Source organism: Lampetra planeri, unplaced genomic scaffold (genome assembly GCF_965212315.1).
Source record: "Lampetra planeri unplaced genomic scaffold, kcLamPlan1.2.h2 scaffold_264, whole genome shotgun sequence".
Lineage (NCBI taxonomy): Eukaryota > Metazoa > Chordata > Hyperoartia > Petromyzontiformes > Petromyzontidae > Lampetra > Lampetra planeri.
Window position 1 is genome coordinate 21,759 of NW_027615092.1, and position 72,089 is coordinate 93,847.

Genomic DNA, 72,089 nt, shown 5'->3' on the forward strand with positions numbered 1-72,089 from the left:
TTAGAAATTCCAGACAGCATAAGCTGTGAAAATTTCATGACGCCAGAGCTCAGCGTTGGAGAGTTTTTGCTGTTGCACACAAACAAACAGGTGTAAGTTCTGCTTTATATTTAAGATGGCAGTTGTACCCGTTCTTCACACGGATTTGTATTGAAACTCCGAGAAGCCAATGACTGTATCGGCCAGGAGCGAAGCGCCACCTAAAATCTCCCGGCACGCTGTGAACAGCTGTAGAAGTACGGCGCGCGAAGAGCCATGTGGTAGGGGGGTAAGCATTGCAGAGCGCTTAGCTCAGGTGTGATGAGGGTTGATGCCACATACGTCATGGTCATCCCCCCCCCCCCCCCCCCCCAAAATACAAAAGTCTATTTTTCTTTCCTGAAGGCATCAACACGTTCAGCGAGCGCGATGACGATCACACGCGTCGAATGAAAAGCAAGGGACAAGTCCTTTCTTACTAACAACTCCTTTCTCACTAACAACTCCTTACTTACTAACAACTCCTGTAATTTTTCATTGCTGGAGGGGTTTCCCCCCCTACCTGAAAATCCTGGCTCCACCTCTGAGTGTGTGACAGTGTCAAGTTTGTATTTGCAGTAAAGTCTATTAACTCTATTGAGCACAGAGGTTATATCAAAACAGTAGTTTATTTTAGTTTTCCTCTCATTGTGTGCCATAACAGCCCGTGTGATGAATTTGGGACACTTTTTTTTACTATATCATAAATATATGAATAACTATAGACGTGTAAGTGACGTGTGACTGTGTATATATGCATTCCTCTGTGCCTCGATACTGACGTGTAGATGGTGTGGATATTCTTTGTTTCTGTCTGCAGCTGTCGCTGCCTCTGCAGAATTGGTCTCATGGAGCAAAGGCAGTCGGTGCAGCTTGGTGCAAAAAGGCAACAATGCGACCGGTGTGCATACAGCACGGATTGTCCTGCACATTTGACACGGCACCAGAGAACTCACACAGGAGAGAAACCCTTCAAGTGCAGTGTGTGTGGGAGGGCGTTTGCACGTTCAGCTACTCTTGTAACACACCAGAGAACACACACGGGAGAGAAACCCTTCAAGTGCAGTGTGTGTGGGAAGGCGTTTGCACAGTCATCTGCTCTTGTAACACACAAGAGAACACACACGGGAGAGAAACCCTTCAAGTGCAGTGTGTGTGGGAGGGTGTTTGCATGTTCAGCTCATCTTGTAGCACACCAGAGAACACACACGGGAGAGAACCCTTCAAGTGCGGTGTGTGTGAGAAGGCGTTTACACTTTCACCAAATCTTCAACGACACCAGAGAACACACAAGCATCAGAAGATCCACCAGGAGTGGAGTGTGAAATCAGCTTGTGAAAGTCAAAGTGCTGCAATGAGCCCATCGCTCATCAAACAAGAACCGGAAGAAAATCCCAGCTTGGACACTTTTAAAGGTAACGAGGTGAAATATGAAGAGGTGAATGTGAAATGTGAAGACGTGATGGTGAAGAGCAAAGAAGTGAAGGTAAAATGTGAAGATGAAGATTCAACTCCCAAATGGGACCTTCGCATCGATGGAGGCAACGTGAAGCAGGAGGAGAATTCTGACTGTGAGGCAGAGCGAGGCGACTCCCAGCAGTTTGTGGAAGTGGAGGTGTGGGTGGACTTCCTCCGAGACAATACAAAGTCAAATGGAGACCCGGGAGATGCGTAAGCCTTTGACCAGTGGTTCTTTACCTGGGTTCGATCGAACCCCAGGGGTTCGGTGAGTCAGTCTCAGGGGTTCGGCGGAGGTTAAGACACACACCTGACTCATGATTGTGCACCAGTAAAACATGTACCTATGTTTTCAATTTGAAAAAATATTTTATTTTTCCAATTAAGAAGGGTTCTGTGAATGCGCATATGAAACTGGTGGGGTTCAGTACCTCCAACAAGGTTAAGAACCACTGCCTTAGACGATGCCGCTCCAATAGATGCACCTTTGTCACAGGCCTCTAATGACAAGAATGTGAAGTTGAACACTCAGTTCCTAGGTTCAACCTGCAGGGTAAGAGCGGCCAGTCTTTGTGGACCTGTGTGTTGGGTAGACCTCTAACCAGGAGCGAATGCCAATAAGCTCCCAAGCATTCAATGTTATCAATTGCATTTATATTGTGCTTGCTTAATTGCCTCGGCAATTCGGAGTTTTGTATCGTTTCTCGTCTCAAACACTCGAACAGCATCCCCAAGTAGCAGCTGCCCCTGTGTGGCACAAGGTGGTGGCCCTGCACCGGCCTGCATGTGGACAAGAGCCTGTCAGTAGGGGGCGATGGTTGATGTGGCATCTCAGTTGTGGAGTTTGTAGGTAATGTTTAGAATTTTTATCAATTTTGACCCAGACACCAGCATGCAATGGCCGACTCGTTTTGAATGGTGCATTAGTATGTTGTACATACACTGTTAAGCAGACGGTGCGTATTTTTTTAAATTTGCTTCTTGTTAATGCAATGTAACCTAATGCAGTATATTTCAGTGCAGTAATTCAATTTTGTTAATATGCCTGTCACTAATTTTGAATGAATACTTATCTGATTGTGTGCGTACATGTACCATTTTGTCTATAAGGGTCAAACATTGAATACGTGATGTTAGGACACAGTGTGTGTTTTGCAAGTAACCTGTACAGATCACTCAGGTGAGGCTCATTGTTCTTGTGATACAGGTCAAAAGGGTTTTTTTGTGTGTTCAGGAAGCATCTCCCTCTGGAGTAACTCATTGTCTTTGAAATAGGGAGCACACTCGGATCATTCATCAGTTACAAGGCAAACCACTCAAAAGTTACACGTAGAGGAGATACATTCTCTACAACACGAATTATAATTTTGTATTATGTGAGATACATTCTGACCAGCACCCCCGCCCACACGATGACGTCACCACGCAGGGAGGTGCCCCAATCAACCCGAGCGCGATGACGTCACCACGAATGGGGGCGCGCCCACGAACCCGAGCGCGATGACGTCACCACGAATGGGGGCGCCCGCCAACCGGAGCGCGATGACGTCACCACGCACGGGGGCGCCCGCCAACCCGAGCGCGATGACGTCACCACGCACGAGGGCGCAAACGAACCCGAGCGCGATGACGTCACCACGAAAGGGGGGGCCCACGAACCCGAGCGCGATGACGTCACCACGCCCGGGGGCGCGCCCACGACACCGAGCGCGATGACGTCACCACGCACGGGGGCGCGCCAACCAACGTGAGCGCGATGGCGTCACCACGCAGGGGGGAGCCAATCAACCTGAGCGCGATGACGTCACCATGCAACAGCGCTCCAACCACTTTTTTTTTAATCCGTGAAGAAATAAAGAATTGCAGCGCAAATCGGCTGCAGTGTTTAGGTTTGTTTTTTACCGGCGCTTGACGTGTTACGCGTGCCCTCTGGTGGACAAGTATTCAATGCGTGGTGACGTCTGCTATCTGGTGGACACTCATTGTTCTTGTGGTACAGGTCAAAGGGTATTTTTGTGTGTTCAGGAAGCATCTCCCTCTGGAGCAACTCATTGTCTTTGAAATAGGGAGCACACTCGGATCATTCATCTGTTACAAGGCAAACCACTTAAAGTTACACGTAGAGGAGATACATTCTCAACAACACGAATTAAAAATTTGTATTACGTGTTGACGTAGATTTTGTCTAACTCGGACTAGAAATGCGCCTGGCTGATTAACGTCTGGATGTCCGTAACTATCGGTTGAAACAAGCCCGGCTGCTGTTGAGACGCTGTGCACCAATAAGGGTCCACATGTGGTTTGCACTGAATCAATGACGCGCTCCCAGAAGTCTGTGCTAGTTATAGTTTGTTTAAACATTCCTTTGTTTCGTGGAGAGATCGATAAATGAAACATGTCGTGTCTGCTGATCTGCTTCATAGCAAGGAGGTCATTTTAAGAGCACATTTGGAATGCATTTTTGGTACAGATATGTATTCGGTTACAAGGCAGAGCACATCTAGTAGATACATTCTCCACAACAACACTCATTAGAATGTTGCATGATGTCTTATATGTTGGCGAACTAGGACAAGAAATGCTCCTTACTGATTAACGTCTGGATGTTGACAACCATGGATTGAAGCAAGCCTTGACCGCCTGCGGTGCCCCTCAACCATTTACGGCCTTGGGCCAGGAAAGTCACCAAGAAAATTGCACATGAATGACGCATCCACGCCAACTCCCAATGCTCCGTTTTGAAGTTTGAAAATGAAACAACTTTGAATTGTATTATGTTTTGAATTGTGTTTCTTCAATAAAAGCTTATATCATTTTACATCGGGAAGACTTAATTGAAAACGACATTTCGTGTGAATTTTCTCTCGTCGTTAAGTAGGTGGCCTTGCCGGGGATTCGGTTCGATGCGGACTTTCACCTGGTTGGGATCGCGGGATTGAGATGAGGCGACACAGAGCTGGCCGTGCGAGAAGACCGCAGTCTGCAGATCGATTCCAACGTGATCGAACGTCTGTCCCTGTGCCTCCGTCGTTCATGCAGGGGGCGCGTAGGGTTATAGCGCCCCCTGCATGAAAACGACGGAAAGTTTAGCATTCATCACAGATGAAGTTGTGCGCTTATATAAAAGAGCATCGCCAGTGGGTTTTCAAAGTACCTTCGTCTTACAGAAATCATTTTCGCGTGAGCCCACCGCATTAAAACAATGCTCAGCTGTAGCTCACGTGACTTCTGCCGCGACAATGTCTGGATGTTTTCGCCTGAGGACGACCGCTCGTGTTGCGATCCAAACGTCGTGATTTATTTATTATTATTTTACTTGTTCTACCTACGTGACTTTACTGAAAGAACCAAAGAGTATGAAAGACGTCTTGTCTGCTGATGTTGTTCATGTCCGTGTACATCGATATCCCACATTGCTTACACTACACACCACACACAATGAAATAAATAGAAACTAGAACGACTTCCGGGGATGGGCAAAGATCGAGGAATCTCTTTCAATGGAGCGAGTTCAGTGAGTTCGATTCAACATTTCTCTGTCCGTCTGTGTCTCTGTTCGCCTCTATGTGTCTCTCTCTCTGCCTGTCTCTGACTATGTCGTCTCTGTGTTCCTCTTGTCTGTGTCTATCCGCCTGTTTTGTCTGTGTGTGTCTGTCTATCAGCGTCTGTCCAACCGCAGTCAACGACTGTCAGTAGCAGCAGGCGCCCGTTCAACTCCCACGGCTACACGCCACTCAAACTTGCTCCCAACACACAAAGACAAAGATCCCCCGTACAGCCTTAACAGACTGCAGGGGCAAGTGCTGTTAGCGAGCACCTATTAAGGGTGGGACGGCACACGAGGGGGTGGGTGGCCAGCACCACGCCCGGCCGCCTTTGTCTCCCCAGTGGCGATGTTGACACACTGCACCGGGTACTCGTTCGAGGCTGAGTCGACGTAGGGGAGGCTCAGGACCGGTTCAGAAAGTCGTCACTGGCGGTGTTGGCCACGAGCGGGAATGGAACTCGGCTGGTCGGTGCGGAGCGCAGCGCTCACCACGACACTGCCGCTTCACTGTTGTCAACAAACTTGAACTCTGACCCCGCTCTCTGACGTCACCGCTCAGCGTGACCTCATCGACGTCAAACGTCAGGGGGAGGTGTGCTTCGCTAGTGACGTCATGTCACCAAGGTATTCGCCCACCTCCTGACGTCACTTCCGCTCGGCCGCAACCGATATCTTCCAATGCCAATCCTTTTTTTAGGTTTTTTCGGTAAAGTCACGTAGGTAAAACATCAAAATTAATGAAAATAAAATAAAAAAATAAAAAAAATCACGACGTTTCGGAGGCAACACAAGTCTCCGTCATCAGGTGGGACCGTCACAGCCGAATTAGCTGCATCAAGTGAGGCAATGATTCAAGAAGTAATCCCTTATAAGCAAGTTGATGGGGGGAGGAGAGGGGGGGGGGGCTCATCAGAATGTGGTAGCCAATGAAAAACAATGGACTACGGCTTGGACGAGGTTGCTGCTGTACACGCCAACACAATGGACAGAGAGGGGGGGAGGGGAGGTCTGATACACATGATAGACAAAAGAACGAAAATGCCCATGTTTATACCAATGCTGGCTGAACAATGAAGAGAGCACTGCCAAAAAATAACTGGGGATGTTAACACTCGGTAAAGTAAAGTAAAATAGTGCCTGTCAGATAAGATGGTCCAAAAAAGTGTAATTAAGTCTTTTTTTTGCGTGGTTGATAACATCTTTCCAATGATTACTAAGTTTGTACCCATCATCACGGTTGAAATTATGTCTGTGTTTGTATATTTGTATGGCTTCGTGTACAAACCTTTGATGGTAGCCGGGAGGTTTGCAGAGAACCTTGGTCTCGGAAAAGACAATTTCATGAGAGCCCACCGAGTTGTAGCAATGATCGGCAACGGCAGAAGAATCAGTTCTGCCGTGTTTCAGAACTGATTCTTCTGCCGTTGCCGATCATTGCTACAACTCGGTACAGCACATCAGGACCTTCACAGAACCACACTTTACTCACTTGCTGCACAAGGACATAATTAAAAGAGTGATCCATTCCTGTGCCACAGGTGGTTGTTGTTGTGTACCAAAGTTGAGCCTCGCTCTCTCTCGTAGGGATGTCAATTGAGTAGCAGCGAGCATGGAAGCGATGTCCACGTTGGAACTTTACAACGCGGGGCCTTGCCTCCTGCCCTCGCCTGATCGCGTTCGCTTCAATTCTCTCGCTTAGTTGTTGTATATGTTGGGTTATGAAATTTTGATAAAAATAATAAAAATTAATAATTTTCCGAAAAAAGCGCAAATCGCAATAATAATATTTCGATTTAAAGCTTTCGTGACTGCAGGGATTCATCTTCTTGGTTCTTTCGGTAAAGTCACGTAGAAGGGAAGTAATAAAATAATAAAAATAAATCATAATAAAACAATAAAACAATTCTCACGACGTTTCGGCCACAACGCAAGCAGCCGTCCTCAGGCGAAGAATGAAGCACCTCCAAGCTTGGAGCGTATATTTAAGCTGGGTTAGAGGGGGGGGGAGGTGGGAAGAAGAGCGCCTAAACAAAATAATTTGCATATCAAGAGGAATTCAGCATATGGAAAATGCGTAGGAGGTGGGCGGGGGGGGGTTCCAAATCAATACTATGCCCGTGCATTATGCAGGATTAGCAGCATCAAAGGGGGGGGGGGGTATCATTAACAAAGGAAAGGAATGTTAATAGTATGTAGCTGCAGTTACTAAACAACCAAGTAAAAAACTAAAGTAAAAACTGCATAACAAACTAAAGTATAAACTACATAGCATCATCAGTATACTTACTATACTCTACAATAAGCTGAGTTACTAACAGTAAGTAATACATAAAAAATTCTACGTTGTAAAAAATTATATAATATGCTTCCATCTAAACTTTATTCTCTTACATCACACGCGTCTATACCGTACTATATACTGCCATAGGCAAATCCAACATTAAATTACATACTGTATTGCTATAAACCACCATATACCTTATACATTTTAATATAACACTATGTATTTTTCTACCCACCCTAATGTGTATCGAAATGGTTTATTACGTCCTTCCAGTGATTGCTAAGCCAGAATCCATCTTCTCGGTTAAAATTGTCTCTGTGTTTGTATATGTGGATCGCCTCATGAACGAATCTCTCATGATAGCCAGATGGCTTGCAGAGAACCTCTGTCTTGGAGAAGTCAATGTCATGTGAGCCCACTGAGTTGTAACAGTGATCTGCCACGGCTGAGGTGTTTGTCCTACCGTGTTCCAGGTCAGCTTTATGTTCACGGATGCGGTCTGATACATGTCGTTTGGTTTCCCCAATGTAACTGCTACCACAGAGGCAACTTAGTTTGTAGACACCAGGGTACTGTATGTCTGGAACCACATCTTTTACAGACGGTACCAGATCACGGATTTTATGTACTGTGTTGAATCGGACCTGGATCTTGTGTTTAATCAGGATTTTGGAGATCTTTTTTGTGACCCCAGCAATGTAGGGTAAGGTGATGGTCTTGAAAGGCTCCTCAACAGGATCCTTCTTGATGGTTGGAGTGATGGCTTTGCGGATTGTGTAGTCGGAGTAACCATTAGCCTTAAGAGCTTGGCGTACGTGTTTGAGTTCACTGGAAATGTGTTCATGGTCGGAGATGCATTGGGCTCTATGATATAGAGTCTTGATGAGGGAATTCTTCTGGGATGGATGGTGGTGGGAATCCGGTTTTAGATAAGCATCCGTGTGGGTGGCTTTCCTGTAGACAGAGTGGCTCATTGAACCATCAGGTCTCCTTTTGATTAGGACATCCAAAAAGGGTAGCTTGCCATCATTTTCGACTTCCATGGTGAATCTGATGGCTGGGTGTATGGAATTGATGTGGTCGAGAAATTGGTCTAGAGCAGGCCGGCCATGTGGCCAGATGACAAAAGTGTCGTCTACGTACCTCTTCCATAAGGTCGGGCGTAGAGTGGCAGTCTGGATGGCGTCCGTCTCAAATTTCTCCATGAAGATGTTGGCTACAACCGGAGATAGGGGGGAGCCCATTGGGGTGCCCTCAATTTGCTTGTAGAAGGTTCCATTCCAGGTGAAGTATGTATTGGTTAAGCAGTGTCTCACCAGGGGGGGTACCCCAGCATACAGTCCTTGATGAACCAAGTCTTCAATGATTGCGATGGTGTCAGGCACAGGCACCTTGGTGAACAAGGAAACCACATCAAAACTGACAAGCAGGTCGTCTGGGGACAGGGCAATCCCCTTGATTGTCGATACCAGGTCAGTAGAGTTTAGTACTGCAGAGGTGGTTTTTCCAGTGAAAGGCCGTAGGAATTCGGACAAAAAACGAGCCAGTTTGTAAGTGGGGGAGTTGATAGTAGAGACAATGGGACGAAGAGGTGTATCTTCTTTATGTATCTTTGGCAAGCCGTACAATCTTGGTGGCCTGGCTGCAGAAGGTTTCAACGAGAACTGTTTGGTCTGATCAATTAATGCGGTTGAAGCAGAAATGATGTTGTTGGTTTTGGAGACGAGGCTGTTGGTGGGGTCTCTTTTTATTTTTGTATAGCTGCCATCGTTGAGTAGTTCTTGAATTTTGTTGTATTCTATTTTGTCCATGATGACAGTGGCATTGCCTTTGTCGGCTGAAAGGATGACAATGTCATCCCTCTTTTTTAATTGAGCTAATTCAAAACGCTCATCTTTGCTGATGTTGCTAGCTGGCATCTTAGCGTTTTTGAGGGTTACAGAGATTTCAGATCTTGCTACGTCTGCAGCGATGTGACTCAAGCCCTTGAGAGCTACATCTACTCGAGCAATTATATCATTAACTGGTATGTGTCTAGGTGTGACTGCAAAGTTTAGTCCTTTAGCTAAAACGGATTTCAAACCTTCAGTAATAGGACTGTTGCTGCGATTAATTACGACTTTGTTAACATCTAGCTTTTCAATGTGTGGGTCCGGTTTCTTGTTTGAGAGGCGGTTGAATTTGGAAATCAAGTTGTCCTTACATTTAGTCGACATAGCGGCAGCTGAAGAGGCAGTCATTTTTTCTACATGTTCCCAATCCGATGTGGACATTGTTGCACTCAAAGATAAGTGTGATTTGTAGAGTGTCTTGTCTAACTGATCTAGTTCGGTGCGCGTAAGTCTGATTTTCTCTGAGATAAGAGCTAAGCTAGTTCTAGACAGAATTCGTTTCGCATTAGAAGAAGTTACAGCAGCAGATGTTAGTGTAAATGCGTTTGGTATTACCTTAGAGTCGCGGCATCTCTTCAGAAAGGTGAGAGACTCGATTAGCTGAGCCTTCTTATCCCGGAGCTTGTTGAAGGATCTCAAAGTTATGTAGAAACCCTCCCCGTAGAGACGTAATAAACCATTTCGATACACATTAGGGTGGGTAGAAAAATACATAGTGTTATATTAAAATGTATGTAATTTAATGTTGGATTTGCCTATGGCAGTATATAGTACGGTATAGACGCGTGTGATGTAAGAGAATAAAGTTTAGATGGAAGCATATTATATAATTTTTTACAACGTAGAATTTTTTATGTATTACTTACTGTTAGTAACTCAGCTTATTGTAGAGTATAGTAAGTATACTGATGATGCTATGTAGTTTATACTTTAGTTTGTTATGCAGTTTTTACTTTAGTTTTTTACTTGGTTGTTTAGTAACTGCAGCTACATACTATTAACATTCCTTTCCTTTGTTAATGATACCTCCCCCCCCCTTTGATGCTGCTAATCCTGCATAATGCACGGGCATAGTATTGATTTGGAACCCCCCCCCGCCCACCTCCTACGCATTTTCCATATGCTGAATTCCTCTTGATATGCAAATTATTTTGTTTAGGCGCTCTTCTTCCCACCTCCCCCCCCCCCCTCTAACCCAGCTTAAATATACGCTCCAAGCTTGGAGGTGCTTCATTCTTCGCCTGAGGACGGCTGCTTGCGTTGTGGCCGAAACGTCGTGAGAATTGTTTTATTATGTTTTATTTTTATTATTTTATTACTTCCCTTCTACGTGACTTTACCGAAAGAACCAAGAAGATGAATCCCTGCAGTCACGAAAGCTTTAAATCGAAATTTAACAGCCTCTACGGGGAGGGTTTCCACATAACTTTGAGATCCTTCAACAAGCTCCGGGATAAGAAGGCTCAGCTAATCGAGTCTCTCACCTTTCTGAAGAGATGCCGCGACTCTAAGGTAATACCAAACGCATTTACACTAACATCTGCTGCTGTAACTTCTTCTAATGCGAAACGAATTCTGTCTAGAACTAGCTTAGCTCTTATCTCAGAGAAAATCAGACTTACGTGCACCGAACTAGATCAGTTAGACAAGACACTCTACAAATCACACTTATCTTTGAGTGCAACAATGTCCACATCGGATTGGGAACATGTAGAAAAAATGACTGCCTCTTCAGCTGCCGCTATGTCGACTAAATGTAAGGACAACTTGATTTCCAAATTCAACCGCCTCTCAAACAAGAAACCGGACCCACACATTGAAAAGCTAGATGTTAACAAAGTCGTAATTAATCGCAGCAACAGTCCTATTTCTGAAGGTTTGAAATCCGTTTTAGCTAAAGGACTAAACTTTGCAGTCACACCTAGACACATACCAGTTAATGATATAATTGCTCGAGTAGATGTAGCTCTCAAGGGCTTGAGTCACATCGCTGCAGACGTAGCAAGATCTGAAATCTCTGTAACCCTCAAAAACGCTAAGATGCCAGCTAACAACATCAGCAAAGATGAGCGTTTTGAATTAGCTCAATTAAAAAAGAGGGATGACATTGTCATCCTCTCAGCCGACAAAGGCAATGCCACTGTCATCATGGACAAAATAGAATACAACAACAAAATTCAAGAACTACTCAACGATGGCAGCTATACAAAAATAAAGAGAGACCCCACCAACAGCCTCGTCTCCAAAACCAACAACATCATTTCTGCTTCAACCGCATTAATTGATCAGACCAAACAGTTCTCGTTGAAACCTTCTGCAGCCAGGCCACCAAGATTGTACGGCTTGCCAAAGATACATAAAGAAGATACACCTCTTCGTCCCATTGTCTCTACTATCAACTCCCCCACTTACAAACTGGATCGTTTTTTGTCCGAAATCCTACGGCCTTTCACTGTGTAGCAACGCTCACGACTCGTTCACACCGGATAGTTGGAGGCACACTGGTTTATTAACACCATACGTTGTGACATACACACTTGAGGGGGTATCGGCCCCCTCACCCGTCTATCTGAGGACACACCTCCTAGCTAACCCTAGCCTGCCTCAGAGTCCTCCTCTCGTGGACTAGGGGAGGCTATCTTGGCCCGACACTGGTCAGTCGGGCCCGGTACTCAGAGTCCAGACCAGCACTGGCTCTGGCTCTGGTACCACGCCACTGGCTCGAGCCTGCGCGGTCCTGACAAGGACGGCGTACCAGGGGGAGACCAGGGCTCTATCTAGGACGTCTTCCGTCTTCTCTTCTTAGCTAACACCTCACTCCCGAGCCTCCCGATACATTCCCCTTTTATACACCCCCCTCCCTGAGGGGTGGGGCCCCGGGGGATCGTAACGTCCGAAGCCCGGACGTCGTAGAGGCCACCTGCCCGTGCACTGACGTAGCCCCGCCCACTGTGTTTGTTTACCATAGGCTGCCATGCATAACGGGCTCTCTGTAACACCCCTACATCACTCCCCCCCACATAGCATGCAGCCGTCCCGGCTGCCAACATACAAAAATTTGACAATAAAGGTGCCTTCACCCCCTGACCGCGCGTGTGCCTCACTATTTTTGAACCATAACAGGAACCAGAACAAGACGCAACAACAAGATGAGAAACAACCCGTCGCACCCCCCCCGAATAAATACGAATTCCGTAAAAAAAAACAGCCTATATACAATGAGCAGGGAACCCACCACGCACACACAACAAACGGTGAACCCAACATATGTACATCCGAGGAGCGGGAAACACACCATCCACACAACACCCAATAAACACAACAGCTATGTACACATTTTCCGGCCTCACAACAGTTTGCGCATTTTAGCGCGCGTCCTTGCAGCGGGCCCCTCACACGGGGTAACCGCGCGTGACGGACCATCAGGTGGCGACTGTCCGTCTTGAGGTGAGCATTCATCTGACTCCGCGTGACCCTCGGTATCCGCAGGAGGGGTGATCGGGCGTGAGCCCGTCACTCCTGATGCTCCTGAAGGTGGCACAGCCGGCAAGGCATTAGGTGAGAGCGACGGAGACGGACCCAGCAAGTCGGCCGACCCCCCACATGTTTGGCCACGCGCGTGTGAAGTGGGGTTGTGTACCGCAGCGAAGGGTTTTAATCTGGAGGGGTGCACGAACCATCGCCGCTTCCCCCACTTGATGCGCACGCACTGCGGACGTAACACCTCCACCACTTCCACAGGGCCCCGCCACGGCCGCACCAGTTTAGAGGAGGTTGCCAGTGGCACCTGGGGGCAGTGCAACCATGCCTTGTCCCCCGGCTTCCACTGCAGCATGTGCGCTCGACTCAATCTAAGGCGCTCATTCGCCTTCTGACGGAGGTCAGAGTTTTGCATTGCAGCATCCCGTGCCTCGGTCAATTTGTCCAGATTAAATTTAACGTGGTCAGCCAGATTAGTTTTTCCCTGCGGCACGGGGATCCGCAACTGGGCACGAACAGGCGGGTCTGGTTCTCGGCCGTACATGAGGTAAAAGGGAGAAAACCCCGTAGCCGCATGGGGTGCCATCCGGTACGCCGCCAAGACCCCCTGAATTTGTAGGTCCCAATCCGTTTGCGAGTCCGAAACTTGTTGTGATAACATGGACGAGATGGTGCGATGCAAACGCTCGACCATCCCGTCAGTTTGTGGGTGATATGGGGAGGTCCGAATTTTCTTTGTGCCCAGGAGATCGCAGACTTGTCTGAGTAGTTTACCGGAAAAATTTCTGCCCTGGTCGGTCAGCAGCCTCTCCGGAGCACCTTTGTCCAGGACATAACCCTGAACAAAGGCCTCCACGATGGCTGCTGCCGACTGGTTGGCCAGAGGCCAGGCCATAGGCCAGCGTGCAAAATACTCGACACCCGTCAACAAATATCTATTCCCTCTGGGGGTGGCGGGGAATGGTCCCAAAATGTCCAGAGCGACCAGCTCGTTTATCCTGGACACTTTAATCGATTGCAAGGGCGGGTTAGACTCCCGTGCCGGCGGTTTGCGTTGTGCACATTGAGGTCATGATCCCAACAAATCCCCAACATCCCTCGTCATGCCGGGCCAGTAAAAATCAAGTTGCAGCAAGGCGAGAGTCTTTTGGGTCCCCAGGTGTAGGAGGCGCTCATGAGCGGCCCATACCACCCTACCCCGCAACCCAGTAGGGACCACCAGCCGATGTCGACGTGACTTCCCGTCCCAATGCATTAGCAGACCTTGGCACATTTCCCATGCGTCGGAACCACCTCTTTTTCCCCCCGCCGCACCGCCAACGCGACGTCGCCACCCGAAAAGGGAGACATCCTCCATCTGGAGGCGCCCCCATTCAATGACGGGCAACCCCAACAGGGAATCTTTGCCCTGTTGTTCGATCGAATTAGGAACCACTGCATCGTCGTCGTTGGCGGCCGCCAAGACAGGTACCGATGTGTCCCCTGGAGGCCTGCAACGTCCAGACCCCAGGAGGCATGCACACTCGGAGGTGGTTGGCAAACGTGACAGAGTGTCCGCGTTGGTGTGGCGAACGCCCTTACGGTATGTGGTTTGGAAATCGTAATCCTGGAGGACCTCCAACCATCGGGACAATTGTCCCGATGGCTGTTGAACCCTCAGGGCGAACTGCAGTGCCGCATGATCTGTGCGGACGGTGAAATGCCGACCGTACAGATATGGGCGATACTGTTGGACGAAATGGACAATTGCCAACAGTTCCCTACGGGTGACACAATACCGTTGCTCCGCTGGAGACAACACCCGACTGCCGTACGCAACCACACGTTCCACGCCGTCAACCACCTGGGAGAGCACGCTCCCAATACCCGTGTTGCTCGCATCGGTGTCGAGCAAGAACGGTTTTGAAAAATCAGGGTAAATCAGGGGAGGAGCGTTTACCAAAGCGTCCCGAAGGGAGCAAAAAGCAGCTTCCTCCTCCTGACCCCAGCAGAACCGAACCCCTTTAGATGTTAAAGCATGTAGGGGTTTGGCGATAGTCGCAAAATTAGCGACGAAGCGTCTATAATACGACGCAAACCCAATAAAACTCCTAACCTCTCCCACTGAGGTGGGAGTCGGCCAGGAGCTTACACACTGCGTTTTGGCGGGATCGGTAGAAATACCTGAGCGCCCTACGATGTGCCCCAAATAACGCACCGACTCGCGTAACAAATGGCATTTTTGGGGCTTAAATTTCAAATTAGCAGCCCGCATCTTTAGGAAAACCGCCCGCAACCTCTGGAGATGTTCATCAAAAGTTTTGCCAAAGACAATGACGTCATCCAAATAAATCAGGCACGACTCCCATTGCAAACCAGCCAAAACCAATTCCATCAACCGCTGGAAAGTTGCCGGCGCTGAGTGTAAGCCCATCGGCAACCGGTTGAATTGAAACAGGCCGTGCGGAGTACGGAAAGCAGTTTTAGGCTTTGAATCATCGTCCAGAGGAAGCTGCCAGAATCCCGAAAGTAAGTCCAATGTGGAGAAGAATCGCGCTCCCGCCAAGGCGTCAAGCGATTCGTCCATCCGTGGGAGCGGGTATGCGTCGGCAACCGTAATCTTATTAAGGCGCCGAAAGTCAACGCAAAACCGCAACGAACCGTCCTGCTTCTTAACCAGGACGATCGGCGCTCCCCAAGGGCTGTTGGAGGGAGAAATGATGTCGGCGGCTAGCATGTCATCAACAGCCGATTTGACATGGTCCTTTTCGGCGGGACTCAACCGAAAAGGATTCTGGCGTATTGGCGCGCTGTCACCCGTATCAATGTGGTGACGCAGCAGATGAGTGCAGCCCAAATCGTATTTATCCCGACTGAAAACGTCGGAAAATTCCCGCAGTAGTGTCTTAAGACGTTGGCGCTCTAAATTTGAGAGGTCCGTCGATCCCGCGCAAAGCGCCTCGAGCCACCCTTCATCGCTGTCCGAATGTGGCCGCGGTGCAGGGACAGCGCCGACATGACTCGCGACGGGTTCCTCAAAGGGCACCGGCGTTGCGTGAGCAAGCACGGTCCCCTGTGGGACCACGACCGTCTGCGAGCCCACATTGAGGACCGCGATGAAGGGTTCTCCTTCCCCTCTCACTATGGTCTGGGCCGGGAGTAAATTAGGTCCACTGACCCCGGCCCTAGACGGTCCCAACAGAACCCCTTGAGCCCCAATGCCCTTAGCGAAGGGCCGCCGAAGTTTCAAGGGGATCAACATTTGCGCCCCCGGAGGAACGCGCACCGTTCTATCTACGAACGCCGGCACCGTCGCGAACGCCGTCCGGCTCGTAGCGGGGAATGGCAGAAACGCCATGCGTCGGCCCGATGGGAGCTCAATGCATCCCTGGTCGATTAATATTCTAATCGGCATTTTGGCCAGGAAGTCCGTCCCCAGCAGGCACGGAACCGCCAGCGAGGAGGAAACAAAAATCGGCCCAGATAATTTAATATCCCCGACACAAATCTGGGCTCGAATTTGTCCGATGATGCCAAGTGAACCACCGTTAGCAGCAAAGAATGGTACATTAACAGGCATCAAAGGACGGCTCTGGGCAGGGAGAATGTTATAAATCAACTCCGAAATAATGGTCGCCGATGCCCCTGTATCGACCAGGATGCGCACCTCGACCCCATCGATGTGACCCACAACGGCCGACGACCCCGACGACGCGGCTACAACCCGATGGGCCAACACGGACCACTGGCTGGGTTCAATGTGAGTACCCAGAGCGGTGCGTGTTGGTGCCATGGTACGCGATAGTGGACCCCCCTTCGCTGCGGTGTTTGAGTGTGTGACGGGCGTGTGCGTGGGCCAAACATGAGGCGTGCCGCGACTCGCCGGATTATGATGGTGGAGCTTGTGACGAGGGCCGGCGTCCCGTTGAGGTGTCGTCCCGCACTGCCGAGGAGAGCGGCACCCTGAGGCGACGTGGCCCCGGATGCCGCAGTTATAACAGCGTGGAAGCGCTGGTGGCGACGATGGATGTTGTAGACGGCTTGAACCGGCCCGGTCCTCCCGCACTCCCGCTCCGTGCTGCCGTCGATGGTCGATGGAGCAAACCGCTTCCACCGGGAGGGTGGCTGCAGCGACGGCACGCCCACTCGCTGCCTTGCTGGCCTTCCGTCGTTGAGAGGACAGGTTCGCGTGGAGAAGACGGGCCGCTTGGAGGGAGCACATCTCTGCATCGTCCTGTGCGACAATGACGATGTCTAAGTCGTCCGCCAGCAAAAGTATCTTCTCTGTCACCATGGCGTCGACACCCTCGTCGTCCATTCGTGGGAAGGCCTCCTTCGCCAGTGCCAGGAGGCTTGTGCGGTACGCCAGGGGCGACTCCTTCGTCCCCCGCTGGCGATCGTAAAAGAGTTGGCGACAGTCCGATGGTGGACCATATACTGCAGATAGCACCTGCATCGCCTTCCGCAGCGTCGAGCGCCTCTCCTTCGGAGCCGACGTTAGAGTGGCTAGGGCGTCGCTGCCGAGGAGTGCTGGCAGCGCGCGGAGAGCCTCGGCGTCTGTCCACTGTGCCATCTCCTGGTGAGCGAGGAAGCGCCGCTGGAAGCCGCCCCAGTCGCCATCCTCGCCCACAAATTCCTTGAGCGGGGGCAGACGCTGATGTAAGGCAGCGGCTGCGGAGGACGATCGCGCTCCCTCATCACCCTCACTTGACTCAGCGTCGGCCCGAAGCAGCGATGGCATCGCCGGTCGCACCCGTGATGACGTTCCGCCCGTGGGTGGTGACGCGGCAGATACTGTACTCTCGCCGTTGGACGCGATGCGTAGAGCGGCCACGCCCTCAACAGCAGCTGCGGCGATGGCGGGAGTTTCAAAATGTTGCCCCGTTGAAATGGCGGGAAGGCGCTGTGGTCGTTGGCTGCTGTCGCCCCGTGGCGGTCCCGCAGCCCCCAGCCGCGTGATGTTGTCGAGCATGGCGGCTGCGGCGTACAGGAGCTCGGCCAGCTTCGCGTGCGCCTGCCTCAGCCCCTCCGTCGACGGCTCCCCTTCCTCCAGCTGCTGTGGCGCGGACGCGCCCAACCCCGGCTGGTCGATGGCATCTTCAGCCGTGTCGGGCCCTCCGACTGCAGAGGTGTCTTCTGCCTCTGGTACCCCGACTCGAGTTGTCCGGCGTGTATCCATGTTCGTACTTTGTTTCACTTCTGACACCAGATGTAGCAACGCTCACGACTCGTTCACACCGGATAGTTGGAGGCACACTGGTTTATTAACACCATACGTTGTGACATACACACTTGAGGGGGTATCGGCCCCCTCACCCGTCTATCTGAGGACACACCTCCTAGCTAACCCTAGCCTGCCTCAGAGTCCTCCTCTCGTGGACTAGGGGAGGCTATCTTGGCCCGACACTGGTCAGTCGGGCCCGGTACTCAGAGTCCAGACCAGCACTGGCTCTGGCTCTGGTACCACGCCACTGGCTCGAGCCTGCGCGGTCCTGACAAGGACGGCGTACCAGGGGGAGACAAGGGCTCTATCTAGGACGTCTTCCGTCTTCTCTTCTTAGCTAACACCTCACTCCCGAGCCTCCCGATACATTCCCCTTTTATACACCCCCCTCCCTGAGGGGTGGGGCGCCGGGGGATCGTAACGTCCGAAGCGCGGACGTCGTAGAGGCCACCTGCCCGTGCACTGACGTAGCCCCGCCCACTGTGTTTGTTTACCATAGGCTGCCATGCATAACGGGCTCTCTGTAACACCCCTACAACTGGAAAAACCACCTCTGCAGTACTAAACTCTACTGACCTGGTATCGACAATCAAGGGGATTGCCCTGTCCCCAGACGACCTGCTTGTCAGTTTTGATGTGGTTTCCTTGTTCACCAAGGTGCCTGTGCCTGACACCATCGCAATCATTGAAAACTTGGTTCATCAAGGACTGTATGCTGGGGTACCCCCCCTGGTGAGACACTGCTTAACCAATACATACTTCACCTGGAATGGAACCTTCTACAAGCAAATTGAGGGCACCCCAATGGGCTCCCCCCTATCTCCGGTTGTAGCCAACATCTTCATGGAGAAATTTGAGACGGACGCCATCCAGACTGCCACTCAACGCCCGACCTTATGGAAGAGGTACGTAGACGACACTTTTGTCATCTGGCCACATGGCCGGCCTGCTCTAGACCAATTTCTCGACCACATCAATTCCATACACCCAGCCATCAGATTCACCATGGAAGTCGAAAATGATGGCAAGCTACCCTTTTTGGATGTCCTAATCAAAAGGAGACCTGATGGTTCAATGAGCCACTCTGTCTACAGGAAAGCCACCCACACGGATGCTTATCTAAAACCGGATTCCCACCACCACCATCCATCCCAGAAGAATTCCCTCATCAAGACTCTATATCATAGAGCCCAATGCATCTCCGACCATGAACACATTTCCAGTGAACTCAAACACGTACGCCAAGCTCTTAAGGCTAATGGTTACTCCGACTACACAATCCGCAAAGCCATCACTCCAACCATCAAGAAGGATCCTGTTGAGGAGCCTTTCAAGACCATCACCTTACCCTACATTGCTGGGGTCACAAAAAAGATCTCCAAAATCCTGATTAAACACAAGATCCAGGTCCGATTCAACACAGTACATAAAATCTGTGATCTGGTACCGTCTGTAAAAGATGTGGTTCCAGACATACAGTACCCTGGTGTCTACAAACTAAGTTGCCTCTGTGGTAGCAGTTACATTGGGGAAACCAAACGACATGTCTCAGACCGCATCCGTGAACATAAAGCTGACCTGGAACACGGTAGGACAAACACCTCAGCCGTGGCAGATCACTGTTACAACTCAGTGGGCTCACATGACATTGACTTCTCCAAGACAGAGGTTCTCTGCAAGCCATCTGGCTATCATGAGAGATTCGTTCATGAGGCGATCCACATATACAAACACAGAGACAATTTTAACCGAGAAGATGGATTCTGGCTTAGCAATCACTGGAAGGACGTAATAAACCATTTCGATACACATTAGGGTGGGTAGAAAAATACATAGTGTTATATTAAAATGTATAAGGTATATGGTGGTTTATAGCAATACAGTATGTAATTTAATGTTGGATTTGCCTATGGCAGTATATAGTACGGTATAGACGCGTGTGATGTAAGAGAATAAAGTTTAGATGGAAGCATATTATATAATTTTTTACAACGTAGAATTTTTTATGTATTACTTACTGTTAGTAACTCAGCTTATTGTAGAGTATAGTAAGTATACTGATGATGCTATGTAGTTTATACTTTAGTTTGTTATGCAGTTTTTACTTTAGTTTTTTACTTGGTTGTTTAGTAACTGCAGCTACATACTATTAACATTCCTTTCCTTTGTTAATGATACCCCCCTCCCCCCCCCCCCCTTTGATGCTGCTAATCCTGCATAATGCACGGGCATAGTATTGATTTGGAACCCCCCCCGCCCACCTCCTACGCATTTTCCATATGCTGAATTCCTCTTGATATGCAAATTATTTTGTTTAGGCGCTGTTCTTCCCACCTCCCCCCCCCTCTAACCCAGCTTAAATATACGCTCCAAGCTTGGAGGTGCTTCATTCTTCGCCTGAGGACGGCTGCTTGCGTTGTGGCCGAAACGTCGTGAGAATTGTTTTATTATGTTTTATTTTTATTATTTTATTACTTCCCTTCTACTTGACTTTACCGCAATAATTATGCTAATGTGTGTATTAACATGCATAAATTATGGTAATGCATGTAATTATATGCATAAATTATGATAATCACGGAGATAATCGTAGTAATGTATGCGGATGCTTGCGATTATGTTGATGTGTGCAGTTATGATAATTAGGCTCAGCTTCGTTTATCCAGTGTTATATCAATCAGGATAACACGATTATCATCGATTAAACGTTTACCGATTATCTTAGTGTGTTTATGTTATTTTAGGTCTCCAGTTTCAGATCTCATCACAGGATACAGTTATCAAGAATAAGATAGTTTTGCATGGACTTGGATAGAAGCACTCGAACAGTTGGTGTTAAGCAATTTTAATTCTAACAAACACATGACACTTTCTTATCCGAAAGCAAGTATACATCAATAAATTCATGGACAAGATTATGCAGTAACGAAAATGAATGACTAAAATTACTTCTTCATTGGCGTGATTATGCAGTTAACGAAAATGAATGACTAAAACATTTCTTATTCATGTAACTCGACGGCAGCAACTGCTTTGCACGATCAGTTGATATTGAACGCACCACCTCGAAATGGCAACCCTTTTTGAAACGCAATGACAATTTTTTTTTTATTCGTGTGCGTGCTGTGTGTGCGTTGTCCCCTTGTAATATTAATTAATTCTTAGAGCCGGGAGTTGTGTCGTTAGCTTGTGTGGTGTGGGAGGATACAAACAGCGGCCAGAAGTTTTCTCTGGGTTGGGCGTGGCCGCCGCGAGCCCCTACTGCTCCCTCGCTCGGCGTGTCTCTGCTTGTGCGCTCTCTCTCTCTCCACTGCTGGACGATGAGTTGGCACGATGCTGTCCTTGAAGATGCTCGGTCGCTCGTGTCGCTCGGTGTCGCTCGGTGTCGCTCGGTGGCGCTCGGTGGCGCAGCTCTGCTGGCGCTCGGTGGCGCTCGGTGGCGCTCGGTGGCGCTCGGTGGCGCAGCTCTGCTGGCGCTCTCCTTCTCTTTCTCCCGGCTGATTGTTCGTTAGCGCAACTCCAGCTGCAGCTGTTGGCATTCGCTCTCAAAATTTATAATTGTATTTGCACACCTCTTAGCCGACTGTGAAAACTTAGTACAATCAACTTATCGCAATCCTTGACTTTGCGAGCAACTCAACACATCAGGATAACTGTAGAAGAGAACTTTCAGCGATACTCTCTCGGCTCATGCCGACACCTCCCTTGCGAGCCCCGTCGCACCGCTGAGCACGACTCGGACTGACTGCAGCTGTTGGCGCTCTTGTGGTTAACTTAAAAACGTGACTCCCCTCCCTGGTCTGGTTTCCAATTGGAGTGAGGATGGATACTGTTTGCTTACTCTTCATGGCTAAGTTGGTAACTTGTTTATCTAACATGGTTCAAAACCCGTTTGTGTTTTTTTATCGTCAATGTTGTTTCCTTTGTTAAGAATATAATTATATATTTCGTGGCCTGGTTTTGTATTTATCAAAGGGTTTTTTTTTTACGAAAGGATGTTTCTTCCAGAACCCCCCCCCCCCCCCGCCTGCAATTCCCCCCTCCCTTGTTCCTCTTGTGTGAAATTAGGGGAGTTTTTATGACCTTTATTGCCCTCTAGTCTTTTTGAGGTGAGGAATGTGCATCTGTGGAAGTGTGGGGGCGTGTCCGTTCCCACGTTGCCGCGTGTCTATTTAAAAAAAAACGATATTATATATGTTGGCAGAATAATTCTTAAAAAAAAAATAATATAAAAAAAAATAAAAAGGGGGTATATACACAACAGTCCGCCCTTTTGAAAATTATCAGGGGTCGATTTGGCCACTGGCGAATTTTCAAACAAAGTAATGCCCCCTTTTTATGTCATGAATCCCATCAGCCGCCCTTACTCTCGGCGGTTGTTTCTTACGACGCGCGTGCACGTATTACGATCTTAACCTGGTTACATTTGAAATAAGCAAAGAAAATAACAACACGTTAAACATCGATATTGCGTTACATCGGTTCTCATACATCATAACTCCGACGAATATTCATTTTTGTTTTTGCTTAACATGATTACATTTGAATTAAGCAAAGAAAATAACAACACGTTAAACATCGATATCACCAGTTACATAGGTTCTCATACATCATAACTCCGACGAATATTCATTTTTGTTTTTGTTAAATCCTGGGAAACGCTAGGTAGCGGTTTCGAACGCATTTATGCGTTACCTTCCTCATGTTGCCTGGTTTACCACTTATCACTTTGATAATTCGATCACGGTTTTTAGGTTCGTTTTTGTAGTTTCCTCTCTCACTCTCTCGCGTCGTGGGAGTGTGTGGTGAAAAATTGTGCTGCACATAATCAGAATTCGCGCACACAACCCACTTTGACACTTGGTTCGTGGCATTCGCTCTCTCTGCGATTACATGCACATTTGCCGAGTCAGTGTGTCGATTTAATTATGTGCCTCTTAATGTTGCCCTCTTTGTTTTTTATGAGTGTGTTAGATTCCAACACCATTCCCGATATGTCATGAACATTCGTCTCCAATTTAGCACTCCCGTCCGCATAAATTTTGGTTTCCCTTGGATATTTTTCATTCAAAGGCTCGCGCCTGCACTCCTCAGGGCGTGTCTCTGTGTTCGCTCTCTCTGCCCCACCATCGCACGCTCTTGCGACGTTCTGGGTGGCTTTACCTTTTTCCGGACGATCCAGTTTTCCTATCTGTCTGTTATCTACCGTCCGATCACGCTTCAATGCAACCCTGTCCTTGTATTCGATCCGCGCGTCGTTTACAAGAGCACTGCTCGTGTTTCCTACCGCATCGTGTGCATTTGATGTTTCCCGGTCATGGTGGTATTTGCCCGCCCTGTCACTTGCAGCCTGCTTGTATTTCCCATTGAGCTCAGGGTTTAACAAAACCTCGGCGGGTGGGGCGCGTGTTGGCCGCTCGCTCGCGCTCACTGTGGGTGGTTGATCATGTATTTGGACCGCATTCTGTGTTATTCCTCTATTCCCTCCTGGTATAGCCGGTGGAGGAATTGGTTGGAATTGGACCGATTGTGTTCGACCTCCCATCATGCGATTCTCCTGAATGTTCGCATCCATACCTCCGCAGTCTGTGTACCACCTACCCGCTAGATGGTTATCTTGCCATCTCTGTGCGTAATTTGAACCTTGCGTGTGTCGTGGGATGGGGTGTTGATATGGTTCTGCTCTGAACCTCTCCCTCCTACGATTCTCGTACATTTTTGGCCCAGTGTTTTTCCCATTTGGGTGCCAAATTTTTCCTTGATTGTTACTTCGTCATCTTTGTGCGTAATTTTGACCTTGCGTATGTCGGGGCATGGGGTGTTGATATTATTCTGCCCTTGGCCTCCACATTCTGCGATTCTCCTGAATGTTCGGCTTTGTGCCGCTCTCATTCTCGTGCCAACCTCTCTCTGGTTTATTTTGCCACAGGTGCGTGCGTGTTTGCTCCTCCCTGCATTGTGGGACTGCTCGGTGATTTTTATTCCTCTCTGAGAGGCTGGGTTCCTTATCCCTCTCCCTGTGTTCTGGATCCGAATTATGATTCTTAGCTCTGTATAACCATGCCATGTACACCTTGCTCTCTATGCGGCGTAAGGATGCGGTTTCTGGATTCAAAACCATTCTCACCCTTTCTGTAATCTCTGGGCTCAAGGATTCAAAAAACATAATTTTGAACATTTTATCTCCTTCGTGGTATTGATTCACATCGCCTGCGTAATACGTTCTTTTAAATTGTAAGAGGTAGTCACGTGGATCTTGGTCCATGCCCTGGGTCATCGATTTTACAGCATAAAACCCCTCAGTGAGTGTCGAATATTCTCCAAACTTCCGAATCACTGCCAGGCTCAGTTGTTTAAAATAATTTCTAACCTTGTGTGGTAGTGAATTTACCCATGGTATAGATTCTTTATGTAAGCTTCGTTTCAAACTCGCTTTTTCATCCCGTCTCATCAGCCCTCTAATCATTGCCTCCTCTTCTACTGTTGCGATATGTGTGTGTATATCCATAGTCTGATTGTGTGGGTCAAAATCGGGAATTCTGACTAGAGCCTTGTCCATCAATTTAAGGGTTTTACTGTTGAATAAGTATTCCGAAAGTTGATCGCCGTCAGCGTCATCATCAAACAAGTTATCATCAGGCAATCTGTCACTTTTATCTCTGCTGTGTCGGGCGTGTTTTAGCGGCGTGCATTTTTTGTGTGATCGCTCAGTGCTGTGTCGCTCGTGTTGCCATTTCCCTTCAGTTTTTGCCTCTGCCCTTAGGGAAGGATGTCCTGTCGACTTTACTTTAACATTTTGCCTCCCTCTAGCTGTGAAGTTGTCAGTCTCACATGTTTTTGTTTGCATATGTATCTCTCCATCCCTTCTCTCGAATTGTGAGGGTTTCCCTTTGTCAAGGATTTTTTGTTCGATATCCATAATTTTTGTGCGATCAGTCCCTGGACTCTGTCCACGTACCCAAGAGTGTGATTTACTGTTACTTCCATATTTATTCTGTGGATCCACGTCTGTGAGTTTCGCTGGTGTCGCGAGCACTGATTTCTCTTCCCTCTCGAGGGTGTGAGGACATTTCTCCACGTTTATTAGAGACGATTTCTCTCCCGTTTCCTTTCCAAAATTTTCCTCATTCCACAATCCCTGTCTGTATGCCTGTGTGGGAAGGCATGAGTCCTGTCCTGCCTTCTCTGCAGTTTTTGCATCGTGTTCGCCTTCGTTACATTTTATCCAGTCAATTAGTTTCCCCCGAGGTGTGTTCGTGTTATCGATACAGCTCCCTTCCCATATGTCTCTCTGACTGTACTGCTTTGTAACAGATTGGTCGGTACGTTTTAATACGAGTTCCCAGTACCCCGTAACCCATTCAAAAATTATTCTTAATCCAAGCATCTCAAGTGTGGCGGGAGTTACTCTGACATTTCCTTTCAGAGTGCATATAAAACAATTATCTCACAGAGTGTAGTCAATTTGACTCGAGCTATCCTGTTATTTTCCGATTCAGAGTGCGTACCTCTAACACCATTTATCACAGGATGCAATTGGTTCGATACGATATTATCTTAATTCCACTGTCTCTGTTTCAACCTGCTATTCTGGGTTTTGACCTTAGAGGGCGTTTTTTTTTTGTTTTACGCCCGTTTACAATCACAATGCAATGTTTGGTCACGATATTCTGGTTAACACGTAGTGATTCATTCCTTCGTCCATGCAAAACACTGTCTGCGAGAGATCCCGGACGACGCCACCCCATTATGTTGTATATGTTGGGTTATGAAATTTTGATAAAAATAATAAAAATTAATAATTTTCCGAAAAATGTGCAAATCGCAATAAATATGTTAATGCATGTATTGACATGCATAAATTATGATAATGCATGTAATTATATGCATAAATTATGATAATCACGGAGATAATCGTAGTAATTTATGCGGATGCTTGCGATTATGTTGATGTGTGCAGTTATGATAATTAGGCTCAGCTTCGTTTATCCAGTGTTATATCAATCAGGATAACACGATTATCATCGATTAAACGTTTACCGATTATCTTAGTGTGTTTATGTTATTTTAGGTCTCCAGTTTCAGATCTCATCACAGGATACAGTTATCAAGAATAAGATAGTTTTGCATGGACTTGGATAGAAGCACTCGAACAGTTGGTGTTAAGCAATTTTAATTCTAACAAACACATGACACTTTCTTATCCGAAAGCAAGTATACGTCAATAAATTCATGGACAAGATTATGCAGTAACGAAAATGAATGACTAAAATTACTTCTTCATTGGCGTGATTATGCAGTTAACGAAAATGAATGACTAAAACATTTCTTATTCATGTAACTCGACGGCAGCAACTGCTTTGCACGATCAGTTGATATTGAACGCACCACCTCGAAATGGCAACCCTGTGTTATGAGTCTATGGGTCTCTGCTGTGTGATGAGTCTGTGGCTCTCTGCTGTGTGATGAGTCTATGGGTCTCTGCTGTGTGATGAGTCTATGGCTCTCTGCTGTGTGATGAGTCTATGGCTCTCTGCTGTGTGATGAGTCTATGGCTCTCTGCTGTGTGATGAGTCTATGGCTCTCTGCTGTGTGATGAGTCTATGGCTCTCTGCTGTGTGATGAGTCTATGGCTCTCTGCTGTGTGATGAGTCTATGGCTCTCTGCTGTGTGATGAGTCTATGGGTCTCTGCTTTGTGATGAGTCAGTGGGTCTCTGCTGTGTAAGTCTGTGGGTGTCTGTGTGTGATGAGTCTGTGGGTGTCTGTGTGATGAGTCTGTGGATCTCTGCCGTGTGATGAGTCTATGGGTCTCTGTGTGTGAGTCTGTGGATCTCTGCTGTGTGAGTCTATGGGTCTCTGTGTGCGAGTCTGTGGGTCTCTGTGTGCGAGTCTGTGGGTCTCTGTTGTGTGATGAGTCTATGGGTCTCTGCTGTGTGATGAGTCTGTGGGTCTCTATTGTGTGAGTCTATGGGTCTCTGTGTGTGAGTCTATGGGTCTCTGTGTGTGTGAGTCTGTGGGTCTGTTTGTGATGAGTCTGTGGGTCTCTGTGTGTGATGAGTCTGTGGGTCTCTGTGTGTGATGAGTCTGTGAGTCTGTGTGTGATGAGTCTGTGGGTCTCTGTGTGTGATGAGTCTATGGGTCTCTGCTGTGTGATGAGTCTGTGGGTCTCTGTGTGATGAGTCTATGGCTCTCTGCTGTGTGATGAGTCTGTGGCTCTCTGCTGTGTGATGAGTCTGTGGGTCTCTGCCGTGTGATGAGTCTATGGGACTCTGCTGTGTGATGAGTCTGTGGGTCTCTGTGTGATGAGTCTATGGCTCTCTGCTGTGTGATGAATTTGTGGCTCTCTGCTGTGTGATGAGTCTGTGGGTCTCTGTGTGATGAGTCTATGGCTCTCTGCTGTGTGATGAATCTGTGGCTCTCTGCTGTGTGATGAGTCTGTGGGTCTCTGCTGTGTGATGAGTCTATGGGTCTCTGCCGTGTGATGAGTCTATGGGTCTCTGCCGTGTGATGAGTCTGTGGGTCTCTGCCGTGTGATGAGTCTATGGCTCTCTGCCGTGTGATGAGTCTATGGGTCTCTGCTGTGTGATGAGTCTGTGGCTCTCTGCTGTGTGATGAGTCTATGGCTCTCTGCTGTGTGATGAGTCTATGGCTCTCTGCTGTGTGATGAGTCTATGGCTCTCTGCTGTGTGATGAGTCTATGGCTCTCTGCTGTGTGATGAGTCTATGGGTCTCTGCTTTGTGATGAGTCAGTGGGTCTCTGCTGTGTAAGTCTGTGGGTGTCTGTGTGTGATGAGTCTGTGGGTGTCTGTGTGTGATGAGTCTGTGGGTGTCTGTGTGTGATGAGTCTGTGGGTGTCTCTGCTGTGTGATGAGTCTGTGGATCTCTGCCGTGTGATGAGTCTATGGGTCTCTGTGTGTGAGTCTGTGGATCTCTGCTGTGTGAGTCTATGGGTCTCTGTGTGTGATGAGTCTGTGGGTCTCTGTGTGCGAGTCTGTGGGTCTCTGTGGTGTGATGAGTCTATGGGTCTCTGCTGTGTGATGAGTCTGTGGGTCTCTATTGTGTGAGTCTATGGGTCTCTGTGTGTGAGTCTATGGGTCTCTGTGTGTGTGAGTCTGTGGGTCTCTGCTGTGTGCGCGTCTGTGGGTCTCTGCTGTGTGATGAGTTTGTGGGTCTCTGTGTGTGATGAGTCTGTGAGTCTGTGTGTGATGAGTCTGTGGGTCTCTGTGTGTGATGAGTCTATGGGTCTCTGCTGTGTGATGAGTCTGTGGGTCTCTGTGTGATGAGTCTATGGCTCTCTGCTGTGTGATGAGTCTGTGGCTCTCTGCTGTGTGATGAGTCTGTGGGTCTCTGCCGTGTGATGAGTCTATGGCTCTCTGCTGTGTGATGAGGCTGTGGGTCTCTGCCGTGTGATGAGTCTATGGGTCTCTGCTGTGTGATGAGTCTATGGGTCTCTGCTGTGTGATGAGTCTATGGCTCTCTGCTGTGTGATGAGTCTATGGGTCTCTGCTTTGTGATGAGTCAGTGGGTCTCTGCTGTGTGAGTCTGTGGGTGTCTGTGTGTGATGAGTCTGTGGGTGTCTGTGTGTGACGAGTCTGTGGGTGTCTGTGTGTGATGAGTCTGTGGGTGTCTCTGCTGTGTGATGAGTCTGTGGATCTCTGCCGTGTGATGAGTCTATGGGTCTCTGTGTGTGAGGCTGTGGATCTCTGCTGTGTGAGTCTATGGGTCTCTGTGTGTGCGAGTCTGTGGGTCTCTGTGTGTGATGAGTCTGCGGGTCTGTGTGATGAGTCTGTGGGTCTCTGCTGTTTGATGAGTCGATGGGTCTCTGTGTGTGAGTCTGTGGGTCTCTGTGTGTGATGAGTCTGTGGGTCTCTGTGTGTGCGAGTCTGTGGGTCTCTGTTGTGTGATGAGTCTATGGGTCTCTGCTGTGTGATGAGTCTGTGGGTCTCTGCTGTGTGATGAGTCTGTGGGTCTCTGCTGTGTGATGAGTCTGTGGGACTCTGCTGTGTGATGAGTCTGTGGGTCTCTGTGTGATGAGTCTATGGCTCTCTGCTGTGTGATGAGTCTGTGGCTCTCTGCTGTGTGATGAGTCTATGGGTCTCTGCCGTGTGATGAGTCTGTGGGTCTCTGCCGTGTGATGAGTCTATGGCTCTCTGCTGTGTGATGAGTCTATGGGTGTCTGCCGTGTGATGAGTCTATGGGTCTCTGCCGTGTGATGAGTCTATGGCTCTCTGCCGTGTGATGAGTCTATGGCTCTCTGCTGTGTTATGAGTCTATGGGTCTCTGCTGTCTGATGAGTCTGTGGCTCTCTGCTGTGTGATGAGTCTATGGGTCTCTGCTTTGTGATGAGTCAGTGGGTCTCTGATGTGTGAGTCTGTGGGTGTCTGTGTGTGATGAGTCTGTGGGTCTCTGCTGTGTGATGAGTCTATGACTCTGCTGTGTGATGGTTCTGACCCTGAGGCTGGCGTCATCCGTCACCTCTCTGCTGGTGCCGGCGAAGACCTGGAAGCGCGGGCGCTTCAGCGGCAGAGCCATCTGGCTACCATGAGAGATTCGTTCATGAGGCTATCCACATATATAAACACAGAGACAATTTCAACCGAGAAGATGGATTCTGGCTTAGCAATCATTGGAAGGACGTAATAAACCATTTCGGATCTTAACTGATTGTGTTCACGTTTACGGTGACTTTCAGACCGCGTTCCACTCACTGGCATTGTATTCTCCGCAGAGAATGGATTCTTTGCTCCGCTGCATTGACATATTTTGTTGCTTCCTCTTAGTATCTTTCACACGACGGTCAACAGTACAGTGTATAATAACAAATAGTTTAAAAATGTATATGCTTAATACAATGTACAAAGTAATATATAGTATCGTAATTGTATAGTGAATATACAGCAGTGTAATATACATTAGGGTGGGTAGAATAATACATAGTGTAATATTACAATGGATAAGGTATAGGGTGGTTTATAGCAATACAGTATATATTTTAATGTTTGGGTTTGTCTATGGCAGTATATAGTACGGTGTAGACTCGTGTGATGTAAGAGAATAAAGTTTAGATGGAAGCATATTATATTTTTTACGACGTAGAATTGTAATGTATTACTTACTGTTAGTAACTCAGCTTATTGTAGAGTATATTTAGTATAATTATGATACTATGTAGTTTATACTTTAGTTGTTTACGTGGTGGTTTTAGTTACTGCTGCTACATACTATTAACACTTCTTCCCTTTATTAATGCTACCCCTATCCCCTCCCTGTGATGCTGCTAATCCTGCATCATGCACGGGCAAAGTAGCACGAATCACATACCTGCATTTCTCATATCCCCTCCCTTGGATGCTGCTAATCCTGCATAATGCACGGACATAAGTAGTACTAATCACATACCTGCATTTCCCATAAATATGCTAAATTCCTCTTGATATGCAAATTCTTTTGTCAAGGCGCCCTTCCCCCCCCCCCCTTCCAACCCAGCTTATATATATGCTCCAAGCACGTGTGCTGTTTCATTCAGACGCTGTCGCCTCGACAGACCTGGTTTCACCTGAGGACGGCTGCTTGCATTGTGGCCAAAACGTCGTGGGAATTATTTTATTGTTTTATTTTTATTATTTTATTACTTCCCTTCTGTGACTTTACCGAAAGAACCAAGAAGATGAACCTTACACTTATTACTACACCGCATTACACTTATTACTACACCACATTACACTTATTACTACACACATTACACTTATTACACATTATTCTTATTATAACATTATACTCGTTATAACATATTATAATTACGGCTTTGTGTCAATGAGAGATTTGGAGGTTTGTTGACTGCACTTAATCAAACAAACTTCGTAACATTTGAAATGTAATGCAATGCAACACAGAGAGTCGGTCAACACACAATTGACGCATCGCCTGGCTGATTGCGTTCTTCCACAGATTGCTAAACTAAGCGAGAGAATTGAAGGGAATGCGATCAGGCGAGGGCAGGAGGCAAGGCCCCGCGTTGTAAAGTTCCAACGTGGACATCGCTTCCATGCTCGCTGCTACAGTTATTACAACCTTATACTTATTACAACCTTATACTTATTACAACCTTATACTTTTACGTGGTTGTTTAGTTACTGCAGATACATACTATTAACATTCCTTCTCTTTATTAATGCTACCCCTACCCCCTCCCTTTGATGCTGCTAATCCTGCATAATACACGGGCATAATGACTTAAAACCCCTCGCCAAACCTACACATTTCACAAGTAGTACTAATCGCATATCTGCATTTCCCATAAATATGCTAAATTCCTCTCCACAGGGAATGGATTCTTTGCTCCGCTGCAAGTTTCCAACAACCACTCTCCTATGACATTTCGTTGCTTCCTCTTAGTATCTTTCACGTGACGGTCAATGGTATAGTGTATAGCTGATTGTATAATAATAAATAGTAGACAATTGTAATGTTTTATACAATGTAAAAAGTAATATATAGTATCGTCATTGTATAGTGAATATACAGCAGTGTGATATACAGTAGGGTAGGTAGAATAATACATAGTGTAATATTACAATGTATAAGGTATAGAGTGGTGTATTATAATAATACAGTATATAATTAAATGTTGGGTTTGTCTATGGCAGTATATAGTACGGGGTATACCCGTGTGATGTAAGAGAATAAAGTTTAGCTGGAAGCATATTATGTTGGAGGGGGGGGGGCAATAATGGATATATTTTGCACGGCAAGTGAGCGGTGACGTCACATCTGTGATGTCACCCGCATGCTGCAGCAGCACGCTTCCCCCCCACCCTCTGCGTTGGCCGTGTATTGATCCAAGACAAAAATCCAAGTCCCAGGCGAAGCCGGGTCATAAAGCTAGTCAGGTACAAATTAAAGAGGAAACAAACCTAGTAAACTTACAAATACAATGCAATACAACACAGAGTCGGCTAACAACAGTCAACACCCTACCTGGTTGATAATTGGTTCTTTACCCTTCTATCTGGCAACAAAACTGACACCTTTTTACAAGGAGTCATGTTTGCATAGACCGCAATACCTGCAGTCATAAATACAAACAAAAGACATAACTCTGATAATGTGCACTGTCCTTGAAGTTGATTGGTCCACACCCGAGACAGCTTTCCTTAGAGCCTAGTCTCACATGGGTTGGACCAGAAGACGCCAAAAGGCGCACAACTCAAAGACAATGCACCATCAGAGTATGAGAGCTCGGGGCAAGCATCTACACTATGGGGATCTCATTTGCCAGTAAAAATATGATAATTGGTTCTTTGCCCTTCTATCTGGCAACAAAACTGACACCTTTTTACAAGGAGTCATGTTTGCATAGACCGCAATACCTGCAGTCATAAATACAAACAAAAGACATAACTCTGATAATGTGCACTGTCCTTGAAGTTGATTGGTCCACACCCGAGACAGCTTTCCTTAGAGCCTAGTCTCGGGTGTGGACCAATCAACTTCAAGGACAGTGCACATTATCAGAGTTATGTCTTTTGTTTGTATTTATGACTGCAGGTATTGCGGTCTATGCAAACATGACTCCTTGTAAAAAGGTGTCAGTTTTGTTGCCAGATAGAAGGGTAAAGAACCAATTATCATATTTTTACTGGCAAATGAGGTCCCCATAGTGTAGATGCTTGCCCCGAGCTCTCATACGCTGATGGTGCATTGTCTTTGAGTTGTGCGCCTTTTGGCGTCTTCTGGTCCAACCCATGTGAGACTAGGCTCTAAGGAAAGCTGTCTCGGGTGTGGACCAATCAACTTCAAGGACAGTGCACATTATCAGAGTTATGTCTTTTGTTTGTATTTATGACTGCAGGTATTGCGGTCTATGCAAACATGACTCCTTGTAAAAAGGTGTCAGTTTTGTTGCCAGATAGAAGGGTAAAGAACCAATTATCATATTTTTACTGGCAAATGAGGTCCCCATAGTGTACCCTACCTGGTTGATTACTTTCTTCCAAAGATTGCTAAATTTGAGAGAGAGATAAAACACAGACCCGGAGACATACAGACAGACACATAAGCAGAGAGAGATGACACAGAGACACACAGAGAGAGACACATAGAGAGAGAGATGACACAGACACACAGAGACGCACATAGACAGAGATGACACAGACACACAGAGACACACAGACAAAGAGAGAGATGACACAGACACAGAGAGACACACAGACAGAGAGATATGACACAGAGACACACAGAGAGAGACACAAATAGACACAGAGAGAGATGACACACACACACAGAGAGACGCACATAGACACAGAGAGAGATGACACAGACACACAGACGCACATAGACACAGAGAAAGATGACACAGAGACACACAGAGACACAAACACACAGACACACAGAGAGATAACACAGACACACAGAGACACAGATAGGCACACAGACAAACAAAGCCTCTCTGTCGAGGCCTTAAAAAGAGAGAGGGGGCAGAGAGAGAGAGGGGAGTAGAGAAACTAGCACGTCAATGCAAGGCCGTAGCCATGGAGTCAACATTGGGGAGGACAAAATATTCCATGGGGTCTGGGGTCCCCCCCCCCCCAGAAAAATATCTAAATTTGAAAAATAATTTCCTGCCATTTCCTCCCTAAAATATTTGTAAAAGTTCACTAACACATGGGATGGAATTTGTTTTATTTTTTACAACAATGTCTAATAGTGTATTGTATTACATTGCTGTTTTTTTCTTTTTTACCTTTTCTTGTTTCATAGTATGTAATGGCAGAGATTAGGAATTCATAAAGTACAACGCAATCATATAAACAGAAATCTATGCATTGTTATATGAAGACAAGTCCAGATTTCGTGGCCAAGGTTTAGCAAATTGTTGTTTTTATTAACAGAGCATCGCAATTATTATTTTTGAAGAAGATTTTTATAGAAATGTATTGGAGGGGCATATTTTATATTATAATTATTATAACATTATAATTACGGCATTGTGTCAATGAGAGATTTGGTGACTGCACAGAGAGAGAGACACTTAATCAAACAAACTTAATATTTTGAAATGTAATGCAATACAACACACAGAGTCGGTCAACACACAACTAATGCATCGCCTGGCTGATTGCGTTCTTCCACAGGTTGCTAAACTTAGCGAGAGAATTGAAGCGAACGCCATCAGGCGAGGGCAGGAGGCAAGGCCCCGCGTTGTAAAGTTCCAACGTGGACATCGCTTCCATGCTCGCTGCTACTCAATTGACATCCCTACGAGAGAGAGCGCGAGGCTCTACCTCGGTATACAACCACCACATCCACCACCACATCCACCACCACATCCACCACCACATCCACCACCACATCCACCACCACATCCACCACCACAACCACATCCTCCACCACAACCACAACAACCACCACAACCACCACTACAACCACCACCACAACAACCACAACCGCGATGAAAATTTCTCACCTCGGATTTCAGTGTGAGCACGGAGATGCAACAGTCACGCAGCAGCAGGCCGTGACGTCACTTCCAGGGTACAAGACACGCCCCTCCCGCAATGAGCGTCTCTTAACTTAAAAAAATATGTTAATGAGCCCCGCCAATACGTGGAGGGGTGGGGTGCGCGTGCAGAACCCGTCGCAATGAACTCGCGACGGCTTTCACGAATAAATTATGTTAATGAGGTGCCAGTCACTGGGCGTGGCTTTGCCCAAATAAGGATTGGCATTGGAAGATATCGGTTGCGGCCGAGCGGAAGTGACGTCAGGAGGTGGGCGAATACCTTGGTGACATGACGTCACTAGCGAAGCACACCTCCCCCTGACGTTTGACGTCGATGAGGTCACGCTGAGCGGCGACGTCAGAGAGCGGGGTCAGAGTTCAAGTTTGTTGACAACAGTGGAGCGGCAGTGTCGTGGTGAGCGCTGCGCTCCGCACCGACCAGCCGAGTTCCATTCCCGCTCCTGGCCAACACCGCCAGTGACGACTTTCTGAACCGGTCCTGAGCCTCCCCTACGTCGACTCAGCCTCAAACGAGTACCCGGTGCGGTGTGTCAACATCGCCACTGGGGAGACAAAGGCGGCCGGGCGTGGTGCTGGCCACCCACCCCCTCGTGTGCCGTCCCACCCTTAATAGGTGCTCGCTAACAGCACTTGCCCCTGCAGTCTGTTAAGGCTGTACGGGGGATCGTTGTCTTTGTGTGTTGGGAGCAAGTTTGTGTGGCGTGTAGCCTTGGGAGTTGAACGGGCGCCTGCTGGTACTGACAGTCGTTGACTGCGGTTGGACAGACGCTGATAGACAGACACACACAGACAAGACAGGCGGACAGACACAGACAAGAGGAACACAGAGACACAGAGACGACATAGACAGAGACAGGCAGAGAGAGAGAGACACAGAGGCGAACAGAGACACAGACGGACAGAGAGATGTTGAATCGAACTCACTGAACTCGCTCCATTGAAAGAGATTCCTCGATCTTTGCCCATCCCCGGAAGTTGTTCTCGTTTCTATTTATTTCATTGTGTGTGGTGTGTAGTGTAAGCAATGTGGGATATCGATGTACACGGACATGAACAACATCAGCAGACAATACGTCTTTCGTACTCTTTGGTTCTTTCGGTAAAGTCACGTAGGTAGAACAAGTAAAATAATAATAAATAAATCACGACGTTTGGATCGCAACACGAGCGGTCGTCCTCAGGCGAAAACATCCAGACATTGTCGCGGCAGAAGTCACGTGAGCTACAGCTGAGCATTGTTTTAATGCGGTGGGCTCACTCGAAATTGATTTCTGTAAGACGAAGGTACTTTGAAAACCCACTGGCGATGCTCTTTTATATAAGCGCACAACTTGATCTATCTGTATTCTTAGTTCTTTCTTAAAATTATTCATTTTGATTTCATTTTTTACCTACGTGACTTTACAGAAAGAACTAAGAATATGAATCCTTGCAGTCACGAAAGCTTCAAATCTAGAATTAATCTGTGATGAATGCTGCACTTTCCGTCGTTTTCATGCAGGGGGCGCTATAACCCTACGCGCCCCCTGCATGAACGACGGAGGCACAGGGACAGACGTTCGATCACGTTGGAATCGATCTGCAGACGGCGGTCTTTAGAAGCTAATTAAAAAAATACGCACCGTCTATGCATGTACAACATACTAATGCACCATTCAAAACGAGTCGACCATTGCATGCTGGCATCTGGGTAAAAATTTAGCAAATTCTAAACATTACCTACAAACTCCACAACTGAGATGCCACATCAACCATCGCCCCCTACTGACAGGCTCTTGTCCACATGCAGGCCGGTAAAGGGCCACCACCTTGTGCCACACAGGGGCAGCTGCTACTTGGGGATGCTCTTCGAGTGTTTGAGACGAGATACGATGCAAAACTCCGAATTGCCGAGGCAATTAAGCAAGGACAATATAAATGCAATTGATAACAGTGAATGCTTGGGAGCTTATTGGCATTCGCTCCTGGTTAGAGATCTACCCAACACACAGGTTCACAAAGACTGGCCGCTCTTACCCTGCAGGTTGAACCTAGGAATTGAGTGTTCAACTTCACATTCTTGTCATTAAAAGCCTGTGACAAAGGTGCATCTACTGGAGCGACATCGTCTCAGGCTTACACATCTACCGTGTCTCCAATTGACTTTGTATTGTCTCGGAGGAAGTCCACCCACACCTCCACTTCCACAAACTGCTGGGAGTTGCCTCGCTCTGCCTCACAGTCAGAATTCTTCTCCTGCTTCACGTTGCCTCCATCAATGTGAAAGTCCGATTTTGGAATTTAATCTTCATTTTCACATTTTACCTTCACTTCTTCGCTCTTCACCATCACCTCTTCACATTTCACCTTCACCTCTTCATATTTCACCTTCTTCTTGGTTCTTTCGGTAAAGTCACGTAGAAGGGAAGTAATAAAATAATAAAAATAAAACATAATAAAACAATTCTCACGACGTTTCGGCCACAACGCAAGCAGCCGTCCTCAGGCGAAGAATGAGAACATTATCAAGCTAGGAGCTTATATAGGTGTAGCGAGGAGGAGCGCCTTAACAAAAGAATGTGCATATGAAGAGGAATTTAGCATACCAATGGGCAATGCATAGGAGGTGGGCGGAGGGGTTTCAAAGTCCCATTATGCCCATGCATTATGCAGGATCAACAGCACCACGGGGGGGCGCAAGGAACAGCGTTAATAAAGGAAAGGAATGTTAGTGATATGTAGCTGCATTTGCCAAACAACCACGTAGAAAACCAAAGTGAAAACTACATAAAAAACTAAAATATAAACTGATACTTACTATACTCTACAATAAGCTGAGTTACTAACAACAAATAATAAATTACAATTCTACGTCGTAAGAAGTATATAATATACTTCCATCTAAACTTTATTCTCTTAGCATATACAGTACTATATACTGCCATAGATAAACCCAACATTAAATTATATACTTTATTGCTGTAAACCACCCTATACTTTATACATTTTAATATAACACTATGTATTATTCAACTCACCCTAATGTGTATCGAAATGGTTTATTACGTCCTTCCAATGATTGCTAAGCCTGAATCCATCTTCTCGGTTAAAATTGTCTCTGTGTTTGTATATGTGGATCGCCTCATGAACGAATCTCTCATGATAGCCAGATGGCTTGCAGAGAACCTCCGTCTTGGAGAAGTCAATGTCATGTGAGCCCACTGAGTTATAACAGTGGTCTGCCACGGCTGAGGTGTTTGTCCTACCGTGTTTTAGATCAGCTTTATGTTCACGAATGCGGTCTGAGACGTGTCGTTTGGTTTCCCCAATGTAACTGCTACCACAGAGGCAACTTAGTTTGTAGACGCCAGGGTACTGTATGTCTGGAATCACATCTTTTACAGACGGTACCAGATCACGGATTTTATGTACTGTGTTGAATCGGACCTGGATCTTGTGTTTAATCAGGATTTTGGAGATCTTTTTTGTGACCCCAGCAATGTAGGGTAAGGTGATGGTCTTGAAAGGCTCCTCAACAGGATCTTTCTTGATGGTTGGAGTGATGGCTTTGCGGATTGTGTAGTCGGAGTAACCATTAGCTTTAAGAGCTTGGCGTACGTGTTTGAGTTCACTGGAAATGTGTTCATGGTCGGAGATGCATTGGGCTCTATGATATAGAGTCTTGATGAGGGAATTCTTCTGGGATGGATGGTGGTGGGAATCCGGTTTTAGATAAGCATCCGTGTGGGTGGCTTTCCTGTAGACAGAGTGGCTCATTGAACCATCAGGTCTCCTTTTGATTAGGACATCCAAAAAGGGTAGCTTGCCATCATTTTCGACTTCCATGGTGAATCTGATGGCTGGGTGTATGGAATTGATGTGGTCGAGAAATTGGTCTAGAGCAGGCCGGCCATGTGGCCAGATGACAAAAGTGTCGTCTACGTATCTCTTCCATAAGGTCGGGCGTAGAGTGGCAGTCTGGATGGCGTCCGTCTCAAATTTCTCCATGAAGATGTTGGCTACAACCGGAGATAGGGGGGAGCCCATTGGGGTGCCCTCAATTTGCTTGTAGAAGGTTCCATTCCAGGTGAAGTATGTATTGGTTAAGCAGTGTCTCACCAGGGGGGGTACCCCAGCATTTAGTCCTTGATGAACCAAGTCTTCAATGATTGCGATGGTGTCAGGCACAGGCACCTTGGTGAACAAGGAAACCACATCAAAACTGACAAGCAGGTCGTCTGGGGACAGGGCAATCCCCTTGATTGTCGATACCAGGTCAGTAGAGTTTAGTACTGCAGAGGTGGTTTTTCCAGTGAAAGGCCGTAGGATTTCGGACAAAAAACGAGCCAGTTTGTAAGTGGGGGAGTTGATAGTAGAGACAATGGGACGAAGAGGTGTATCTTCTTTATGTATCTTTGGCAAGCCGTACAATCTTGGTGGCCTGGCTGCAGAAGGTTTCAACGAGAACTGTTTGGTCTGATCAATTAATGCGGTTGAAGCAGAAATGATGTTGTTGGTTTTGGAGACGAGGCTGTTGGTGGGGTCTCTTTTTATTTTTGTATAGCTGCCATCGTTGAGTAGTTCTTGAATTTTGTTGTTGTATTCTATTTTGTCCATGATGACAGTGGCATTGCCTTTGTCGGCTGAGAGGATGACAATGTCATCCCTCTTTTTTAATTGAGCTAATTCAAAACGCTCATCTTTGCTGATGTTGCTAGCTGGCATCTTAGCGTTTTTGAGGGTTACAGAGATTTCAGATCTTGCTACGTCTGCAGCGATGTGACTCAAGCCCTTGAGAGCTACATCTACTCGAGCAATTATATCATTAACTGGTATGTGTCTAGGTGTGACTGCAAAGTTTAGTCCTTTAGCTAAAACGGATTTCAAACCTTCAGAAATAGGACTGTTACTGCGATTAATTACGACTTTGTTAACATCTAGCTTTTCAATGTGTGGGTCCGGTTTCTTGTTTGAGAGGCGGTTGAATTTGGAAATCAAGTTGTCCTTACATTTAGTCGACATAGCGGCAGCTGAAGAGGCAGTCATTTTTTCCACGTGTTCCCAATCCGATGTGGACATTGTTGCACTCAAAGATAAGTGTGATTTGTAGAGTGTCTTGTCTAACTGATCTAGTTCGGTGCGCGTAAGTCTGATTTTCTCTGAGATAAGAGCTAAGCTAGTTCTAGACAGAATTCGTTTCGCATTAGAAGAAGTTACAGCAGCAGATGTTAGTGTAAATGCGTTTGGTATTACCTTAGAGTCGCGGCATCTCTTCAGAAAGGTGAGAGACAGCTACCCTTTTTGGATGTCCTAATCAAAAGGAGACCTGATGGTTCAATGAGCCACTCTGTCTACAGGAAAGCCACCCACACGGATGCTTATCTAAAACCGGATTCCCACCACCATCCATCCCAGAAGAATTCCCTCATCAAGACTCTATATCATAGAGCCCAATGCATCTCCGACCATGAACACATTTCCAGTGAACTCAAACACGTACGCCAAGCTCTTAAAGCTAATGGTTACTCCGACTACACAATCCGCAAAGCCATCACTCCAACCATCAAGAAAGATCCTGTTGAGGAGCCTTTCAAGACCATCACCTTACCCTACATTGCTGGGGTCACAAAAAAGATCTCCAAAATCCTGATTAAACACAAGATCCAGGTCCGATTCAACACAGTACATAAAATCCGTGATCTGGTACCGTCTGTAAAAGATGTGATTCCAGACATACAGTACCCTGGCGTCTACAAACTAAGTTGCCTCTGTGGTAGCAGTTACATTGGGGAAACCAAACGACACGTCTCAGACCGCATTCGTGAACATAAAGCTGATCTAAAACACGGTAGGACAAACACCTCAGCCGTGGCAGACCACTGTTATAACTCAGTGGGCTCACATGACATTGACTTCTCCAAGACGGAGGTTCTCTGCAAGCCATCTGGCTATCATGAGAGATTCGTTCATGAGGCGATCCACATATACAAACACAGAGACAATTTTAACCGAGAAGATGGATTCAGGCTTAGCAATCATTGGAAGGACGTAATAAACCATTTCGATACACATTAGGGTGAGTTGAATAATACATAGTGTTATATTAAAATGTATAAAGTATAGGGTGGTTTACAGCAATAAAGTATATAATTTAATGTTGGGTTTATCTATGGCAGTATATAGTACTGTATATGCTAAGAGAATAAAGTTTAGATGGAAGTATATTATATACTTCTTACGACGTAGAATTGTAATTTATTATTTGTTGTTAGTAACTCAGCTTATTGTAGAGTATAGTAAGTATCAGTTTATATTTTAGTTTTTTATGTAGTTTTCACTTTGGTTTTCTACGTGGTTGTTTGGCAAATGCAGCTACATATCACTAACATTCCTTTCCTTTATTAACGCTGTTCCTTGCGCCCCCCCGTGGTGCTGTTGATCCTGCATAATGCATGGGCATAATGGGACTTTGAAACCCCTCCGCCCACCTCCTATGCATTGCCCATTGGTATGCTAAATTCCTCTTCATATGCACATTCTTTTGTTAAGGCGCTCCTCCTCGCTACACCTATATAAGCTCCTAGCTTGATAATGTTCTCATTCTTCGCCTGAGGACGGCTGCTTGCGTTGTGGCCGAAACGTCGTGAGAATTGTTTTATTATGTTTTATTTTTATTATTTTATTACTTCCCTTCTACGTGACTTTACCGAAAGAACCAAGAAGATGAATCCCTGCAGTCACGAAAGCTTTAAATCGAAATATTTCACCTTGTTACCTTTAAAAGTGTCCAAGCTGGGATTGTCATCCGGTTCTTGTTTGATGAGGGATGGGCTCATTGCGGCACTGACTTTCACAAGCTGATTTCACACTCCACTGCTAGTGGATCTTCTGATGCTTGTGTGTTCTCTGGTGTATTTGAAGATTTGATGAACGTGCAAACGCCTTCCCACACACACTGCACTTGAAGGGTTTTTCTCCCGTGTGTATTCTCTGGTGTGTTACAATAGTAGATGAAAGTGCAAACACCTTCCCACACACACTGCACTTGAAGAGTTTCTCTCCTGTGCGAGTTCTCTGGTGCCGTGTCAAATGTGCAGGACAATCCGTGCTGTATGCACACCGGTCGCATTGATGCCTTTTTGCACCGAGCCACGCCGACTGCCTTTGCTCCATGAGACCACTTCTGCAGAGGCAGCGACAGCTGCAGACAGACAAAAAAGAATACCCACACCATCTACACGTCAGTATCGAGGCACCGAGGAATGCATATACACAGTCACACGTGACTTACACGTCTATAGTTATTCATATATTTATGATATAGTAAAAAAAAGTGTCCCAAATTCATCACACGGGCTGTTATGGCACACAATGAGAGGGCAAATGGTCATAAACATGCCTGGAAGCCCTCGTATCTTCAAAATGAACGTTAACCCAAAACTCAGCACACAATTTCAACTGTCTGGCTTCAAAATGAATGTTTATGAAAGCTAAATTCAGCTGACATAGCAAAGGGTGTTGAAAATAATACTATTTGTGTTCTGCACAAATGCATAAATTAATGTTCAATTGCAACTTAGAGGTGTGAAGCCAGGCACAGATGTCCTTGATTGCTGGGATGAGCAGTTCCGACTTCAGCTGCTGCACGTGTGTGCAGTGATCACTTCCTGACTCCATTCTTACAAAGAGTTCCAGAGGAAAAATAAAATAAACTACTGTTTTGATATAACCTCTGTGCTCAATAGAGTTAATAGACTTTACTGCAAATACAAACTTGACACTGTTACACACTCAGAGGTGGAGCCAGGATTTTCAGGAAGGGGGGGGAAACCCCTCCAGCAATGAAAAATTACAGGAGTTGTTAGTAAGTAAGGAGTTGTTAGTGAGAAAGGAGTTGTTAATAAGAAAGGACTTGTCCCTTGCTTTTCATTCGACGCGTGTGATCGTCATCGCCCTCGCTGAACGTGTTGATGCCTTCAGGAAAGAAAAATAGACTTTTGTATTTTGGGGGGGGGGGAAATGACCATGATGTATATCAACCCGCATCACACCTGAGCTAAGCGCTCTGCAATGCTTACCCCCCTACCACATGGCTCTTCGCGCACCGTACTTCTACAGCTGCTCACAGCGTGCCGGGAGATTTTAGGTGGCGCTTCGCTCCTGGCCGATTAAGTCATTGGCTTCTCGGAGTTTCAATAAAAATCCGTGTGAAGAACGGGTACAACTGCCATCTTAAATATATAGCAGAACTTACACCTGTTTGTTTGTGTGAATCAGCAAAACTCTCCAACGCTGAGCTCTGGCGTCATGAAATTTTCACAGCTTATGCTGTCTGGAATTTCTAAGCGAACGCCACGTCATTCCCTTCCCGAGTGGCAAACATCGACCTGACGTAGCAGTGGGTTCAGGTTGAATTTCCTTGAGTGAAAACATCCGATTTAGGTAAATTGAAGTGTTTCGGCTTCCTTCTTGCAAGCATCAATTTTTTCAGGGTTTTTCATTGAATTATGAGGAAATATTAAATTAATCCAAGACAAGAATCCAAGTCCCGGGCAAAGCCGGGTAGTGAAGCTAGTTATTAATAAACCCCAATGATCCTATCGAAATTAGGGATTTCTATCGGATCGTTGGGGGGGGGGGGGGCACGTGCCACCCCACCCCCACTGGCTCCACCACTGTCACACACTGGCATGGTTCACAGGTGGTGGTGTGTCCAGACCCACGCCTGGCACCTTCACCTGCTCAGTATTAATGCTTCCTCACTCCACCAAGTAATTCATTGAGGATCAATCAACACAGCCGAGACTGCGTGTCTCTCTCTCCGCGTGGTCGTGTGGATTTCCTTCCCGATCCCCGGGTTTCCCCTCCACATGTAGAGAGTGAACACCGCCACGCGTCTAGAGTGAACACCGCCACGCGTCTAGAGTGAACACCGCCACGCGTCTAGAGTGAACACCGCCACGCGTCTAGAGTGAACATCGCCACGTGTCTTGAGTGAACACCGCCACGCGTCTAGAGTGAACACCGCCACACGTCCAGAGTGAACTCCGCCATGTGTCTTGAGTGAACACCGCCACGCGTCTAGAGTGAACATCGCCACGTGTCTTGAGTGAACACCGCCACGCGTCTAGAGTGAACACCGCCACACGTCCAGAGTGAACTCCGCCACGTGTCTTGAGTGAACACCGCCACGCGTCTAGAGTGAACATCGCCACGCGTCTTGAGTGAACTCCGCCACGCGTCTAGAGTGAACACCGCCACGCGTCTAGAGTGAACACCGCCACGCGTCTAGAGTGAACACCGCCACGCGTCTAGAGCGAACACCGCCACACGTCTAGAGCGAACACCGCCACGCGTCTAGAGCGAACACCGCCACGCGTCTAGAGTGAACTCCGCCACGCGTCTAGAGTGAACACCGCCACGCGTCTAGAGTGAACACCGCCACGCGTCCAGAGTGAACTCCGCCACGTGTCTAGAGTGAACTCCGCCACGCGTCTAGAGTGAACTCCACCACGTGTCTAGAGTGAACTCCACCACGTGTCTAGAGTGAACTCCACCACGTGTCTAGAGTGAACTCCGCCACGTGTCTAGAGTGAACTCCGCCACGTGTCTAGAGTGAACTCCGCCACGTGTCTAGAGCGAACACCGCCACGCGTCTAGAGCGAACACCGCCACGCGTCTAGAGCGAACACCGCCACGCGTCTAGAGTGAACACCGCCACGCGTCCAGAGTGAACTCCGCCACGTGTCTAGAGTGAACTCCGCCACGCGTCTAGAGTGAACACCGCCACGCGTCTAGAGTGAACACCATCACGTGTCTAGAGTGAACACCGCCACGTGTCTAGAGTGAACTCCGCCACACGTCTAGAGTGAACTCCGCCACGCGTCTAGAGTGAACACCATCACGTGTCTAGAGTGAACACCACCACGTGTCTAGAGTGAACACCGCCACGCGTCTAGAGTGAACACCGCCACGTGTCTAGAGTGAACTCCGCCACACGTCTAGAGTGAACTCCGCCACGCGTCTAGAGTGAACACCATCACGTGTCTAGAGTGAACTCCGCCACGTGTCTAGAGTGAACACCGCCACGTGTCTAGAGTGAACTCCGCCACACGTCTAGAGTGAACTCCGCCACGCGTCTAGAGTGAACACCATCACGTGTCTAGAGTGAACACCACCACGTGTCTAGAGTGAACACCACCACGTGTCTAGAGTGAACACCGCCACGCGTCTAGAGTGAACACCGCCACGTGTCTAGAGTGAACTCCGCCACACGTCTAGAGTGAACTCCGCCACGCGTCTAGAGTGAACACCATCACGTGTCTAGAGTGAACTCCGCCACGCGTCTAGAGTGAACACCGCCACGTGTCTAGAGTGAACTCCGCTACGCGTCTAGAGTGAACACCGCCACGCGTCTAGAGTGAACACCGCCACGCGTCTAGAGTGAACACCGCCACACGTCCAGAGTGAACTCCGCCACGTGTCTAGAGTGAACTCCGCCACACGTCTAGAGTGAACTCCGCCACACGTCTAGAGTGAACTCCGCCACACGTCTAGAGTGAACTCCGCCACGCGTCTAGAGTGAACACCACCACGTGTCTAGAGTGAACTCCGCCACGCGTCTAGAGTGAACACCGCCACGCGTCTAGAGTGAACACCGCCACGCGTCTAGAGTGAACACCGCCACGCGTCTAGAGTGAACACCGCCACGCGTCTAGAGTGAACACCGCCACGCGTCTAGAGTGAACACCGCCACGCTGTTGACGAGCCTCACCTTGTTGTTATTGTTGTTGTGGGCAAGTCGCTTCTGAAAACAAGAGCGGTATATCAGCTCAAGCGGGTGTGGCCTGGTAAAAAAAAATGGAAAAAAAACCTATTAAACTTAGAGTCAGCTAACATAACAGTCAACACCCTACCTGGTTGATAACGTTCTTCCAAAGATTGCTCAATTTGAGAGAGAGACACGGAGACACATAGACAGACACATAAGCAGAGAGAGAGAGATGACACAAAGACACACAGAGAGAGACACAGATATAGACACACAGAGAGAGATGACACAGAGAGAGACACACATAGGCACACAGAGAAACAACGCCTCTGTGTTGAGGCCTTAAATAGAGAGAGGGGGGCGGTAGAGAAGGGGGTAGAGAAATTAGCATGTCAATGCAAGGCCGTAGCCATGAAGTCAACATTGGGGGAGACCAAATCTTCCACGGGTCTGGGGTCCCCCCCCCAGAAAAATATCTAAATTTGAAAACTATTTTACTGCCATTTCCTCCCTAAAATATTTTTAAAAGTTCACTAACACATGGGATGGACTTTGTTTTATTTGATACAATAATGTCTAATAGGGTATTGTAATACATTGCTGTTTCTTTTTTACCTTTCTTGTTTCATAGTATGTAATGGCAGAGATTAGGGATTCATAAAGTACAACGCAATCCTATAAACAGGAATCTATGCATTGTTATATGAAGACAAGTCCAGATTTAGTGGCCAAGGTTTAGCAAATTGTTGTCTTTATTAACAGAGCATCACAATTATTATTTACAAATAATTTTACAGAAACATATTGGGGGGCATATTTGATTATTATACTATTATAACATATTATAACATTATAATTATGACATATTATACTTATTATAACATTATAATTATTATATATTATAACATAATATTATACTTATTATAACATGTTATAATGACGGCCTTGTGTCAATGAGAGACTTGGAGGTTTGGAGACTGCACAGAGAGAGAGAGACACTTAATGTAATGCAACACAGAGAGTCGGTCAACACACCAACTAACGTACTCTTAGGTTTTTTCGGTAAAGTCACCACGTAGGTAAAAAATGAAATTAAAATTAATGAAAGTAAAGCTTAATAACCAGGCTACAGTCTACATTATAGACTGCCAGTACACTCACCCAGCTTAATAACCAGGCTAGTCTACATTATAGACTGCCAGTACACTCACCCAGCTTAATAACCAGGCTACAGTCTACGTTACTACGTTATAGACTGCCAGTACACTCACCCAGCTTAATAACCAGGCTACAGTCTACATTATAGACTGCCAGTACACTCACCCAGCTTAATAACCAGGCTACAGTCCACATTATAGACTGCCAGTACACTCACTTCAGTCCTCGGACTGGTTTACAGCAGCGTCCTGCATTGAGTTTTTATTGTAAGATTTCTGTTTCGGCCAATTAATGATGACGAGTGTTAATACAAGTGGGAGAAAACCGGAGCACCCGAGAAAAACCCACGCCATGTGCGTGGTGGCAACACTCTATCCCTGCACAGATGGAAACAGGTGGCAATTAATCCGCTGGCCAAAGGCTAGATTATGGACCGGGCCAGTGGGGCCAGTGCCCTGGGGCTGCCAGGGGGGGCCTCCAAGCCTCAGGCCGCTAGGTGTGTCGCCCAAGTCTTCCGAAGGAAGTTGAACGCCAGGGCCCTCAGTGCGCACAGCGCAAGCCGACCACTGGCCCCTGGGTGGTTATAGCGTGAGCTAATCACTAGGGCCCCCCAGACCCCTCAGTGCTTACAATGTGAGGGCCCCTTAGACCATTTGGTGTTTAAAACGTAACCTGACAACTAGGGTCCCTGGGCCCCTCGACACCTACAGTGTGAGTGTCCCAGGGCCCCTCCACGCTTAAAGCATGAGCTGACCACTAGGGCCCCCAGGCCCCTCGGTGCACACATCGACCGTAACACCTGGGCCCCTTGGTACATACAGTGCATGCCTAAAACGAGAGCCTCTGGACAACCGAGCCACTGGTCGGCACGCTAAAATATAAAATATAAATTTTCAAATTTTCTTTGTGGATTTCACACCTGATGATGATTGCTTGTGTTGCAGTCGAAACGTCGTGAGAATTTTTATTGTTTTATATTTATATTATTTTATTATTAACAAGTTTGCAGTCGATACCACTTTTGGAAGTGGGTTAAAATTGAGTTACAAGATTTGAGGATACAACAACAGACAGAGTGGGCTAAAAGAAAGCGCGTAATAAAAAAAAAACGAAAACAGGCTGGAACAACGAGGACGTCCAGAATAAGTACCTGCTCGATCGAGACCCAAACATTCCTCCTTGTAGACACGAGTGGTGTAACCATCATCTGCATCAGAACATCAAAAGGCCGCTGCACACGTCTCGATTATAAACGGCTTAGACTCCGCCCTCGGCCCCGCACCCCTTCTGGATATTCCAGAATGCCTTGCCCACAGGTGCAATTGACAGAACGGAATTGTACCCCTAATGACATTGTCTACCAATCTCCTAGCGACACGCGCTACAGTGACTCATTCAATGTCAATAGACGTAATAATGCCATAAGAGGAATAGGCAGGGATTCTCCTGTAGATACAACTGGTTCTTCATGTTCTACAGATGTAGATGCCACTGGGTTTTGACGTTCTGCAGATGTAGATGCCACTGGTTCTTCACGTTCTGTAGATGTAGATGCCACTGGTTCTTCTCGTTCTGTAGATGTAGATGCCACTGGTTCTTCATGTTCTGTAGATCTAGATACCACTGGTTCTTCACGTTCTGCAGATGTAGATGCCACTGGTTCTTCTCATTCTGCAGATGTAGATGCCACTGGTTCTTCACGTTCTGTAGATGTAGATGCCACTGGTTCTTCTCGTTCTGTAGATGTAGATACCACTGGTTCTTCTCATTCTGCAGGTGTAGATACCACTGGTTCTTCTCGTTCTGTAGATGTAGATACCACTGGTTCTTCTCATTCTGCAGATGTAGATGCCACTGGTTATTCACGTTCTGTAGATGTAGATGCCACTGGTTCTTCTCATTCTGCAGATGTAGATGCCACTGGTTCTTCACGTTCTGTAGATGTAGATACCACTGGTTCTTCTCATTCTGCAGATGTAGATGCCACTGGTTCTTCACGTTCTGTAGATGTAGATACCACTGGTTCTTCTCATTCTGCAGATGTAGATGCCACTGGTTCTTCTCGTTCTGTAGATGTAGATGCCACTGGTTCTTCACGTTCTGTAGATGTAGATACCACTGGTTCTTCACGTTCTGTAGATGTAGATACCACTGGTTCTTCTCATTCTGCAGATGTAGATGCCACTGGTTCTTCTCGTTCTGTAGATGTAGATGCCACTGGTTCTTCACGTTCTGCAGATCTAGATGCCACTGGTTTTTCTCGTTCTGTAGATGTAGATACCACTGGTTCTTCTCATTCTGCAGGTGTAGATGCCACTGATTCTTCACGTTCTGCAGATGTAGATGCCACTGATTCTTCACGTTCTGCCGATGTAGATACCACTGGTTCTTCACGTTCTGCAGGTGTAGATGCCACTGATTCTTCACGTTCTGCCGATGTAGATACCACTGGTTCTTCACGTTCTGCAGGTGTAGATACCACTGGTTCTTCTCGTTCTGCAGATGTAGATGCCACTGGTTCTTCACGTTCTGTAGATGTAGATACCACTGGTTCTTCATGTTCTGTAGATCTAGATACCACTGGTTCTTCACGTTCTGCAGATGTAGATGCCACTGGTTCTTCACGTTCTGCAGATGTAGATGCCACTGGTTCTTCTCATTCTGCAGATGTAGATGCCACTGGTTCTTCACGTTCTGTAGATGTAGATGCCACTGGTTCTTCTCGTTCTGTAGATGTAGATACCACTGGTTCTTCTCATTCTGCAGGTGTAGATACCACTGGTTCTTCTCGTTCTGTAGATGTAGATACCACTGGTTCTTCTCATTCTGCAGATGTAGATGCCACTGGTTATTCACGTTCTGTAGATGTAGATGCCACTGGTTCTTCTCATTCTGCAGATATAGATGCCACTGGTTCTTCACGTTCTGTAGATGTAGATACCACTGGTTCTTCTCATTCTGCAGATGTAGATGCCACTGGTTCTTCACGTTCTGTAGATGTAGATGCCACTGGTTCTTCTCATTCTGCAGATGTAGATGCCACTGGTTCTTCTCGTTCTGTAGATGTAGATGCCACTGGTTCTTCACGTTCTGTAGATGTAGATACCACTGGTTCTTCACGTTCTATAGATATAGATACCACTGGTTCTTCTCATTCTGCAGATGTAGATGCCACTGGTTCTTCTCGTTCTGTAGATGTAGATGCCACTGGTTCTTCACGTTCTGTAGATGTAGATACCACTGGTTCTTCGCATTCTGCAGATGTAGATGCCACTGGTTCTTCACGTTCTGTAGATGTAGATACCACTGGTTCTTCTCATTCTGCAGATGTAGATGCCACTGGTTCTTCACGTTCTGTAGATGTATATACCACTGGTTCTTCTCATTCTGCAGATGTAGATGCCACTGGTTCTTCATGTTCTACAGATGTAGATGCCACTGGTTCTTCACATTCTGTAGATGTAGATGCCACTGGTTCTTCTCGTTCTGTAGATGTAGATACCACTGGTTCTTCTCATTCTGCAGATGTAGATGCCACTGGTTCTTCATGTTCTACAGATGTAGATGCCACTGGTTCTTCACGTTCTGTAGATGTAGATGCCACTGATTCTTCTCGTTCTGTAGATGTAGATGCCACTGGTTCTTCTCATTCTGCAGATGTAGATGCCACTGGTTCTTCTCGTTCTGTAGAGGTAGATGCCACTGGTTCTTCACGTTCTGTAGATGTAGATACCACTGGTTCTTCTCATTTTGCAGATGTAGATGCCACTGGTTCTTCACGTTCTGTAGATGTAGATACCACTGGTTCTTCTCATTCTGCAGATGTAGATGCCACTGGTTCTTCACGTTCTGTAGATGTAGATACCACTGGTTCTTCTCATTCTGCAGATGTAGATGCCACTGGTTCTTCATGTTCTACAGATGTAGATGCCACTGGTCCTTCACGTTCTGTAGATGTAGATACCACTGGTTCTTCATGTTCTGTAGATCTAGATACCACTGGTTCTTCACGTTCTGCAGATGGAGATGCCACTGGTTCTTCTCATTCTGCAGATGTAGATGCCACTGGTTCTTCACGTTCTGTAGATGTAGATGCCACTGGTTCTTCACGTTCTGTAGATGTAGATGCCACTGGTTCTTCTCGTTCTGTAGATGTAGATACCACTGGTTCTTCTCATTCTGCAGGTGTAGATACCACTGGTTCTTCTCGTTCTGTAGATGTAGATACCACTGGTTCTTCTCATTCTGCAGATGTAGATGCCACTGGTTCTTCACGTTCTGTAGATGTAGATGCCACTGGTTCTTCTCATTCTGCAGATGTAGATGCCACTGGTTCTTCACGTTCTGTAGATGTAGATACCACTGGTTCTTCTCATTCTGCAGATGTAGATGCCACTGGTTCTTCACGTTCTGTAGATGTAGATACCACTGGTTCTTCTCATTCTGCAGATGTAGATGCCACTGGTTCTTCTCGTTCTGTAGATGTAGATGCCACTGGTTCTTCACGTTCTGTAGATGTAGATACCACTGGTTCTTCACGTTCTGTAGATGTAGATACCACTGGTTCTTCTCATTCTGCAGATGTAGATGCCACTGGTTCTTCTCGTTCTGTAGATGTAGATGCCACTGGTTCTTCACGTTCTGTAGATGTAGATACCACTGGTTCTTCTCATTCTGCAGATGTAGATGCCACTGGTTCTTCACGTTCTGTAGATGTAGATACCACTGGTTCTTCTCATTCTGCAGATGTAGATGCCACTGGTTCTTCACGTTCTGTAGATGTAGATACCACTGGTTCTTCTCATTCTGCAGATGTAGATGCCACTGGTTCTTCATGTTCTACAGATGTAGATGCCACTGGTTCTTCACATTCTGTAGATGTAGATGCCACTGGTTCTTCTCGTTCTGTAGATGTAGATACCACTGGTTCTTCTCATTCTGCAGATGTAGATGCCACTGGTTCTTCATGTTCTACAGATGTAGATGCCACTGGTTCTTCACGTTCTGTAGATGTAGATGCCACTGGTTCTTCTCGTTCTGTAGATGTAGATGCCACTGGTTCTTCTCATTCTGCAGATGTAGATGCCACTGGTTCTTCTCGTTCTGTAGATGTAGATGCCACTGGTTCTTCACGTTCTGTAGATGTAGATACCACTGGTTCTTCTCATTCTGCAGATGTAGATGCCACTGGTTCTTCACGTTCTGTAGATGTAGATACCACTGGTTCTTCTCATTCTGCAGATGTAGATGCCACTGGTTCTTCACGTTCTGTAGATGTAGATACCACTGGTTCTTCTCATTCTGCAGATGTAGATGCCACTGGTTCTTCATGTTCTACAGATGTAGATGCCACTGGTTCTTCACGTTCTGTAGATGTAGATGCCACTGGTTCTTCTCGTTCTGTAGATGTAGATACCACTGGTTCTTCTCATTCTGCAGATGTAGATGCCACTGGTTCTTCATGTTCTACAGATGTAGATGCCACTGGTTCTTCACGTTCTGTAGATGTAGATGCCACTGGTTCTTCTCATTCTGCAGATGTAGATGCCACTGGTTCTTCATGTTCTACAGATGTAGATGCCACTGGTTCTTCTCGTTCTGTAGATGTAGATGCCACTGGTTCTTCTCATTCTGCAGATGTAGATGCCACTGGTTCTTCATGTTCTACAGATGTAGATGCCACTGGTTCTTCACGTTCTGTAGATGTAGATGCCACTGGTTCTTCTCGTTCTGTAGATGTAGATACCACTGGTTCTTCTCATTATGCAGATGTAGATGCCACTGGTTCTTCATGTTCTACAGATGTAGATGCCACTGGTTCTTCACGTTCTGTAGATGTAGATGCCACTGGTTCTTCTCATTCTGCAGATGTAGATGCCACTGGTTCTTCACGTTCTGTAGATGTAGATACCACTGGTTCTTCTCATTCTGCAGATGTAGATGCCACTGGTTCTTCTCGTTCTGTAGATGTAGATGCCACTGGTTCTTCACGTTATGTAGATGTAGATAACCACTGGTTCTTCACGTTCTGTAGATGTAGATACCACTGGTTCTTCTCATTCTGCAGATGTAGATGCCACTGGTTCTTCTCGTTCTGTAGATGTAGATGCCACTGGTTCTTCACGTTCTGTAGATGTAGATACCACTGGTTCTTCTCATTCTGCAGATGTAGATGCCACTGGTTCTTCACGTTCTGTAGATGTAGATACCACTGGTTCTTCTCATTCTGCAGATGTAGATGCCACTGGTTCTTCACGTTCTGTAGATGTAGATACCACTGGTTCTTCTCATTCTGCAGATGTAGATGCCACTGGTTCTTCATGTTCTACAGATGTAGATGCCACTGGTTCTTCACATTCTGTAGATGTAGATGCCACTGGTTCTTCTCGTTCTGAAGATGTAGATACCACTGGTTCTTCTCATTCTGCAGATGTAGATGCTACTGGTTCTTCATGTTCTACAGATGTAGATGCCACTGGTTCTTCACGTTCTGTAGATGTAGATGCCACTGGTTCTTCTCGTTCTGTAGATGTAGATGCCACTGGTTCTTCTCATTCTGCAGATGTAGATGCCACTGGTTCTTCTCGTTCTGTAGATGTAGATGCCACTGGTTCTTCACGTTCTGTAGATGTAGATACCACTGGTTCTTCTCATTCTGCAGATGTAGATGCCACTGGTTCTTCTCGTTCTGTAGATGTAGATGCCACTGGTTCTTCTCATTCTGCAGATGTAGATGCCACTGGTTCTTCATGTTCTACAGATGTAGATGCCACTGGTTCTTCACGTTCTGTAGATGTAGATGCCACTGGTTCTTCTCGTTCTGTAGATGTAGATACCACTGGTTCTTCTCATTATGCAGATGTAGATGCCACTGGTTCTTCATGTTCTACAGATGTAGATGCCACTGGTTCTTCACGTTCTGTAGATGTAGATGCCACTGCTTCTTCTCATTCTGCAGATGTAGATGCCACTGGTTATTCACGTTCTGTAGATGTAGATACCACTGGTTCTTCTCATTCTGCAGATGTAGATGCCACTGGTTCTTCTCGTTCTGTAGATGTAGATGCCACTGGTTCTTCACGTTCTGTAGATGTAGATAACCACTGGTTCTTCACGTTCTGTAGATGTAGATACCACTGGTTCTTCTCATTCTGCAGATGTAGATGCCACTGGTTCTTCTCGTTCTGTAGATGTAGATGCCACTGGTTCTTCACGTTCTGTAGATGTAGATACCACTGGTTCTTCTCATTCTGCAGATGTAGATGCCACTGGTTCTTAACGTTCTGTAGATGTAGATACCACTGGTTCTTCTCATTCTGCAGATGTAGATGCCACTGGTTCTTCACGTTCTGTAGATGTAGATACCACTGGTTCTTCTCATTCTGCAGATGTAGATGCCACTGGTTCTTCATGTTCTACAGATGTAGATGCCACTGGTTCTTCACATTCTGTAGATGTAGATGCCACTGGTTCTTCTCGTTCTGTAGATGTAGATACCACTGGTTCTTCTCATTCTGCAGATGTAGATGCTACTGGTTCTTCATGTTCTACAGATGTAGATGCCACTGGTTCTTCACGTTCTGTAGATGTAGATGCCACTGGTTCTTCTCGTTCTGTAGATGTAGATGATACTGGTTCTTCTCATTCTGCAGATGTAGATGCCACTGGTTCTTCTCGTTCTGTAGATGTAGATGCCACTGGTTCTTCACGTTCTGTAGATGTAGATACCACTGGTTCTTCTCATTCTGCAGATGTAGATGCCACTGGTTCTTCACGTTCTGTAGATGTAGATACCACTGGTTCTTCTCATTCTGCAGATGTAGATGCCACTGGTTCTTCACCTTCTGTAGATGTAGATACCACTGGTTCTTCTCATTCTGCAGATGTAGATGCCACTGGTTCTTCATGTTCTACAGATGTAGATGCCACTGGTTCTTCACGTTCTGTAGATGTAGATGCCACTGGTTCTTCTCGTTCTGTAGATGTAGATGCCACTGGTTCTTCACGTTCTGTAGATGTAGATACCACTGGTTCTTCTCATTCTGCAGATGTAGATGCCACTGGTTCTTCACGTTCTGTAGATGTAGATACCACTGGTTCTTATCATTCTGCAGATGTAGATGCCACTGGTTCTTCATGTTCTACAGATGTAGATGCCACTGGTTCTTCACATTCTGTAGATGTAGATGCCACTGGTTCTTCTCGTTCTGTAGATGTAGATACCACTGGTTCTTCTCATTCTGCAGATGTAGATGCTACTGGTTCTTCATGTTCTACAGATGTAGATGCCACTAGTTCTTCACGTTCTGTAGATGTAGATGCCACTGGTTCTTCTCGTTCTGTAGATGTAGATGCCACTGGTTCTTCTCATTCTGCAGATGTAGATGCCACTGGTTCTTCTCGTTCTGTAGATGTAGATGCCACTGGTTCTTCACGTTCTGTAGATGTAGATACCACTGGTTCTTCTCATTCTGCAGATGTAGATGCCACTGGTTCTTCACGTTCTGTAGATGTAGATACCACTGGTTCTTCTCATTCTGCAGATGTAGATGCCACTGGTTCTTCACCTTCTGTAGATGTAGATAACACTGGTTCTTCTCATTCTGCAGATGTAGATGCCACTGGTTCTTCATGTTCTACAGATGTAGATGCCACTGGTTCTTTACGTTCTGTAGATGTAGATGCCACTGGTTCTTCTCGTTCTGTAGATGTAGATACCACTGGTTCTTCTCATTCTGCAGATGTAGATGCCACTGGTTCTTCATGTTCTACAGATGTAGATGCCACTGGTTCTTCACGTTCTGTAGATGTAGATGCCACTGGTTCTTCTCATTCTGCAGATGTAGATGCCACTGGTTCTTCATGTTCTACAGATGTAGATGCCACTGGTTCTTCTCGTTCTGTAGATGTAGATGCCACTGGTTCTTCTCATTCTGCAGATGTAGATGCCACTGGTTCTTCATGTTCTACAGATGTAGATGCCACTGGTTCTTCACGTTCTGTAGATGTAGATGCCACTGGTTCTTCTCGTTCTGTAGATGTAGATACCACTGGTTCTTCTCGTTCTGCAGATGTAGATGCCACTGGTTCTTCTCATTCTGCAGATGTAGATGCCACTGGTTCTTCTCATTCTGCAGATGTAGATGCCACTGGTTCTTCTCGTTCTGCAGATGTAGATGCCACTGGTTCTTCTCATTCTGCAGATGTAGATGCCACTGGTTCTTCTCGTTCTGCAGATGTAGATGCCACTGGTTCTTCTCGTTCTGTAGATGTAGATGCCACTGGTTCTTCTCATTCTGCAGATGTAGATGCCACTGGTTCTTCATGTTCTACAGATGTAGATGCCACTGGTTCTTCACGTTCTGTAGATGTAGATGCCACTGGTTCTTCTCATTCTGCAGATGTAGATGCCACTGGTTCTTCTCGTTCTGCAGATGTAGATGCCACTGGTTCTTCTCATTCTGCAGATGTAGATGCCACTGGTTCTTCTCGTTCTGTAGATGTAGATGCCACTGGTTCTTCTCATTCTGCAGATGTAGATGCCACTGGTTCTTCTCATTCTGTAGATGTAGATGCCACTGGTTCTTCTCGTTCTGTAGATGTAGATGCCACTGGTTCTTCTCATTCTGCAGATGTAGATGCCACTGGTTCTTCTCATTCTGCAGATGTAGATGCCACTGGTTCTTCTCATTCTGCAGATGTAGATGCCACTGGTTCTTCACGTTCTGTAGATGTAGATGCCACTGGTTCTTCTCATTCTGCAGATGTAGATGCCACTGGTTCTTCTCATTCTGCAGATGTAGATGCCACTGGTTCTTCTCATTCTGCAGATGTAGATGCCACTGGTTCTTCACGTTCTGTAGATGTAGATGCCACTGGTTCTTCTCATTCTGCAGATGTAGATGCCACTGGTTCTTCTCATTCTGCAGATGTAGATGCCACTGGTTCTTCACATTCTGTAGATGTAGATGCCACTGGTTCTTCACGTTCTGTAGATGTAGATGCCACTGGTTCTTCACGTTCTGCAGATGTAGATGCCACTGGTTCTTCTCATTCTGCAGATGTAGATGCCACTGGTTCTTCACATTCTGTAGATGTAGATGCCACTGGTTCTTCACGTTCTGTAGATGTAGATGCCACTGGTTCTTCACGTTCTGCAGATGTAGATGCCACTGGTTCTTCTCATTCTGCAGATGTAGATGCCACTGGTTCTTCTCATTCTGCAGATGTAGATGCCACTGGTTCTTCTCATTCTGCAGATGTAGATGCCACTGGTTCTTCACGTTCTGTAGATGTAGGGAGTGCTCCTAATCTCAACTTGTTACCTGTGTAATAAAAGACTTGACCACGATCTCTGGCTCAGTGTCCTTTATTTGGTTCGTACTGTATTTCCCACACGGCTGTCTCCTCTTTGCTCAGTCCCCACAGTGCTGACTCCGATGTCTCTCCAGTCTCCACCAGCAGCCCCTCTGTTGGCCTCTGTCGCTCTCGTTGCCCCCACAGCAGCTCCGCTGCTGTTACTCTCTCTCAGCCCCCCTGGCTGTACTCTCTGCAGCCACACCGCTGCCTCTAACACACAGCCTTCCTGGCTGTACTCTCTGCAGCCACACCGCTGCCTCTAACACACAGCCTTCCTGGCTGTGCTCTCTGCAGCCACACCGCTGCCTCTAACACACAGCCTTCCTGGCTGTGCTCTCTGCAGCCTCACCGCTGCCTCTAACACACAGCCTTCCTGGCTGTACTCTCTGCAGCCTCACCGCTGCCTCTAACACACAGCCTTCCTGGCTGTGCTCTCTGCAGCCACACCGCTGCCTCTAACACACAGCCTTCCTGGCTGTGCTCTCTGCAGCCTCACCGCTGCCTCTAACACACAGCCTTCCTGGCTGTACTCTCTGCAGCCTCACCGCTGCCTCTAACACACAGCCTTCCTGGCTGTGCTCTCTGCAGCCACACCGCTGCCTCTAACACACAGCCTTCCTGGCTGTACTCTCTGCAGCCTCACCGCTGCCTCTAACACACAGCCTTCCTGGCTGTGCTCTCTGCAGCCTCACCGCTGCCTCTAACACACAGCCTTCCTGGCTGTGCTCTCTGCAGCCTCACCGCTGCCTCTAACACACAGCCTTCCTGGCTGTACTCTCTGCAGCCTCACCGCTGCCTCTAACACACAGCCTTCCTGGCTGTGCTCTCTGCAGCCACACCGCTGCCTCTAACACACAGCCTTCCTGGCTGTACTCTCTGCAGCCTCACCGCTGCCTCTAACACACAGCCTTCCTGGCTGTGCTCTCTGCAGCCACACCGCTGCCTCTAACACACAGCCTTCCTGGCTGTACTCTCCGCAGCCTCACACCACCCCTCAGCTCCCTACTGTTCTCCGGGGTTGGCTCCCGCTGGCCAACGGTGCCCCCCTCCTCTCGTTCGCCCGCGTGGCCTCACTCTTTTCCATTCACAACCCGACTGACTTCTCCTTCCAGTTTACCCGCTTAAGGACCCGAACCTTTCACCCACGTCACATGGCTCCGCCTCCCCGTGACGTCACATCCGGAAGGTCGCTTACGCCCGCATTACACCTATATAAAAGGCACCTGTTCACAGAAGAAATCAATAAATCAGATTCCAAACTCTCCATCATGGCCAAGACCAATGAGCTCTGCAAGGATGTCAGGGACAAGATTGTAAACATACACAAGGCTGGAATGGGCTACAAGACCATCGCCAAGCAGCTTGGTGAGAAGGTGACAAAAGTTGGTGCGATTATTCGCAAATGGAAGAAACACAAAAGAACTGTCAATCTCCCTCGGCCTGGGGCTCCATGCAAGATCTCACCTCGTGGAGTTGCAATGATCATGAGAACGGTGAGGAATCAGCCCAGAACTACACGGGAGGATCTTGTCAATGATCTCAAGGCAGCTGGGACCATAGTCACTAAGAAAACAGTTGGTAACACACTACGCCGTGAAGGACTGAAATCCTGCACTCGCTCTCACTCACACTATCAGACTCACACACACTCACTTTCACACTCTCAGACTCACACACTCACACTCTCACTCACACACACACTCACTCTCTCAGACTCACACACGCACACTCACTCTCACACTCCCACACACTCACACTCACTCTCACATTCTCAGACACACTCACACTCTCAGACACACACACTTACCTGGTCAATATTCTAGATATTTTTAAACTATCAATCAGAATTTGTTTAACCAAGAAAACTGTGGACCCGCTTCACCCTTCTTGGTGTCGACAGCAGATCCAGAGGCAGGAAGGCAGGCGGAATGGAAGTGGCTGAGGTGGCTTACAATCGTCATCTGCTGCTGCTGACTGCAGCCAACATCAACATAGGGAGGATAAAAATAAGCAAAGCCAGATTTGCAAAACACATAATGGCAAGCGCACTACAGATGAAGTGCTGGACCTGTTAAACGTAAAAAATTAAATGACGCAATGCTTCACAATCGACTGTCGATGTGATAAACCGTCACGGCTGGCGGTGGTGATTCGATTAAAAACATGATTAACAGTTGTTGTTTTAACGTCTAATTTGTATTTACCGTTTGTTCCGTCTCGTTAATCATAATCACAATAAAACACATTCCAAGTGATTAATAATCTACAACTCGCATCGTAACAACTGCCTGATTACTAATCTAGTATATAATTACAATAACCCCCCCCCCCTCAAATCTCTGCACGTGATGAGTTAATGAGTTAATGATGACGTCACCCTGCTGCTGCTCTATATAAGAACGGGAGACAGAGGAGAGCCTCACCATTCTGGCGAATTGCCCGATGAGTAGGGGGGGGGTGGTGCGGTGCCTCTGTATCTCTGCTGGTGTCGTGCCAAGTCTCGGCTCCCTGGCTTCCTGGCCAGTGGCAGCCTCGCAGGCCCTCGGGGGCATGGCGACCAAGCGCTCTGGGGTGGTGAGCCAAGGTGAGCGGGCCAGTTTGGCTGCTGCAGAGGCGGAGGATGGTGAGGTGGGACTGCCTGGAGGAGGGAGACCCGCAGAGGAGAGGGACGAGGCGCGAGCGTCGATCTCGAGGCGAGCGGAGGAGGACGCCTGGTGGCAGCGGGCGAGGAAGGGAGAGGAGCCGACGAGGAGTGGAATGGTGTCTGCCAGCCCAGGAGAGGAGGCGGAGGAAGCACCGAGCTCGGCGGGCCTGCAGGCGCAAGGTGCACAACGCGACGCAATGCAGGTATGTGCTTGGATCACAAATTCGGATAATACACAATTAACCTCGGAATAAAAACGCAAAAATGCAACAATTCCAAAGAACGAAAATGTAAATATGCAATAAAGTGCCATTATCTGCACGGATAAAAGGAATCAAGATTGAAGAGTATCAGTTTAACATGTAGGCTTTCGCGACCAATATCACCCATAATAGTTTTTTTGGGTTATATCGCGTAAATATATAATTATATAAATATCTACGAGGTTAGATCGCATATTTATGTGATCTAACCCCTGACAACGACCTGTATTGTGGAAGAGTCTCTTATGGTCGTTTTACATTTTCGTAAACGTGATTCGTACAAACGGATAAGTAACGTTTGAATTATGTTAATTTGCTTAGAGTCCAAGTTAAACCTCAGTTAGAAACGATAATTGAGCACGGACGTGGCGTGAATGATGGTAACGGCTGCATTTCCCTACTATGGGATGGAAGCACAAACCTCAAACGCCGTATTGAGCGCTCTGAAGCTTTGTGTTTGTGGCACAGGATGGGACCGGGAGTCGAGTCAATTCCACAAGAGTCAGAATATTTATTTATAACTGGGGAAGGAATCTGATAAGCTATGAAGCTCTTTTTCCTTGATGCCCAGTGGGGGCGTGTCGGCAAGTTACAACAACAAACAAAACACAAACACGACAGGAGTGCGACATAGAGAAACAGGGTAAGCAAGTGGTACAATATAATTAATGTATTTATTAATGAGTTATCGAAGTCTGACTTGTCAACATTAGGCAGCAGAAAGCACAACGCAGTTACAGACCACACCAAGACAGCGCCACACAGCAGTAGCCCCTCAATACAATGGCACATTGACATTGAACAATCGACGAGCAGGTAATGGTCAACGTTACAAATCACATTTGCAAGTGTGACTGTATCCAGCACGAATCTACTGCTTCAGGATCTGTGTTTGAAGGGCAGCAGGCACGGGGTAGCAGGATTAGGGGGAGAGTGAAGTGAGGTTGGGAAGGAAGTCCTCGAGGGCGGACAAAAGTTCAAGACGAGCAGCAGTCAGAATCTTTATATCCTGGGGACGGAGAGGTGAACGCGATCACTTCTAACTGAAGAAAGTCCAAGGTGGGCTTGGGCAGGATGTGGCACGACTCGACGGGATGCTGGCCAACGGTCAAGAATAATGAGCGAGTGGCAATCCAAGGGAGTGGAACGCGTTTTGGAATGCCTCCGCTGAGCAGACGGAGCGACGACATCAGTGTGACACGTTGTCCTGCCCCCATTGTCGTGCTCCCATTTTGCATGTTGTGGGTTTACCCTCCAACACACCGGTGTGCTGAACCAGTAACTAATTGCCACATTTTGTTTACTTGACAAACCTTACTAATTGGCTGTTGGGTGGTGGTGGGTTTACCGACACATCTATATTTACACTATATAAACAAACAACCTTTATTACGGACGAAATCAGGTCGTGCTCCGGTACCTGGGTGAATTGTTACATCGCAAGATGGCGGGAGGTGGTCGTGGCTTTGGGGAGGCATTCGTTCAGCTGTGGACCGAGTGTGGTTGATGAGGACAATGAGTCTATTTGTTGCTGTAAGTGTCCACGATGATAAGGCACTCCGACGAGCTCTCCTTTGTGGCCAGGTCACTTCTGAAAAAGAGCGACATAGCTCGGTGAGGTTTGTGTGTGCCCTTGCTATGTGCTTTACCCCAATTACACCTGATGATGAGCGCCTGTGTTGCGTTCGCAACGTCGTGATTTATTTTAATCTGATTTTATTTTATTTGTTAATATTTTATTTCCACATACGTGACTTTACCAAAAACAACAGTATAGGTTTAACTGGTGAAGTAAAAAAAAATTCGAGTGGAATGTTTAGAAAAGCTTCACCAACTACGTTATCTCCTCTGCCCGTGGCTGTCCCGTCTCCTGTCGGTTTTGCGATGGTGCCCCTCGCTTTGCAAACGGAATCACTCCGGTCTCATCCACGTGATGCGTGCGGTGCGTTCCACTCTTTGTTCCGTGCGCGGCGTTTTGAGCCTCATTGGCATTCAGACGCCACACGTACAAGTGGTGCTGTGGCGTGTCGGTGGCTTGTGTCTGTGGTCTGAACAAGTTAATTATTTCAAACAACAAAACAATTATTTCACGGCATTAAACAGGTAATCTTAAATCTGGAATTGTATTTGCACGAATCATTGTCTCGTAAGCTGGAGGGTTTCTTTCCTGTGCGAGTCAAACAAGAAGGTTTGCCATAAATATTTCTATCAACATGACTTCCAGGGCAATCATAGCTACTCAAAGTCCAGCATAAACTGTTATTTATTTTTTGACCGAGAAATCAGCCGCATGAAAGCTGCTCCCGTCGTCTCCCAGGGGCATACAATTCTTGTCCAGACCAGCGACGGAATTCAAAATTTCGAGACCTCACAGAAGAAGACTGCAAGGCTGGAGCCAATGGAACCATTTAGTGCTCCCAATTAAGTTTTGGCTGCGAGGATGTTTCAAGTTATCTCGATCCTTATAAACATTCCCCTGCGATTGCTACTGCGTGTCCTAATGTTCCGACGGTAACATGCCTTGCGAATTACAATACGTTAAAAACCTAACCTTTTGCATAACGGTCAATTAATCCCGATTAGCTAAAGCTACTGGCAAAGGCGTGGCGGTTCCAACAAAGTGGCTTTGGGGAAGGGGGCCACATTGAATACGCACTACAATGACAATAGTTTAAAGCGATTTGAAGCATGTTTCATTTTGGGGGGGGCAGAGCTTTGACCTCATATTTGAGGGGGGTCTGACTTTTTGTGACGCCGTGTGGGGAGGGGGTGGTCAAAAATCGTCCAAAATTGCATTGAACATAACGGAACGCGATTTTGGGGGTGGGGGGGGAGTGGGGTGGAGGTGCCCGTTGCTTGAACTAAACTAAAACTGTTATTTACCAGGTAAAGCCACCTGGGAGCTATGAGCTATTTTTCAGAAGCCACATGTGACGACCGCTCATAAAAGTGGCGTACGTCATGGTCATCTTCGGCTGGATAGAGTGTTTCCCACGCAGTGTCTGTTATGGGGGTGGTTTAACCTTGCTTCTTTGTGTGGTGGTGGTGGTGCGTGTGGGTCGGTGGTGGTGGCGAGTCTGCGGGTCTCTGTGTGGTGGTGGTGAGTCCGCGGGTCTGTGAGCGTGGGTGTTGGTCAACTGTGCTTCTCAATGCCCGTCATTGCAAGTTGTTGAAATACACAATGTACTTTGCTGCAGTGCCCTCTGCTACCTTCAACATCAGAAGCGCATTTGAAAGCGCACGATGCAGTAACTCCTTTGTTCGGTGGTTAGCCAAAAGCCGCCGCTGCGAGAATGAGCGGAGTTCGCGTGATGGTTTATGCTCCTTGACGAGATCAGCAGCGAGGTGTTGTGGGCTTTGTGTCATCGAGGCACACCCACCTGGTCTGCGTCTCCACTTGTGCCGCCGTAAGGGGCGCTCCTTACGGCGTTTTTTGTCTTTTTTCCGTTTTTGCAGAAGGGCGGGCAGCGACTTCTTCCGCTTCCTTTTTTTTACGTCCGATTCCAACCTGACGACGACAAGCGTCGAGAAGGGAGGGAATGACTGTGGCCGAGAAGACCTGACGCTTCGGGCGGAGCGACAGACCAGGTAGCTTCCACACAGCGTTACTCAACCGATGAAAAGATATTGCCGTTCGACCCAAGCGCCTCACCCTCGCTGATGAGCGTCACGCTCGGGTGGAAGTTCCCACGTCTGTCGCCGCCGTGTGCCCCGACGACTGCCGCTCCCGCTGCGTCTGCGCCGCGGGTGCCCCTGCGGCCCTTGACGGCGAGGCTCTGTCCGAGCTGCTTGCGCCGCCAGGCGGTGCAGCACTTTGCATCGATATTCAGTTTGATGCAGCACCAGTCGCACTCGGTGATGCCAAACTTGTAGAACAGGTGGCCTGCGTCACGGTCGGCATAGTGGTGGTGGTGGAGGGAGGTTACGATTTGTGAGTATGCAATGGGACACTCCCACTCCACTCACCCCCTATCCACCACCCTCGCCCTACCCACTCCACCCACCCCACCCACCACCACCCCCCCCCCAACCCACTCCACTCGCCTCACTCACTCACTCACTCCCCACCCACCCACCTCACTCACTCCCTACCCACCCACCCCACCACCACCCCCCCAACCCACTCAACCCACCCCACTCACTCCCTACCCACCACCACACCACCACCCACCCACCCCCAACCCACTCCACCCATCCCACTCACTCCCTACCCGTCCACCCCCTCCCCCCCCCTACCCACCACCGCACCATCACCACCACCCACCCACCCCACCCACCCCACTCACACACCACCACCACCGCCGCAACTCGCAGCGGATGCCGTAGACCATGAGCCGGTCCAGCTGCTTCTTGCCGTGGTGCCCGTGACCCGACAAGTTGCTGGCGGCCTGCACCTCGCGATGGAAGAGGTGGTCCAGGAGGGTGAGCGCCATCTTCTCGGGCGTGCAGCAAGCGGCGGTCACGTGCAGCAGGTCCCCCGGGGCGATGGGGCAGCGCACGCGAAGCTCCACGTTCCACTCGTCGCCCAGCCAAGTGCCATGCGGGTAATCCTCTGCGGGGTTTTGTGGGTGAGTGGGTGGAGGAGAGGGTTGGTGAGTGGGTGGGGTGGGTGGAAGGAGGAGTGGTTGTAAGAGGGTGGGTGAGTGTCACTCAGCGAGTGAGCAAGTGACCGGCTGTGCGACCGATCACGCGGCAGAGAGCCGCAGACTCAGAGACCCACAGTCTCGGTCTGATTTCTGCGTCCACCCCCCGCCCCTCCCCCCCCCCCCCCCCCCCCCCCACCGCCAGCGCTGTGCCGGGCAAGGGCCCCGGTCTTGGTGAAGGTGCCGGAGCCGGTGGCGGCGGCCGTGGTCGCGATGGCGGAGGCGGAGCCGGTGCGCCTTCAGGCAACTTTACCGGTGACCTTTGCCGGGTTTCCTTTGCCAGGACGTGTGCACGTGTGTGTGTACGCACAGGACGAGGAGCAGGAGGATGAGGTGGTGACAGCGGCTCCGATGCCGCGCTGGTAGACGCTCATCGCTCGCCCTCCGGCAGCCAATCAGGAGACGCCGCCACGGGGGGGGGGGCAGCCAGGGAGTTGTGCGGGGGGGGCGGTGTCAGCCGTGGGAACTTCCACCCGAGCGTGACGCTCATCACGCTCAACAGCGAGGGTGAGGCGCTTGGGTCGACGGATCGGTCGCACAGCCGGTCACTCGCTCGCCCGCTGAGTGACACTCACCCACCCACTCATCCACTCACTCACTCAATCACTCACCTACTCGCCCACCCACCCACTCACCACCCCTCTCCTCCATCCACCCACCCACCGACAAAACCCCGCAGAGGATTTCCCGAACGGCACTTGGCTGGGCGACGAGTGGAACGTGGATCTTCGCGTGCGCTGCCCCATCGCCCCGGGGGACCTGCTGCACGTGACCGCCGCTTGCCGCACGCCCGAGAAGATGGCGCTCACCCTCCTGGACCACCTCCTCCATCTCGAGGTGCAGGCCGCCAGTAACCTGTCGGGTCACGGGCACCACGGCAAGAAGCAGATGGACCCGCTCATTGTCTACGGCATCCGCTGTGAGTTGCGGTGGTGGTGGTGGTGGGGTGTGAGTTGGGTGGGTGGTGGTGGTGGTGGTGCGGTGGTCGGTAGGGGGGGGAGGGGGGTGGGTGGAGTGTGTTGGGGGGTGGGGAGTGAGTGAGTGGGGGTGGTGGGTGGGTGGGGGAGGGAGGGTGGGTGGGAGGGTGTGTGGGTAGGGAGTGAGTGGGGTGAATGGAGTGGGTGGGGGGTGGGTAGGGAGTGAGTGGGTTGTGGGGGGTGGTGGGGTGATGGTGGGGGGTGTTGGTGGGAGTGTCCCATTGTATTCTCACAAATCGTAACCTATTCTATCAACCCTACTGTATGTCACACTGCTGTATATTTACTATACAATTACGATACTATATATTGCCTTGTACATTGTGAAGTACCGGTAAGTACGCTGGACACCCAGGTTGAGGCACACGTATGTTTATTCAAGCTTGTCGGTACAGGACAGCACTAGAGGGGGTAGCGGCCCCCTCACCCGGATAACTGGGGATACACCCTAGCTAGTCCTGACCTACTCCCAAGTCCTCCACTAACGGGCTAGGGGAGGCTTACTGGCCCGACACTGGTGAGTCGGGCTACGGTCTCCGGAGTCCCAGGGTACTGACCCTGGTTCACGGAACCACGCCTCTGGCTCGATCCTCCGCAGCCCTTACAAGGGCGGCGTCGAGGGGAGTCCAGGGCTTCTAACTAGAAGATCTTCCTTCTTCCTCCTTCGTTCCCAGACTGAGCCACGAGCTCTCTCTGTCCTCCCCCTTTATACCCCCCGTCAGGATCACAACCCCCCAGGCTGCCTGATGCGGACGTCGCTGCGGGCACCCCCCCCCGTGTACTCCCGGAGCTCCGCCCACTGTGTTTATTCCCCGTTGGATCCCATGCACCTACAGCCCTCCCGTAACAACCCTACATCACTCCCCCCATTACAGCTCGCAGCCGTCCCGGCTGCAACAATTCCAATAAAGGAACATTTACCCCTCAACCCCGTGTGTGCCTCATTTTTTTCAACAAAATGCAAATTGAACAACAACAACAAGAACAACGAGAAGAACAAGCACACCCCCGAAGGGAATGTCCGACGCACCCCCCCCCCCGTATAAATACGAAATCCGTAAAAGCGCGTATATACAACTAGCCAGGAACTCCCCCAGCACACACAGCACACCCACGACACACAACGCACCCACAACACACACACCCCGCCCACACACACAACACAACACACACAATGTGGCAGGAGCGCACCACCGACGCAGCATACAGTAACCATGACACGTGAAATAAAAAAAATTCTTCTTTTTGTATATTATAAGAGTCTGCGCATCTTAGCGCGCGTCCTTGCCGCAGGCCCGTCACACGGGGCAACCCCGGACGGCGGACCATCCGGTGGCGGCTGTCCCTTTCGAGATGAGGTCGCGATTGAAGTGGCGCGACCGTCGGCATCACCCGTGTGGGTTGTAGGGCATGAGCCCGTCATTCCTGGTGCACCTGTGGGTGGGACAGCCGGCAACACATCAGGCGAGAGCAGCGACGGACCCTCCGAGTCGGTCGACCCCCCACATGCTTGGCCCCGCGCGTGTGGAGTGGGCCCTCGCACCGCAACAAACGGTTTTAGCCTAGAGGGGTGTACAAACCACCGGCGCCTGCCCCATTTGATTCGAACGCACTGAGGCCTCAAAACCTCGACAACCTCGACGGGGCCCCGCCACGGGCGCACGAGTTTAGAGGAGGTCGCGAGCGGTACCTGGGGACAGTGCAGCCATGCCCTGTCCCCCAGCTTCCACTGCAGCACGTGCGCGCGAGCCAGCCTGAGGCGCTCGTTCGCCTTTTGACGCCTGTCAGAATTTAGCCTCGCAGCATCCCGCGCCTCAGTCAGTTTGTCAAGGTTAAATTTAACGTGTTCATCCAATTTAATTTTACCCAGCGGCGCGGGGATCTGCAGCTGTGCCGGAACAGGTGGGTCGGGTTCGCGGCCATACATAAGAAAGAATGGTGAAAATCCCGTCGCAGCATGGGGAGCCAATCTGTATGCCGCTAGAACCCCTTGAATTTGTAAGTCCCAATCAGTCTGTGAGTCCGAGACTTGCTGCGACAACATAGACGAGATGGTGCGATGCAGACGCTCGACCATCCCGTCCGTTTGCGGGTGATAAGGAGAGGTTCGAATTTTTTTAGTTCCTAGGAGATCACAGACTTGTTTTAGGAGTTTCCCGGAAAAATTTCTACCCTGGTCGGTCAGCAACCGCTCCGGAGCACCTTTGTCCATGACATAACCCTGGACAAAGGCGTCGACGATGGCTGCTGCCGACTGATTTGGCAGGGGCCAGGCCATAGGCCAGCGCGTAAAATATTCGACCCCAGTAAGCAAATATCTGTTACCCCTGGGGGTGGCGGAGAATGGCCCCAGAATGTCCAGTGCGACCAGTTCATTTACTCGGGAGACCTGGATGGACTGCAAGGGCGGGTTCGACTCCCGTGCCGGTGGTTTGCGCTGCGCACACCGAGGGCATGCTGCCAACAGATCAGTGACATCCCTTGTCATGCCTGGCCAAAAAAAATTCAGCTGGAGCAAGGAGAGAGTTTTCTGGGTCCCCAGGTGGAGGAGGCGCTCATGCGCAGCCCACACCACCTTACCCCGTAATCCCGAAGGGACCACCAGCCGGTGACGGTGGGATTTGCTGTCCCAATGCATGAGCAACCCTGCGTGCATGCCCCAAGCGTCGGCCTCACCCGTCCCCCGCCCCCTCTCTCCGGCGCGACGACGCAACGCGAGGAGGGAGGTATCCTCCATTTGGAGGCGCCCCCATTCATTAACGGGCAACCCAAGCAGGGAATCTTTCCCCTGTTCCGCGATATCATTGGTGACCAATGTTTCGTCATTGGCGGCGGCCGCCAGGACCGGAACCATCATGTCCCCTGCCGGCTTGCAACGCCCAGACCCCAGGAGGCATGCGCATTCGGAGGCGGTTGGCATCCGTGACAGAGCGTCAGCGTTGGTGTGGCGAACGCCCTTACGGTAGGTGGTTTCGAAATCGAAATCCTGGAGGACCTCCAACCATCGGGACAATTGTCCCGATGGCTGTTGAACCTTCAGGGCGTACTGCAGTGCCGCATGATCTGTGCGGACGGTGAAATGCCGACCGTACAGATATGGGCGATACTGTTGGATGAAATAGACAATTGCCAACAGTTCCCTACGGGTGACACAATATCTTTGCTCCGCTGGAGACAACACCCGACTGCCGTACGCAACCACCCGTTCCACGCCGTCAACCACCTGGGAAAGCACACCTCCAATACCCGTGTTGCTCGCGTCGGTGTCGAGCAAAAACGGCCTAGAAAAATCTGGGTAAATCAGGGGAGGAGCCTTTACCAGGGCGTCCCGAAGGGAGCAGAAAGCAGCTTCCTCCTCCTGACCCCAGTGGAACCGAACCCCTTTAGATGTTAACGCGTGTAGGGGTTTGGCAATCGTTGCAAAATTAGCGACGAAGCGTCGGTAATATGATGCGAAGCCAATAAAACTCCTGACCTCTCCCACCGAGGTGGGAGTCGGCCAGGAGCTGACACACTGCGTTTTGGCGGGATCGGTAGCAATACCCGAGCGCCCTACGATGTGCCCCAAATAACGCACCGACTCGCGTAACAAATGGCATTTCTGGGGCTTAAATTTCAAATTAGCAGCCCGCATCTTTAGGAAAACCGCCCGCAACCTCTGGAGATGTTCATCAAAAGTTTTACCAAAGACAATAACGTCATCCAAATAAATCAGGCACGATTCCCATTGCAATCCAGCCAAAACCAATTCCATCAATCGCTGGAAAGTTGCCGGCGCTGAGTGTAAGCCCATCGGCAACCGGTTGAATTGGAACAGGCCGTGCGGTGTACGGAAAGCAGTTTTAGGCTTAGAATCATCGTCCAGAGGAAGCTGCCAGAATCCCGAAAGTAAATCTAGTGTGGAGAAGAATCGCGCTCCCGCCAAGGCGTCCAGCGATTCGTCCATCCGTGGGAGCGGGTATGCGTCGGCAACCGAAATTTTATTAAGGCGCCGAAAATCCACGCAAAACCGCAACGAGCCGTCCTGCTTTTTAACCAGGACGATCGGCGCTCCCCAAGGGCTGGTGGAGGGAGAAATGATGTCGGCGGCTAACATGTCATCAACAGCCGATTTGACATGGTCCTTTTCGGCGGGACTTAACCGAAACGGATTTTGGCGAATTGGCGCGCTGTCACCCGTGTCAATATGGTGACGCAGCAGGTGAGTGCAACCCAAATCATATTTATCCCGACTGAAAACGTCGGAAAATTCCCTCCGTAGCGTTCTAAGCTGTTGGCGCTCTGAATTTGTCAGGTCCGTCGATCCCGCACAAAGCGCGTCGAGCCACCCTTCATCGCTGTCCGAATGTGGGAGCATTCGGGAAGCAGTGCCAACATGGTTCGCGACAGGTTCCTCGCAGGGTACCGGCGTCGCGTGAGCGAGCACCGTCCCTTGAGGAACCACCACTGTCTGCGACCCCACATTGAGGACCGCGATGAAAGGGTCCTCGTCCCCTCTTACGACGGTCTGGGCCGGAATCAAATTAGGTGCACTAACCCCGGCCCTAGACGGTCCCAGCAAAACACCCTGATCCCCTACGCCCTTAGCGAAGGGCTTACGAAGTTTCAGAGGCACTAGCATTTGAGCTCCCGGTGGCACACTAACTGTTCTGACGACGAACGCCGGTACCGTCGCGAACGCCGTCCGAGCCGCCGCAGGGGAAGTCAGGAAGGCCATGCGTCGCCCTGACGGAAGCTCAATGCATCCTTGGTCGATCAAAATACGAATGGGCATTTTGCCTAAGAAATCCGTCCCCAGCAGGCACGGAACCGCCAGCGAGGAGGAAACGAAAATCGGCCCCGACAATTTGATGTCCCCAATAGAAATTTGCGCTCGAATCTGTCCCATGATGCCGAGAGAGCCCCCGTTAGCGGCATAGAATGGGACGTTAACCGGCATTAAAGGCCGGCTTTGTACGGGCAGAATATTGTAAATTAATTCCGAAATGATTGTCGCCGATGCCCCCGTATCGACCAAGATGCGTACTTCTACCCCGTCGATGTGTCCGACCACGGCCGACGACCCTGACGACGCGGCTACCACGCGATGGGCCAACACGGACCACTGTTTGGGCTCGATTTGAGTCCCCGCAGTGATCCGCGTTGGCCCCTTGCAACGCGACATCGGCCCCCCCGTTTGTTGTGGTGCGAGAGTGTGCAACGGGTGGGTGCTTTGGCCAAGCATGTGTTGGTGCCGCGACTCGCCGGATCATGTTGCTGGAGCTTGGAAAGAGGAGGGCCGGCGTGCCGTCGAGGCGTCGTCCCGCGCTGTCGCGGAGAGTGGCACCCCGAGGCGACGTGGCCCCGGACGCCGCAGTTGAAACACCGCGGGAGCCCCGGTGGAGACGATGGGCGGTTTGAAACGGCTTGACCCGTCCCGGGCCGAGCGTACTTCTTGCGCCTGTTGCCGTCGATGGTCGACGGCGAAGAGCTCCTCCGTCGGAAGGGTGGCTGCAGCCACCGCACGCCCTGCCGATGCCCTGCTGGCTTTCCGCCGCAGGGACAGAAGGTTGGCGTGAAGGAGGCGCGCCGCCTGAAGAGAGGTCATCTCAGCGTCCTCCTGTGCGACGACAGCGATGTCCAGGTCGTCTGCCAGGAGGAGTATTTTCTCCGTGACCATCGCGTCCACACGCCATCGTCGTCCATACGGGGAAAAAGCCGTCTTAGCCAGCGCTAGGAGGCTCGTCCTGTATGCCAGGGGGCGACTCCTTTTCACCCCCGCTTGCGCTCGTAGAACTGCTCTCTGCATTCTGCTGAAGGTCCATAGACCCCGGCCAGCAGTTGTAGCGCCTTCGGCAGAGTAGACCCGCTTCTCTTTCGGCGCCGATGTGAGGGCGGCGGCGAGCGCGTCTGCGTCGAGGAGCGCCGGCAGCGCGCAGAGGGCTTCATCGTCGGACCACCTTGCCATTTCTTGGTGGGGCGATGAAGCGTCGCTGGAAGCCGCCCCAGTCGCCCTCTGCACCAACAAATTCTTTCAGCGGAGGCAGCCGTTGTTGCAGCGCAGCGTTCGCCTTGGAAGTCTGCAGGCTGTTATTCCCGGGACTCGGCTGTGCGTCGGCGCGAATGGCAGATGGAATCGCCTGTCGCCGATGTGATGACGCTCCCTCCGCCGGTGATGACGCAGCTGTCCCAGCGAGAGCGGTGTCGGACCCAAGGTTGAGCCCGGCCACGCCCTCTGCAGCTGCCGTAACGATGGCGGGAAATTCAAAGTTGGAGTCTTCAGAAATGGCGGGAAGGCGCTCAGGTCGACGACTCCCCTCGCCCCGTGGTGGACCACCAGCCCCCCAGCCGCGTGATGTTTTCCAGCGTGGCGGCAGCGGCGTACAGTAGCTCCGCCAGTCTCTCGTGAGCCAGCCGTAAGCGCGTCTGGCTGCGGCCCCCTCCTCATGCCGATGCCCCGGTAGGAACGCGTCGGCCCCCCGAGCTGCGCCATGTCTTGGTGAGCCGTCTCGGGCTCAATGACTTCAGCAGTGTCCTCCTCCGGTACTCTGGCTCGAGCTGTCTGGCGTGTTTCCATGTCCGTAGTTCTTCTGACACCAGATGAAGTACCGGTAAGTACGCTGGACACCCAGGTTGAGGGCACACGTATGTTTATTCAAGCTTGTCGGTACAGGACAGCACTAGAGGGGGGTAGCGGCCCCCCTCACGCCGGATAACTGGGGATACACCCTAGCTAGTCCTGACCTACTCCCAAGTCCTCCACTAACGGGCTAGGAGGAGGCTTACTGGCCCGACACTGGTGAGTCGGGCTACGGTCTCCGGAGTCCCAGGGTACTGACCCTGGTTCACGGAACCACGCCTCTGGCTCGATCCTCCGCAGCCCCTTACAAGGGCGGCGTCGAGGGGAGTCC

General features: G+C 48.7%; 3 long non-coding RNA genes across 5 annotated transcripts; all 3 read right to left on the reverse strand.

Annotated features, from left to right (window-relative positions):
- Positions 1 to 36,632: 36,632 nt before the first annotated feature.
- On the reverse strand, positions 36,633 to 41,428 carry LOC144740670 (uncharacterized). The gene is made up of 2 exons (XR_013589715.1): positions 41,152 to 41,428; positions 36,633 to 36,772 (listed from the first exon to the last, which is right to left on the reverse strand). It is a non-coding gene; the product is annotated as an uncharacterized LOC144740670 (long non-coding RNA).
- Positions 41,429 to 41,444: 16 nt separating this feature from the next.
- LOC144740671 (uncharacterized) lies at positions 41,445 to 47,856 on the reverse strand. 3 transcript variants are annotated; one of them, XR_013589717.1, is made up of 3 exons: positions 47,464 to 47,855; positions 45,159 to 45,231; positions 41,445 to 41,585 (listed from the first exon to the last, which is right to left on the reverse strand). It is a non-coding gene; the product is annotated as an uncharacterized LOC144740671 (long non-coding RNA). The 3 variants fall into 3 exon arrangements; XR_013589716.1 differs by lacking the exon at positions 41,445 to 41,585 and adding an exon at positions 43,505 to 43,580; XR_013589718.1 differs by lacking the exon at positions 41,445 to 41,585 and adding an exon at positions 45,102 to 45,121 and having other exon boundaries at positions 47,464 to 47,856.
- A 12,378-nt stretch (positions 47,857 to 60,234) lies between these two features.
- LOC144740669 (uncharacterized) lies at positions 60,235 to 63,046 on the reverse strand. Its single transcript, XR_013589714.1, has 2 exons — positions 62,960 to 63,046; positions 60,235 to 61,170 (listed from the first exon to the last, which is right to left on the reverse strand). It is a non-coding gene; the product is annotated as an uncharacterized LOC144740669 (long non-coding RNA).
- Positions 63,047 to 72,089: the final 9,043 nt, after the last annotated feature.